The 72,089-nt window shown below is 30.9% G+C and overlaps 5 protein-coding genes and 1 long non-coding RNA gene across 8 annotated transcripts; 3 read left to right on the forward strand and 3 right to left on the reverse strand.

Moving 5' to 3' along the window:
- Positions 1-4,661: 4,661 nt before the first annotated feature.
- On the forward strand, positions 4,662-6,417 carry LOC110650087 (expansin-A1). Its single transcript, XM_058154040.1, has 4 exons — positions 4,662-4,810; positions 4,914-5,050; positions 5,145-5,457; positions 5,613-6,417. Coding segments are annotated over exons 1-4 (759 nt in total). The 5' UTR covers positions 4,662-4,808; the 3' UTR covers positions 5,920-6,417.
- An 11,567-nt stretch (positions 6,418-17,984) lies between these two features.
- On the reverse strand, positions 17,985-24,364 carry LOC110650088 (agamous-like MADS-box protein AGL30). 3 transcript variants are annotated; one of them, XM_021804892.2, is made up of 13 exons: positions 24,025-24,362; positions 23,187-23,372; positions 22,678-22,734; positions 22,557-22,575; positions 22,358-22,422; positions 22,246-22,261; positions 22,075-22,136; positions 21,854-21,950; positions 21,348-21,395; positions 21,143-21,270; positions 19,882-20,254; positions 18,816-18,935; positions 17,985-18,493 (listed from the first exon to the last, which is right to left on the reverse strand). In XM_021804892.2, the coding sequence occupies exons 1-12, from the start codon at positions 24,036-24,038 to the stop codon at positions 18,885-18,887; spliced, it is 1,116 nt and encodes a 371-aa protein (XP_021660584.2). In that variant the 5' UTR covers positions 24,039-24,362; the 3' UTR covers positions 17,985-18,493; positions 18,816-18,884. The 3 variants fall into 3 exon arrangements, with proteins under 3 accessions (XP_021660584.2, XP_021660585.2, XP_021660586.2); XM_021804893.2 differs by lacking the exon at positions 24,025-24,362 and adding an exon at positions 23,873-24,018; XM_021804894.2 differs by lacking the exon at positions 21,348-21,395 and having other exon boundaries at positions 24,025-24,364.
- A 1,089-nt stretch (positions 24,365-25,453) lies between these two features.
- LOC110650086 (transcription termination factor MTEF1, chloroplastic) lies at positions 25,454-26,483 on the forward strand. The gene has a single exon (XM_058154041.1). It carries the CDS (start codon positions 25,471-25,473, stop codon positions 26,335-26,337), a length of 867 nt encoding a protein of 288 aa, XP_058010024.1. The 5' UTR covers positions 25,454-25,470; the 3' UTR covers positions 26,338-26,483.
- A 10,531-nt stretch (positions 26,484-37,014) lies between these two features.
- LOC110650085 (transcription factor CSA) lies at positions 37,015-40,019 on the forward strand. Its single transcript, XM_021804888.2, has 3 exons — positions 37,015-38,524; positions 38,663-39,184; positions 39,481-40,019. The coding sequence occupies exons 1-3, from the start codon at positions 38,035-38,037 to the stop codon at positions 39,786-39,788; spliced, it is 1,320 nt and encodes a 439-aa protein (XP_021660580.2). The 5' UTR covers positions 37,015-38,034; the 3' UTR covers positions 39,789-40,019.
- On the reverse strand, positions 39,615-41,887 carry LOC131183316 (uncharacterized). Its single transcript, XR_009151446.1, has 2 exons — positions 41,465-41,887; positions 39,615-39,884 (listed from the first exon to the last, which is right to left on the reverse strand). It is a non-coding gene; the product is annotated as an uncharacterized LOC131183316 (long non-coding RNA).
- Positions 41,888-68,463: 26,576 nt separating this feature from the next.
- Positions 68,464-68,934, reverse strand: LOC110648575 (probable calcium-binding protein CML45). Its single transcript, XM_021802857.2, has one exon. The coding sequence runs from the start codon at positions 68,932-68,934 to the stop codon at positions 68,464-68,466; it is 471 nt and encodes a 156-aa protein (XP_021658549.2).
- Positions 68,935-72,089: the final 3,155 nt, after the last annotated feature.

Consider the following 72,089-nt stretch of genomic DNA (forward strand, 5'->3'; position numbering starts at 1 on the left):
TTACTTATAAATTTCAATATAATTGTAGGGTCAAGCATTTACCATTGTACCAAAAGTTTAAACTGTTAGCAGAGACGCAATTGTAACCCTTTGATAGCATAACAGTCTAAGCATCATATGCTGAAAAGATCTGAGTTGGATGTTGGCCTACTGAGCTATCCCTATTCAGTGTCAACAATCTCCCCAGCATCCGTCAGGGATTTGAACTTATGATCTTAGCTCTGATACCAATTATAGGATCGAGCGCTTACAATTGTGTCAAAAATTTAAGCTATTAGTAGAGGCGCAACTCTAACCCTTTATAATATAGTAGCCCAAGTACCATGGTCGAAAGAATCTAAGTAAGATGCTGGTTCATTGAACTATCCTCACTAACAATAATGTTTTTAAAAAATTATTGATTGTCTCTTCAATAATTTTATTTTTGTTTTAGCTGATTTATTTTTATATAAATTTTATTTATATATATTTAATATTATTTAATTTTGATCTTTAATATTTTATATTTTATTTTGATTCTTATACTTTTAATAATATTTTATTTAATTATTTAATATTTATATTTATTCTCTTAAAGATGAATTTTTAATTTCATCCTGCTCATAAACCTTATTAATTAAGATTTGAGTATCTTGGTGGAACTAATAATTAATTTTTTTTTTCATGAATTAATTAAGAGGAATTTATAATTTGGTCTTTGAGTTTTGCTTTATATTAACTTTTATCTCTGAATTTTGAGAAATTATTTATTTAATTTCTTGATTTTACACTGTATTACACTTTAACCCTTAAATTTTAAGAAATAAATTATTTAATTATGAATTTTAAATTATATCACACATTAATTTCAATAGTTTAGATATATAAAATAATTTAATCTTTTTATCAATAGATAAAATTATTATAAATATTAAAATTATAATGATTAAATTATTTCATATATTAAAATTAAAGAAATTAAATAATTTATTCTCAAAATATAAAAATTAAAGTATAATATAATATAAATTGAAAAATTAAATAATTAATCTTTTAAAAAAGTATAAATAAAATAAAATTCAGGATCAAATTGTGAATTCCCATTAATTAATTAAGTTGATTTGATACTCTATATTCCTAAAATCGCGGGGCTCTAATTTCGTAATTAGTGTAAGAATCCAAGCAATGGGTGTGGTGGCAGATCTTATGTCAATTGATAAATCATCATCTTTTGTTTAATTTAATTTACATGTGATTAGACATTAATGATATGAAGTCCAACTTGGCAGCACCATTTTACTTGTGAAGATTTCAATTTAAATTTATTAAAATTAAAATATATGTTATATGATTAATTAATTATTTATATAAATAAATTTAATTAATAAATTTTAATATATAAAAATTAAATTAAAACTTAAAATTTATCACCGGCATTATTATAAATTTAAATTTATATTATTTAAATTCATCTTATTAAAATTGGATTGAATCATATATTAAAAAATAACAAATCTATTGCTATCTATATTCTCATCACAAAAATAATAAATTTCATAAAATATAGACTCAAGACTCTTTTTACTTATTATATTTTTTTAAAAATAGAAAAATAAATTAGACGATATTTAGACTACATTTATTTTATAAAAAATAACTTATATATAGAAAATATTTTTTTTCTATGAATTTTTTTTATTTGATTATAATATTAAATTAAGAGTATGATTATATCATAAAAGTATAAATATTTTTACATTTCAATAAAATTATTAAAATTTAGAAATAAAAAATGACTTTCTTTTTATAAAGGGAAGTCATTTGTAAGAATACTAAATTTTTTCTTTAATTAAGAAAATATTTTTTATTAATTTATTTTTTCTCAATGACTCAAATGCTATAAAGATATGAAAAATATTTTTTTATAAAATATTTTTATAAAATAAATAAAGCCTTAATTAAGTAATAATTATAATTACATCCTTAAATAATGAATCCATTCATTGAATTAAAAAAAAAGAAGAGATATATAAAAATCAAATCTAAGCTTGAATTTATTATGGGTTGACATAAGTAAAGTAGGGGTTTGAACTTCAATGAAATCATACCATTTTGACTGATTTAGTCCAATTTTAGATCAAAATTAGATTTTTCACTTTTAAGAAGATTAAAAAAATTTTGACCATCAAATTTATCAAACCAGATCAACCCATAAATAGATAAAGTTCATATCTAATTACGAATATTAAATACATTTTAAATTTAATTATATATTATTTAAATTCATTTAGTTAAAATCAAACTAAATGAATTATACCTTTTATAGTTTTCACTCTAAAAATAATAAATATCTAATTAAAAATAAATCTTATAGATTAAGTTAACAATTGCTTACAAGTCAAGATATCCTTTGAGAATAGTAAAATGTTATTTATGTAAATAAAAATTTAAAAATTCTTACCGTTACCTTTTTGAAATAAGGGTGGAGCCACCTTTAGTTCGAAGGGCAAAACACTTCACTAATATAATAATAATAATAATAATGATAATATTAAATAATTCTTTAAATATATACCAAAAAAAAAAAGAGAGATATTGCATGGAGATATTAAAGAGAATGAGCTGTCAAAGCGAACGTGGACATCAGAAAGAAATTATTGATGAACAAGTTATCACCACCCCCATGTGCTGTGGCTGAGCTTAAAGCTTAGAACCGTACTCTTTGAAAAGTCCTCTCAGTCGGTCTCAGCTACTCTAACTGTACTTGTTTTTATAGCATATGTGGCATTCTATGCACCGTCCACGACAAAGAGAGAAGCTTGAATTTTTCATAATTTAGAATTAAATAATTTATTTTAATTTATGCAGATGATGAAAAGAAAGGAAAAATGGATAATTGAGTCACGCTATTCAAGTCCTAATAAGCGGCGATGTTGAGCTGAGCAACACCTCCACTAGGAGAATATGCCTCATGGGCATGTGCCAGAGATGGAGTGATAGCTGGCTATTTGTCACAGTTTCAAGTCTGTTGTCTCGTTGCTCTGAGATAAAATATTTTTACTAAATATAAAATTTTAGATAAAATTTTTCATTTTTAAATTAATTTTTAGAGTAATATTAAGTCTAATTTATTTTATTTTTTTATATAATATTAAAATTTATCTCTACTTTAATATTAAAATTATCCATAAATATTTTTATTTGTATGCTTTATATTTCAAATATTATTGCATAGATGTAAGGAAGTGACTTGATTGGGATAAGATATTTATATTAAATATAATATTTAGATAAAATTTTTTTTTTAAATTAATTTTTAAAGTGAAATTAAATTTAATTTTTGATATTAAATATTAACTTATATTATATTTATTGATAAATTTTATGTTTCAGATGTTTGTATTTAAGCGTGAGGGGGATTGTGTTACCTCGTATTGAATTGAGACAAAATATTTGTAGTAATTATATTAATTTCAATTTAATTTAATTTGATTTAATTTTAATTAAATTTAAAAATTTTAAAAATTTTTCTGAAGAAAATATTCATTTTAGCAAAAAAAAAATTGAATTGAGTAATTTCCATTCGATTTTATATTAAAAAAAATTGGCAATGTCTATTTTAAGCATTTTCTTTATTAAATTAAATATTTTAAAATTTTTTTTTGTTTAAAAAGCAGAAAAAAGAGAAAAGGATATTTGCGGCAAATGGGCGATGCTTGCTTCGTTACAAGTGGCTATGAAAGTATACTAAAACATCAAAGCCAAAAACCACTATGTCCCACTTAGATTTAGGGAATTTCCTATTGGGAAAGCTACAAAACCACACGGTTTCATGCCACAAAACGACCTTTCAAATGCTTTTTCTTTTTTTTTCTTTTTTATATTATTTAATAATTTTATTTTCACAATATTAATTATTTAATTTTTTTTTATTTGAAAATTATATTAATTAATTTTTATATTTTTATTTCATTCACTGTGTAATCATTTTAGGTTTTTGTTTAAATTTCATTTAATCTAACAATTTAATAAAATATAACTATATAATATTTTTATTTTTTTAAGTTATTTAGTACTTATCAGTATTGTCTTTGGGAGTTAGAACTATTTTTCTTAGAAAAATATCATTTTAGATATTTTAAAAAGTAATTTGAAAAATTATTTTATTATTTTAATATTTATATAATTAAAATTTATCAAATTGAATTTTAAAATATTTTTTAATACTATCTATATATTTTAAAAAATATTTTTTTAACAATAATTCTAATAGAAATGTTAAACAAACTTTTAGTCTACATTAAATTAAGAAATTTTGATTTAAATTAAATAAAAAATTAAAGAGTAAATTAAAAAAATATATGAATTAATTAATATATTTTTTTTAAATAGAAAATTAAATACTTAATTTTGAGGAAATAAATAATAATTTTTCTTTTTTTAATATCTATTTGAAATTTTCATTATTATAAAACTACTTTTCATACCCTAGCTAGCGGTTTATGGTCCCCAGCTGGCAAAGGTGTGTGTTAGTTGAGTACCAACGGTGGCTAAACGAAAATCAAATTGTTATCGTGGAGTATTGCATTGCATTAAATAAATAAAATAAATAATTATTATTTATTATTACGTATTTTTCAATAGTTTATGGTTATTGTACGTGTAATATTCGTAGAGGCAATTTTCCGTGGCCAAATATTCCCTAGTGCTCAAGATCACCACCCCCATCTCCTCTCCAAATTTCTATAAATTCCCCCCCACCCCTTCCTACGTTTCTTCACTCAGCTGCTAATTCACATTCTCTCTGTCCTTCCCAAGTTCCAATCTTCATGTAATCATCTTGTCTCTCTTCCCTAGCATTTACTTTTGAACTTGTTCCTCAACTGAGCCACTAAAAGATAAATGCTAATGTTCTGGTTCACTTTCTTGTGCAGGAAAATGGCTCTTGCTGGAGTTTTCTTTTTGGTTTTCCTTGTAATGGTCTCATCTGTCAACGGTTATGGTGGTGGTGGTGGCTGGATTAATGCTCATGCGACCTTCTATGGAGGTGGTGATGCTTCTGGCACAATGGGTATGGATGCACATTATATATGTACCAAAGAAGAATCTTTTCCAAAATTTGTAACTTTTTAGACACCCATTTGACTAATTTTGTTGATTTGCAGGTGGTGCTTGTGGTTATGGGAATCTGTACAGCCAAGGGTATGGGACGAACACTGCAGCATTGAGCACTGCTTTGTTCAACAATGGGTTGAGTTGTGGATCTTGCTATGAGATTAGATGTGTGAATGACCCCAAATGGTGCCTGCCTGGTTCCATAGTGGTCACGGCCACTAATTTCTGCCCTCCAAACAATGCACTGCCTAACAATGCAGGGGGCTGGTGCAACCCTCCTCAGCAGCACTTTGACCTCTCTCAGCCTGTCTTCCAGCACATTGCTCAATACAGAGCTGGAATTGTTCCTGTGGCCTATAGAAGGTATACATTTTGTTCTTGCTTTTGAGCTCCAATTTTGGTCTTCTGAGGCTAATCTCAGCTTTTTCTGCTAATTGGGTGTGTAATGAAGATCAGTGGGTTAGATCTTAGATCTTGGGCGTTTAATGAATTTATTTTTTGCGGATGGGTTTTTGTAGGGTACCCTGTAGGAGGAGAGGAGGCATACGATTCACAATCAATGGCCACTCCTACTTCAACCTGGTTTTAATCACCAACGTTGGGGGTGCTGGTGATGTGCATGCTGTAGCCATCAAAGGGTCCAGAACAGGCTGGCAACCAATGTCAAGAAACTGGGGCCAAAACTGGCAAAGCAACACTCTTCTGAATGGACAAAGCGTCTCATTTAAGGTCACAACCAGCGATGGCCGTAGTGTGGTGTCCTACAACGTTGCTCCTCCTAACTGGTCCTTTGGGCAGACTTTCTCTGGTGCCCAATTCCGCTAGGGCCCCCATCCCACACATGCCCTTGAGCCCTAGTTGCTAGGGGGGTATCAGAAGTAATATTAGTGTGACTTTAAGGTATATATTATATTATGTAATTTTATAATACTGTGTCTGAGAGGGTCAGTTCTTCGCCTCTTGGGTCAAAATCTATAGGGCTTATTTTAAGTTGCCCTTTCTCTCATTTTGAGGTAACAGTTGTCACTCTTGGAGGGGCGGTGTCCTACACTTGGAGGGAACTTTTTATTTTAGTGTTGGGGGTCTTTTCATTTTTCCTTCTGCCGTAAAAAGGCAGAAGATGGCTGAGGTGGACTCTTACCACCCGCCACTAGCATTTGAATATATATATTTTTTCCCTATTGGAAGCTCTTTTTTTGGCATTAATTTAGGGTCATTGTAATCAACTTTGGGTTGAATCATGCCCTTAGTTGCTATGTTTAAAGTTGTAAAATCTCAGTTTCTGTTAGTAATGGAAGTGAAAAATTTTATATATTATCTATATTTACCGGTTTATATTATTAAAATTGGTGTTTGTTGATTTGTCTCTCTCATTTTCCTAACTTAGAAGAAGCTTCAACTCCATTGAGAATTTATAGATTATAATGTGAATCTCATTATAATTATAATTAATGATTAAAATCTATTCATTGTAAATTTCTTGTGTAATAACACTACACCAAATTCAGGCTAAACCAGCTTATTCAATCAAAAGCCTAAACATGTGAAGGCCCAACAATTCTTATCAAAAAGTTAATAAACAAAAACATCTAACTCCTTGTGTTGAAATTCATATAGGTAGAAAGAAAATCACTAAGCGTGGTGATTTAGTGATAAGCCTTTAAAATTGGAGGTGTCTGACTGCAGTTTGATTTCCTGTCTTAACATTAAAAGACTAAATATTGTCTCCGCAAATGAGATGGAATCGATTGCGGTAGTTCACAATCACGACTCTTTAAAATCAACTATGACACAGTGGTAGGTCCCTTATTAGGTGAGTTAAATCAGGAGCTATAAAACCGTTTAACCGCAGATCCTAAGCCTAGGAGACAATGACGTTACACTCAAAGAACCTTTTTTTCTTACTTTTCATCTCACAAAAAATATAGATACAGGTAGAAAGAAAATATGTGTGAATATCAGGTATCTAAGTTTGACGAGTTTTCTCTTGTAAACCACCTCAGAAATAAATTGCTTGCTGCAAGAAAATGCACATCTTTGGAAGAATTCTAGCAAGGAGCAAAAATTTTACTTAGTGTGGCAAAGTGTGAGTTTTGAGAAAATCTACTAGGATTAAGATTCAAAGAGTTTTAAAGATTATAACTTATCATTTTTATTCTACTAGAATTTTTTGCTTTTGTCTTGTTTGTGAATAAAAATTTTATTGTTGAACTACAAATTTTATGTTATTTTTTTTCCCTCTATACTATGATTATGCGTGTTAAATTTATGCACATATTTTAACAAAATTGCTAATAGTTAATTGCTGCAAGAAATGCATATATATATTTGGAAGAATTCTTGTAAGGAGAAAAAAAAATTAATGATGAAGAATGCTTTTGAACTATGCCATATCACAAGGAGGAAAGGGAATGTTTCTTGTGTGCACTCCACAAGAAAAATGAAAAAAAAAAAATGGTGGGAGCCTTAATTATCAATGCTAGGCAAATTCAAATTTACTAAAAAAAAACAATATGATACCTTTTATTATAATTTTTAATTAGAAATAATGATTTAATTATATTGATTATGTACTTAAATTTTCTTATCACACTAGAATAAATCTTGGCTTTAATAGTTCGCTTTATATACTATTAAAATTTTAAAATATATTGTTAATAAGAATTACAGCAAACACTAATCAACATGTAAAACTCGTAATTTAAAGTTTTTAACAATAATTTCACATTAATTTATAGCACCTATTACAACACTATTATCTTGATGTTTAAATATATTATCTTAATATTATTTATTATTTTAATATTATGCATAAAATGATGTTAAAACCTAAATTTATTGTAGTGTCAATGCCGATTACAACAAAACTTGAGAGATAACGATGTCCAACATTTAGGGGTGTGCAAACGATCGGTTCGGTTTTGAAAAAAAACAAAAAAAAAAAAAAAAAAAAAAAAAAAAAAAAAAAAAAAAAAAAAAAAAAAAAAAAAAAAAGAAAAAAAAAAAAAACGAAAATCGATAAATATATTTATATTATATTTATAAAAATTAAAAAAAAAAATAAAATTTTTTTTTTAAATAAATAAAAATTAAAAAAAAAAAAAAAAAAAAAAAAAAAAAAAAAAAAAAAAAAAGGTAAGTTCAGTTTTCTTTTTTTTTTTTTGATGATTTTTTTTGATTCAATTTTTTTTGTTTTTTTTTTTTTTTTTTTTATATTATATATATATAATTTTTTTTTTTGTTTTTTTTTTTTTTTATGAAAAAAACTGAATGGAAAATTAATTAAAAAAAATAAAAAAAATAAAAAAACAAACAAATATGAATTTTAAAAAAAAAACCGATTGAAATTGAATGAATTCGGTTCGATTTTTTTTTAAAAAAAAAAGCGCTCTCCCTACCTACATTGATTTGAAATAAGATATTTGTGCTATATATAAAACTTGAATAAACCTTCTTTTTTTTAACTAACTCTTAGGATTGAGTTAAACTCAATCCTAAAAGTGAAATAGTGGATTATCTCACATTAATTTAAAACAAGATATTCATACTAAATATAATCCTTGGACAAACCCTAAGTTAGCTTTTGGAACTGAGCAGATTTTGTCCATTTTCTCTTCAGGTAATGTGTTAAAACTTCGAAATTAGTCAAGGATAATGATTTAATCTTTGTTTAATTTAATTTACATGTGAATAGACATTAATGATATGAAAGCTAGCTACGTGGCAATATAAGATGCTTATAGTGCTTCAGAAATAACAAGATATTAAAATTATTTTTATAATTGTGAGAGTTCCGATTTAGATTTATTAAATTTAAATGAAATTAATAAGAAATTATTGCTAGTAATTAGTATATTTAAATAATAGGAGTTTGAACTTTTTCACCGAAAGATTTAGAAATGTGCTTCAAATGAAATGTGTTTAATTTGATGCTACATTTATTTATAAATTTTTTAAATAAAAACTCAATTTTAAATAAAATAAAATTTTAATTTAAAATATATTTTTTATATTTAATTAGTTATTTATATAAATAAATTTAATTAAAAAATACTTAATATATAAAAATTGAATCAAAACACATAAACTAAAAAATATTAGATTTGTTGCATATATATTTCTCATTACAAAGGTAATACATGAAATTGAACTTGAGACTTTTTCATTTATTATATTTTAAAAGTAAGAAAATATATATTAGACTACATTTAATTAGCTAATAATTGTAATTATATTCTTAAATAATGAAATTGTTCATGCTTTGAATTTAAAAATTAAATAGAGAGATATAAATAATATTGAATCTAATTTTTTTAAATAAAAAAAATTGAGAGTTCGTTAATAAGGATGATAAGAGAAGTATAATACAATTTTCAAAAAAATTATAATTGAAGCAGGGAAGAAGAATCTTCCATGCAGTAATTAGTCATTTTTCATGTTGGATGACAAAAAAGAAAAACTTCTACAACACTGTCATTTCATGAACTTGCTATCCACAACAGAGATTAAACCACTAAACTTCAATGGAGGAACAAGTTGCGTTACCAAACTCCATTGATAGAAGAACATAATCCATACCTAAGGATTCAAAGGCTCAAAAAAAAAATAATACAGATTGTATTTTGAATTGTTAAATAGCCTATTTAAATACTGAAAAAAAAAAACCGCTAAGAGGAGAAAAATAAGACCCTTGTAATGGGGAGAATAAGACCCCAAGAGAGAATCTCAAATAACATATATAAATCTAAAAAGAGAAACACAAATATGTCTTAAACGGATATAAATATGAGAATTTATTAGGAAAAAAAACTAATAAAAATAAGAAAACAAATAAATACAAATAAAAAGTATCTGAGGGTAGCTACCGATAAGAAACTTGTTAGTGATCACCCAAAGAAGAGATCTAAAAGAGAATGAAAAGAGGAGAGGAAGAGAGAAAAAGGGCGACGATAATTTGAACTTAAATTTATTATCGATAGACAAAAGTGCAGTCTAGGATTGAACTTCAATGAAATCATATCATATTAATTTTGATTAATTAAGATAATATTTGACTTAATTTATGAAAATTAGCTTATAAGTATTAGGTGCTTATAAGTTAATTTGAATTTATAAGTATTTAGAAATTTAAACAGTTACATATTTAATTAAAGTACTTATAAATAACTGATAAATAATTAATGTGTTTGGTAAATAATAACTTATAAGTAAATTTATTATTAAAATAACTAAAAAAGATATTAAATAAAATTTATGATGAAATTTAAAAATTAAATGAGAACAATATAATAAAATATTTGATCAAAATAACTTATAATCATATAATTTATAAGTACCAAAATAAAAAACTAATTCTCTCAACTTATTTTTCTTTTAGCTTATAAGCTCAACTTACAAACTTAAAAATTATTATAAATAAACAGATCAGCTTATTTTTAGAGTTTATAAATTAAAACAAACACCTTCTTAACCTAATTCTAAATCAAAATTTAAATTCACTTTTAAGAAAATTAAACAAACGTATCAACTCCTTGTATTGAAATCCATATAGGTAGAAAGAAAACGTGTGTGAATATGAGGCACCTAAGTTTGACAAGTTTTCTCATGTAAACCACCACAGAAATAGATAAGAAATTTGGAAATATCTTCTCAGAAATTGCTAGTAATTACTTGCTGCAAAGAAATGCATATCTGTGGAAGAATTCTTGCAAGGAGCAAAAATTTTACCTTAGCAAGTATGGCAAAGTGTGAGCTTTGATAACTTCACAGTTTTATTATAGAGAATATTTCGCTCGTGTCTTGCCTATAGTTGAAAATTTTATCCCTAAACTATAAATTTTATTATTAAAATAGATTTAAGACATAGTTTTATTATACATCTTACATTTTTAATTCATAATTAACAGAATTTAAACAAAAAAAAAATCTTAAGTATTTATATCATCATAAGTTAATATTTAGTTGCTCAATATTTATATATTTTCCAATTTCTATACCTACTTTTCTTGCTTTTTTTTTTCAATTTTTCCTTTAAAAATAAATATCTAAAATCACTAATTATTATTATTATTATTATTGGAAAAAAAAATTAGAGTGATGATGAAATAAATAATTTTGTCAGTTTTGTGCTTTGTTTGGAAGTGGGAGAAGAAGAGGGGGGCTGGATTCAAATGAAATGGCAAAGACATTTCATGTCAGTGTCCTTGTGCTTGTCTCTTAGCTTGCAGGGTCTCTTTCTGTGCAGATTTTCTTCAAGATTCATGACTGTTTCCTAACATGGATATGTATGAATACTATCAGAGAATCTGAAATGACCGAATAAATAAAAAAATATTTGTTTTTTTTTTATAATTTTAATATTATTTTCTTCTGAGAAAATCTCATATGAATCTTATCCCCATATGTAATTCATCCCTTCAATTTGAAACTCCAAAATTATATATTTTGTGTTGATAAGATAGATCAAATCAGTGGTCCAATAGGTTTTCAGGATAATAAATGAATGAATGAATGATTTCTTTTGTTGCAGGTGCAGAAAAAGAGTGAAAAGGCAATTCCTGAAGTTTCCTAGAAATTTCTAAATTTCAAAACCATCAATTTCTTTTTTCATTTAACTATGAGATGTCTCATGCTCAGATTCAGAATAGTATTTAGAAAAATATTCAGAATAAGAATGATATTAAAATTTAAACTCTTAATTTTATAGATAAAATTCACCTTGGAATAGAAAATCATCAACTTTTTTACTAGCTTACGTGTCTCAAACATAATTTCTATCTTATATATTTTATTTATTTTTTTATTAAATTAGAGATAGATAATTATTTTATTAAATATATTTCTTTTAGCAACTGATGAATTATTTTTCCATATGTTGAGTTTGAAGGATAATTTGATGGAATACTATCAAGTTATGCACCCTCAATTCTATTTGGTGTGGACAGATAGTTTTCTCTGGCTTTTACTTTTTCAACCGATAAATTGTAAAAATTATTTTTGAACTTATATAATTATAATATTATAATTCTTTAACTTTAAAATATAATATAAAACTTCCTAAACTTTTAAATTTTATACAGTAAAATCACTCTGATTTTCAATTACTGATTTTTCAATTAGAAATTGATCTGAATAGCTCTCGCATAACGCTTAGTCAACATTTTTTTATCCTCTTTTATGCAAAGTATAAAATTATTCTATTTGCGCATGAAAAATTATTCTGTCTTTAGAGAGAAAAATGATTGAATTTACACATTATTTGAGAGAGAAAACTAAGCTCCATGCTAGAACTGTCCAGGTCAGCGTCTAACTGTAAAAATGGTAATTGGAGGTTAGAGAAATTTTACTGTACAAAATTTGAAAGTTGATGGGGTTTTATGTTATATTTTTAAGTTGAGGGACTGTAATATTACAACTAGATAAGTTCAAGGACAATTGTCAAAATTTATCCCTTTTTCAACCCTAAAGTTCAGACTTTTTTTTTGTGGGTTCTATCAGTATTTTATTGGATAAATTTTGATAATTGTCCCTGAACTTATCTAGTTGTAACATTACAGTCCCTTAATTTAAAAATGTAACATAAAACCCCATCAACTTTTCAATTTTACACAGTAAAATTCCTCTAAGCCCTAATTATCAGTTTTTCAGTTAGACGTTGACATGAACAGTTCCAACATGGAGTTTAATCAGTATTTTTCTTTTCTCTTTCAAGCCATATGTAAATTGAATCATTCTTCTCTCTATAGATAGGATAATTTTTAATGTGTAGAGAGAATAATTTTATACTTTGCATAAGAGAGGAGAGAAAAATATTGATTAAGCGCCATGCAGGAGCTGTTCACATCAGTTTCTAATTGAAAAATCAGTAATTAAAAGTCAGAGGGATTTTATTGTGTAAAATTTAACTGTTTAGGAGAGTTTTATGTTACATTTTAAAATTGAAGAACTGTAATGTTATAACTATATAAGTTCAGGGATGGTTGTTGAAATTAATCTGTCTTTTCTCGTTCTTTTGAGTGGGGAAAGGTCCTTCCTCTTGAACTAACTATGGGTTTCCTCCTTAACTTCAATGTTTGATTGTAAGTACTTATTTTGGTTTGGTTTAAGTAGTTAACTCGTTAATGTTGAGGGTTTATTTAGTTTGCTTTGCTTCTGAGTTTTTCTTATTTTTTTGTTGGTTATGTTTTGCAGGTTTATAGAAGTGTAGGTATTAGGATGTTTCCTTTGTTTACAATGGCGAAAGGATGTGTTACAGTGATGAGGATGATATTTCGCCAGGTTTTGTATTAACCCGTAAGGCACAAGTGAGTCGGCAAAAAGCTCAGTCACCTTTTTTCTCTGCTGATTTTGTGGTGCTCTGATGGTTCCTACATTCCCATGGCTTGGAGTTTAGTTTCCATCGCTAAAAACCTTGAAGTTCTACAAGACGACAGTGGCTAGAGGTTCTTCTTTAATCTTTGGTTGGATTTAAGCCATGCATGGCAACAATGGTTGAGACATCCTCTAGTTCTTTTACAATCTTAGTTTTGTATGTTAGCTTGTTTAGTAGCATTTTTTTTTTATCGGAGGAAAGAACACACGCACTGGTTAAGAACGAGATTAGGTCACTGTTAAAATTATGATAATTTTAAAAAAGTTTTTAGTCTTATATAATTCACTCACGCTCATTCTCATCGCAATAACCAATTGATAGTTTTCTGTCTTTCGATACCATTACAACTATTCTTAAATTTTTTTATTAATAAATTTTAATTTAAGAAATTTTAGTTTTAATTAAAATTAATTAAATAATATTAAAGAAAATTATATTTATATATTTAATTATTTTCTTAAGCGAATATAATGATTTCCATTAAAATAAATTATATGAAAAAAGAATTGAATTAAATTTTATATAATTGATTTTATTTTTTAAATTAAAAAAATTAAATTGCTGTATCTATTATATTTTTTGTTAAGAAAATTTATAAAAGAAAATTAAAAAAATTTTAATTTTTTTAAATTTTTAATTTTTAAAGAGGCTGAATAGTTTGGTACGAGAGCCGCGTAAGTAGTTTTGGACAACAACCCACGCGAGTCGCCGGGTATCTCGCTAAGCACGCGGACTTTCTGCTTTGACGATTTACCTCGAGTGGCCCCTTGTCCTCGTGTGAACTCTTTTCATCATCATCATCATCATCATCATCCTCATTAAAAAATTATTATTTAATTTTTATATTTTAATAAAATTAATTATTTAATATTTATATTTCAAAAAATATATTATCTTGTTTATATATTTTATTTTTATTAATTTTTTATCAAATTTTTTTATTATTAAAAAAATTTTAATGCTAATCAAATTAATATTTAGCCTATTAATTTTAATTAAATTAATTAATTAATTTTTATATTTTATAAAATATATTAATTAATCCATGTTATTTGATTTAGTTAACTCGTTATTCTATTTATGTTATTTTTTTTATATTCAAATTAATTTGAGCTTCTTTTCTTTATTTTCTTTTTTACCCTTTTTTATTTTTCTCTACACCTATACTTTTCTTCTTCTCATTCTCCTTTTTATTTTTCATCTTATTGATATAAATTGTATACATAAAAAAGTTAATCAATTCTCCTAAATTTTCAAACAATCAAGGCAATAATTTAAGAAAATTATTTTTTAATAGATAAAATACAAAAATTATACTCAAGGAAATTGAACAAAATTACTCAAATAATTTATAAAAATATATAAATTTAAATTTAGTCTCCATACAACAAAATTTTTATTTTTATCTATGAACATATTTTTTTAAAATATTTTGCATATAAAATATCTTACTAATTAGTTTTACTAAAATAAAGAGATTAAATAATAATATTTTTTAAAATATAGAGATCAACTAATTAATTTTACTAAAATAGATAGACTAAATAGTAATTTGATAAACATTGATTAAAAAAATTTAACAGAAAGATTAAATAGTTTAATGAAATTAATATACATGACTAAATAATGTATTTTCAAAATATAAAAACTAAATAGTAATTTTTTATATTATTATTATTTTCCTCAAATATTTTTATTTTTATAATACATTAAATATTACTATTAAATTTATTTTTAAATAAATAAATTATTAAATATATTATTTTAAAATTAAATTTAACATTTTTTTACTAAAAAATGTTAGTGTTAAGATCTATTTGACATTTATTGTTAAATCTGTTATTAGAAAAATATATTTTTAAATATATTAATTAGATAATATTTATAATTAATTTAAAATTCAACTTGACATATTTTAAATTTTTACTTTAAAATATGATTATTAGAATAATATTTCACAGAGTCAAATACATGTTAGCTATAGAGAAATGAGCATAGTTTTCTAATTGTGGGGAAATTATTAAAATCCTCTTCACATTTATCAATATTTATACTTTTATTATTTTTTTATTTAAATCTTTTGATTAAAATATTATATTTTATTCCCTTAATATTTTGTTTTGAAAAATATTTAGCCTTTTGAGTTTTTTATTTTTAATTTTTAAAAATGTGGGGAATTAAAAAATTATAGTGAGAGATTAAAAAGTTATTTTATTTTAAAAAAGGAATTAAGATATAAAGAAAGGTTAAATTGAATGTTTCTCTAATTTTTAAAGAATAAGGATTTTAGTAATTTTTTTTAAAAAAAATTTTAAGAAAATTAAATTTAAACATAAACTTGAATATGGTTATTGTTATTATTATTATTATTTTGAAATTAATTGCCAATGCTTTTCCTTGTCATAGAAAGATGAGAGCTATCTAACAAGGTGAATGACAAGACCTCTATGATCAATTAGAAGAAGAAGTTTCCTCTTCCTACAATAAGAAAAAAATTGTTTGTTAATGATTAGAATCACTGCATAGTATTGTGCCTCTTCTTTTATTTTATTTTTTTTTTTTAGAAAATAAAAGATAGAGTTTTCATTAAATAGAGACAGAATACTATAATACTGAAATACAAAATTTTTTACTGTTATAATTTTACATAAGAAAGATTAATATAAACTATTTATATAAAATATAATAGTAATTAGCTTGATTTGAAGGACTTGATCGTGTTGATAGAACATTTGACTTGGCCATTCGATAATAAGTATACTTCACTCAATGGTAATCTACAATCGTTGGATTTTATAGTGTTTCTAAAAGTTTGATATGGAAACAATCAAACTTTGATGTTCTCATGAAGAGAAAATCTATGCTTTCTATTATTGCAAAACACCTAACTCCATAATAAAAGAGAAAAAAAAAAAAAAAAGATTATTGCAATGAAGTAAACAGCAAATCCTTCCACCATAGGCAACAAAACTCAGATTTATTAATAAGAATGGACTAAGGACAAACATGGGTATATTCTAAAAAGATATAGATAGGAAGATTATTGAGAAAAAGACAAAAAAAGTTAAAAAGAAAAGAGATGAGGGATAACTACCGATGAAAATACTCATGGATAACCACTAAAAAAACTCACAAAGTGAAAAAGGAGAGAGGAGGGGGAGAATTTAGAGAAGTAGAGTAATAATTAACGAGTTGCATCATGCAAATAAAAATTTTTCTCTTTTATTATAAAAATAATAAATCTTAGAATGCATTTAGTATAAAGGTGATACTGTTATAAGTTTTAACTCTTAAAAAAGGTAATTATTAACTTAACCACTTAATATTAATATTTAATCCTCTACAGAAGAGATAAATGTTAACTAGGTTAAAAATTTATCTTATCCTTTTAAACATCCAAATAAAATTAACTAAGAGTTAAAAGTTATAAAAATAATAATTATCGTTTATTAATCTTATACCAAACACTCTATTAAAATAAATAAATAGACAGACTTAAAATTGAAATCTTATTCACTTTTTATGCTTTTAAAAATGGAGGAAATCTAACTAAACTACTCAATTGATAACAAAATCTTTCTATTTAACTATTCATTCAACCTAGAGCTATATATGTGTACATCATGGAAAATCCAAAAAAATTCAATTCACAAGAAGAAAAATTCTTCACATGGACCCTTTGGTATATAAATGGCTTAGGCCAGCAATGCTTGGACTTTTGGCTACTTTTTTTTCCCCATCATATCAAAATCTAGCTGAGCTGTGAGTATATTTATTATCTCAAGTTCATGTCACCTTGTGGTGGTTGGGTTGTCAAGGTGTTTTCCATGGGGATACATGTGTATGGAAATTAAGTGAGTTTAGGGTTTTTTTTTCCTTTCGCCTCTTGATTTGATCACAATGCTGTAAGCTTAATTAAGTTGATTAATTGTTTTGTTTTGTAGTTGAATGAATAGCTTGATAAGGGTTAATAGAAAGATTCTTCCAAATTACAGAAAAGGGAAGAGAATCTAATTGCCTTATTAATTAGTGTAATGTAATCCAGGCTGGCTGAAGATGAGAAATGAAAATGATATATAATGAAAGTTTTGTCCTAACATCACTACGCATAACCAGTTAAGATGAATTGATTTAAGATGAATTGATTCATCACCAATCATTTCAATAACTTATGGTGAGGTGCAGCTATGGAAAGTTCGAGCTCATATGAAGATGAGCTTAACAATCACTTGTTCTCATATAGGTTAAACTTATATTAGATGCACCCTTCATGAGTCAAGTCCACTAAAAAATTTCACTCATTAAAGTAACTTTACAATCGTTAGATTGAAAATGAACTTAGAGTATATTTAGTAAGGCGTAATGAGATGTAATGTAATCAAATATCCTACAATTACGTCTCTTTGATTATAATACATTCCATTACATTCTAACAAACGTAGCTTTATATCCATTTCCAAAGAAATTGAATACAAAATGGAAATAAGTTCATAATAAGAACCAAAAAAAAAAGAAAAAATACAGCACAAATGTTTACTGTTAAATTCAATTCATAGATGTGATTTTGACTTACAACAATTTCTATATGATTATTGCTATATATTTATGGTATACAATTTACAGTTCAGGACAAACTTTAGGGAGGGCAAAGAGGCAGAAGTCTGGCTGCCAAAGGTGACCTTGTCACCAAAAACAAGACTAACTCCACAAAACCTACTATTTATATAGTTTGTATACAGAAGATACTGTAATATCACAAAAGTGATACCTCAATTTAGGCACCATTCGCTTTCTAACAAGCGACCAACATCAGGGCATTCCTATGTATTATCATGCCAAACATATATATATATATATATGTATATATCTCATTGCCTGCTTCTCACCATCTGCATGGCTAAGAATCCATTGCATATCCAGCAACTTCATTTGATGGGATATGTAATTTTTGCATAAATGTGGCCAAGCTCTCCAGCAACTTCATCAGTGGCTAAACGCTAAGATCATCCATGACACTCAGTTTGGTTGCTGTAAGAAACAATTATGATGTGCATTAGCCAACATTTTGCTTCTAATACATACTGAATTTATGATTCAATGTAAAATTATGAGATAAACTCAAGTACGATAAGTATGAAAAGACCATCTTAATCCTGCAGTCAAGATTACAATTATGGAGATGAACACAAATCTTGTAATTTTATGCAAAGTATATAATATTTGAAAATATGATGAATTAAAGGGTTTTTTAGATGGTATACTAGAAGCCATGCATCTTTCTTTCAGCAAAAGATAAGGTCAACTTACTACAACTCTGATAAGCAACCATTTAGTTAAAAATCAAACTCACCTTAAGATCGTGTGATATCCTAGTCCATGAGACAATCACACTTCCCATGAGCCCAAACAAGGCGACCACTCAGGAAATTCTGTAGTATTCCTCATTGTTGCTCCCATACAGATGATCTTTCTGAAAACAAATTTTTGAATATGTATCAAAGCATTGGAATGAGCAACACTATTATTCTACTTCCTACAAATTTACTTGCAACATTTTCTTGTTTGCCGAAAAAAAACAAAAACACTTACAAATACCGACACATATCTGCACAGGTATTATCTTTATCACTACACTAGCTTTCCCATTGAAATTCTATATAAGCCTTGGGAACTAAAATTATAAGTCGCAGATTTTTCACAGAAAAAAAATTACAATTTTAATTTTTTTTATTTTAAATAATTGAAAGTGTAATTGTTCTACCACTCATTCTCCTATTTCTGGATATTAAAAAACAATCTTATGCCCTCTCCCCCTCTAAATAAGCATTCATAAGGTTCTGTCATTCTAAGTGAATTATGATGGACTGCTAGTTATTATACAAACTCTTCAACATCATTTGTGCACTCCTTATCTAATTGGGGTAGATTTTCAACTACTCCATAAAGTTTTATACCAAAATGAAGATCTATTTTATTTTTGGCACAACTGCCAATAAAAAGAAAAGAAAAGAAATTTATTTGTTATGTGCTTCATAATTTCAGCAATAGCCAAAGATGGTTGTTTGCAAATTTGCTATGCAAGGCATTAGTTCTATTAAGTAAGGAAAGACAGTTCTATGTTTAGATTGCTTAAGATCACAAGGACAACAAAAGCTGAAAGTTCTCTTTCAGTCATTTGAGGAAACAAATGCAGAGTTGGATATCTTAAATGCCCACAGGTAATTCTTAATAACCATTAGCTAAGAGTTAATTTGGACATCCCATAAAATTGAATTACTTCATGCTGTTTTACATATAAAATTTTGATATCAATATATCTCAAGAATAAAACTAGTTCAGGATTTGGCAGCAATAAAAGCCATGTTAAAAAAAAAAAAAATTACATAAAAGCCTGAGAAAACTATGGTGGAACTCACCTGGGAATACAAATGCTCATCAAACATGGTAACAGCACATGGTCCTGATGAAGAAGCCCAACTACCAGGGTTAGCGTCGTATCCAGGTTTGGGAGCTTCAAAACTTCCATTAACATGAAAATCCACAGGGCTTTCTTGTAGGTTCATCTCTGCTGCAGATTGGAATTTTGTATCATTCAGCAAATTCAGATTGTATGGCATGTAAGGATACTGCCCAGCCAACTGCAGCCTCAGTGATGCAGTTCCACTTAACTCATTAAGAATACCATTCACACCATTTTCTTGACTGGAATTAGATAGCTCGGAACTTTTTCCTGTGCCAAAGTAACCAGAATAACTTCCAAAGGAGGAACTTGCAGAACATTCGACATCCCTAAAGAAAGAAAAGTTCACTTATAGGTCAGAATACATCATCAGGAGGCCTTTGTGTAAAAGGATCATATATATACACAAAAATTTTTCATCCTTCTGTAAATATTTGACTCATCTTAGACTAAGTCATATACAAAAATAAAATGCCTCCTAGAAATGTGAGTTTCATCTCTCTCTCTCTCTCTCTCTCTCTCTCCATGTGTGTGTGCGGTGGCAAAAGCCAAGAATTTTTTTGATCAGTGGAGGGAAAAATGCATTTAATTATATATAAAATATTTATTCATAAGCATAATCATGTGAACATTTGAATTAGTCATACCTAAATAGATAATTTTCCTATTGTATTTTCAAATGTATTAAATTTAATTGTGCATTATAACCTTATGAAAAACAGACTAACAAAATAATTATACATGTATTTTATATATTCTCTCGTTACATATTAGGCACAAATCACAAAGCAACCAAATATACAAGTAAAATACTAAAAAAATAACAGATTTGACGGGTTTTTTTTTCTCATTTTACTTTTTTTTTTTCACTTTATAATTAAGTTTTTATTATGAGTAATAAGCTTTCAAGCCATTCTTTGTGATAATAAGTTAATAACTAGCCAAATTATTGCAAGACTTTCAGTATAATGTTATTGGGCCAAAGTTTTGGTATAGCCTCTTGGGCCATAGATCAGGTTTTAGTGAGTGTAAGTTCTGCAACTCATGGTAACTTGGCTCCACCAGTGTATCTGTGCATGTCTCCACACACACACACGCATATACTTGTTCATGCTGCTTTAAAAAGATTAGAATTGCTATTGTATACATAGGTTTGAAAGAGTAAGTCTCTGGATTTCCAGGACGATTATATTTGGAGCATTGGAATTAGATGCTACCTATTGGGAAGTAGATTTGGATCCTCTGGTAACACAATCTGTTGACTGTCATTATTAGGAATCCATGGCATGGGTGGGAGCTGCTGCTCAGCACCAATTCTGAAAGGTACATGCATCCCATTTTGAAACTGCAAGCAATGTTAGTTTAGATGATATCTTCTTATGAAGACACAGAGGAAAGCAAAAGCATCAAGACACTCTTTACCTGACTATTGCATTCTAGCGACATAAGTTGCTGTTTTCCTAAATATTCCTGGCAAGGAGAAATCAAAATTGTTGGTGATGAAGAAGAGATTATAATTTGAAGGCTAAAAGAAAGAATTTGAAGTCATTCAGTTTTCCATCTGTTTGATATGAAGTGCGGGACTCTTTTTTCATGAAAAATTTTCCAGCAGCGAGTATCCTTCTTTCACATAAGTTAACGCACTCTTTTACCCTTGGGGGTTTAATTCCATTTTTTTTTTTTAATCCTTTTACATAATTAAAAGGTGACTAAGATATCAAATCATCTTCCTGCTCCTTGATCTCCTCTTTTTAATTTGAAAAAGCAAAAAATCCCAGTACTTTAAAACAAGATATCTTAGTCATGTTTAGATTCATAACACTGTGGATGTTTAGATTCATGTATTTTTACATGTGGGTTCAAGTGCATATCACAATTTAATCCATATTCAGTCCATGGATAAATCTAAGCAAGAATGATAGACACACCTTATGAGCTTGAATTTTATTAAGCGATTCCCTGAGTGAATTTTCCAATTGACCCAGATGTTCTATGTTGTTAATTTTATCTGGATTAGTCCAATAGCTGCAGAAACTCAAAGTAAATTTAAATTAGTATGGGTGGCAAACAGTTGCATCAATATGTTAAATCACTGTATAAATTCATGAAACACAAAACACAATTCTGCAGTCAAAGATTTCCTGTGCACCTCAGTCTTTTATGCACTTCAGAAAGTTGATTCTGCAATAACCTCGATTGGTTTGACAGGTCCTGATTGATGCAATTTCAAAAATGTAAAATATGTCACCAGCTTAAGAATAAAACAACAACGAGTTGTAAGAGATCACAGTAACATTGGAATTACTGTTTGAGCCTGTACCTCCATTGTTTGAGAACTGAAACACATAAAGTGAAAACAATAAGTGCTTTCAACAATGAATATGGTCAACCTAAGAAGATATACAACAATGTTTTTGTTGACAAGCACACACCTTGTGCCCAGAAATTCAGGTATGTTAACATCATGGTCCAACTTCTTAAAAGTTTTCTTCAGCGCCTTTACTCTCAAAAAGAAAACAAAAGGTCACATTAGCAATGAGAACAAAAAAAATTCAGTAATGAAGCCAAGTGTTAAGAGAAAATAAAGAGATTGATATTAGAATGGGGAATGGGTCATAAGAAAGGACTTACTTCAAGGCTTTCCAACTTCCTGTTCCAATCAAATGAAGAAGAATTAAAACTCCAATTCCATAAACAAACTCAGATACAAGAAATTAAAAAGAAAAAAGGAAGTGAGGAAACTTCCCTGTACCTTTTTGCCCTTTCTTGAGGTGTTAACTGAGCAAATTTTGCAATGACCTCTTCAATGCTGCTCGCACCACCAAATAGAAAAGGATTTTTAAGAAGCTATCAATGTCTATATGTTAATGATGACGAAAGTGATGATAATGACGAACAATAGAATGAGTAAAAATTACACTGTGAACAACCCAGGATCTTTAAAGTACTTTTTCCCCAGGCCAAAATCATAAAACAAAGACATAAATAGATCTGGTGTGCATTTGCACATGACAAATCAAACACCTAAGTCATTCACTATCGCTACCAACACTTTTAATCCATTTGATAACTGTATTGTAGCTAAACAATGTATGATTAACTCCTGCTCAGTTCAATTAAGTACAGCGAGGTTAAGTTTTATATGTGCCTATGAAATGAAGTAGTTCAGTAGAAAAAGAAAATGGATATGATTTTTGTAGGTAAGTTTAATAGTTCCCAAGCTATAAATCCCTAAATCAGAAAGAGCATCAATGATGGTACCTCCGCTTTCCTTTGCATATTGAGGGCTTGCCAGTTGGTGAGAACATGAGAAGGATAATATCTATGTCACATAGAATAGATAACTCTTTAGCCTTCTTCATGATTCCATGCTTCCTTTTGCCATAGGTTGCTTGACGGCCATTTGTGTTCTCCAATTTCTTGATCTTTAGCTTAACCCTACCCATCCTGCACATTTGGCATCAATATTATCACAATCTTGAAGGAGCCTCAACATCTAAATATCAATACAATTTAAATCCTAATTTCCACCAGTATTATGTAATTCAAACAAATGCAAACATCCTCTGCATCGATTAGAATCAGCATTACATTGCAAGGCAATATGAAACGACATATCAAAATACCAATATGTGATGTGCCAGCAGCAGCATCAATATTTACAATGAAAATCAACAAGAAAGAAAAGGTATAAGAAAACATAAACTTTTGATACAAAGGAGAAATGATATCCTATATAAGATCAGAACAAATGAAAATAAAATCATCCAAAATAGACTAAACCCATGTAAATAATGCATCAAGAACACACAATCAAACGAATTAAAGACTACCCAATTTAGGATTCAGACGTTTTTCAACTTTCCTTTTTTGTTCTTAAAAAAATCTACCCGAGAGGGATGAGAAAGAGAAAACAAAAAAAGAAGCTCCCAAAAAATAAAACTTACCCAAATGAGCAAATCAAACGAGGAGTTGAAAGTGCATAATTGAAAGGTCTTAAATGTAGGACAGGTCCATCATTGAGCCAAGGAGAGAAAAGAACAGAACCAGCTAAAGTTTAGAGAGAGAAAATAAGAGAGAGAGAGAGGTGTGAGCTTACATATAGGGTTGCATGACACGACCGGGTGAGCGGCAAAAGCGGTCATACGAGGGAGCTTCAGAATCGGGATCGTCAGAAGTTTCCACCAAAAGCCAAAACCAACCAAACCCATTATACCCACCTCATTCAATCTGCACCTTTCAATATCTAAAACCAAAACCCCCTCCTTCCGTTGAGGTTTATCAACCTTCCTCCTCCCCGTCACTCAAATTTCTGTTACTGTTTTAATTACCATGTTGTACATACCTAATTGTGCTTGCTTCTCCATGTTGAAAACGAGGAAACATGTTCAATCTTCGCATAACAACCTTAACAAATTTTAACAAATTATTGTATGCATTTGAGTTGGTATCAATTTTTTTTTTGTAATTTTTTTTTTGATAAAATGAATATATATATATATATATATATATATATATATATATATATATATATATATATATATTAATTCTAAGCTTAAGAGCATTAAATTAAAATAATAAAAATAAATAAATTATGTTAATTTATACATAATAAAATTAAAAATGAATTATAATTTAATCTTTAAAATTTATTTAAATTTATAATTTAATTTTTATAATTTTAAAATAAAGTAATTTAATTAAAATTTTACTTAAATTATTATTTATTTTAATTAAAATAATTAAAATATCTTTAACTTAGTCTCTAAAATTTAGTTAAACAACAACTTAATTTTTATATTTTTAAAATTAAATAATTTAATATTAAATAATTTAATAAATTTATAAGTTAGTTACTATTATAATGATTATTATTAATTTTTTTTATTAAATTTAATAAAAATAATTAAAATATCTTTAATTTTATTTTTAATTTAAAAATAATTTAATTATTAATATTTTATTTTATTAATAATTTATGCCTATTTTCATATTTTATTTTATATATATATATATATAAAATAAAATATAAAAATAGGCATAAATTATTAATAAATATATATATATATATATATATATATATATATATAATTTTATAAAATTATAGAGACTCATTCTAAATAGCTATGATACCTAATGATCAATATCTAAAATATATACATACTTTAATAATTAATTAAAATTTTTAAAAAATTTAAAATAATTAATTCATGTTTTTAATGATTATAATTTAAAATTTAAAATTTTTTAATTTAATAGAATCTGCATTTTAAAAATATATAAAATAAATTATTAATAAAATAAAATCTTAATAATTAGATTATTGATAAAATAAAATATTAAAATTAAATTATTTTTAAAATAAAAATAGAATTAAAAATATTTTAATATTTTTATTAGAATTAATGATAATTTAATTAAATTTAATAATATTTTATAAAATAAATAAATAATATATATTAAAAATTTTAAAAGTAAAATAAAATTTAAAATATATTTTATAAGTATTTAGATTTTAATCACCAGGTGTCGTTTGTTTCACACCATGATTGCCGCAGGAACTCTACTCCTCCTTCCTCCCTCTTCCTTCTCTTCCCCAAAACTCTCTAAAACCCCCAAATGCCTTCCCACAGACACTGTGGACTCTGGCCTCCTCTTCCATGAAAAGCTCCAATACCTCACAGGCCTCAAAATCAATACCCAAAAAGCGCTCACTCAAAACCCAAATCTCCGCTCCACTCCTCTCTCCACCCTCTACTCCGTAGAGCACTGCCTCTCCTGCATGGGCCTCCACCGCCTTGCCATCGGCCGCATCCTAGACATGCACCCTGCCCTTCTCACCTCTGATCCGCACGTCTATCTCTATCCTGTCTTCGACTTCCTGCTCAACGAGGTTGGTATCCCATTTCCAGATATCGCCAAAACTATTTCTCGGTGTCCTAGGCTCTTAGTCTCTAGTGTTTCTGACCAATTGCGCCCTGCCCTTATCTTTCTTCGGAACCTTGGGTTTGTGGGTGCCAATGCCATCAATTGTCAGACAACTGTGTTGCTTGTATATAATATTGAATTTACCTTGATGGCTAAGATTGAATACTTGATGAGTTTGGGGTTTGAATACTGTGAGGTTAAAGAAATGGTAGTCAGGTCGCCGGGGCTTTTGACTTTTAGCGTAGAGAACAATTTAGTGCCAAAAGTGGAGTACTTTTTGGTGGAAATGAAGGGTGATTTGGAGGAATTGAAAAGATTTCCGCAGTATTTTTCATTCAGTTTGGAGGGGAAGATAAAGCCAAGGCATAGAATGTTGGCGGAGTACGGGTTGAAGCTTCCATTGTGTAAAATGTTGAAGATTAGTGATGGTGAATTCAGTGCAAGATTGGTCGATATGCGGCTAAGAATGGTTGGGGAGACTTAAGTGAAAATAAGTTGCATGGCTTCTTAAATATTTGTGTACATGTGTGTTCTAGTATGTTTGACTATGCTATACAGGAGCTTTAAATTTAAGCTGCTATAATTGCTTAACATATAATATAGAATCTGATTAGTAAATTGTTTTTAAAACATGGAAAGTTGTTTTATCCGTAAGATGTTTGATGCACTAGTGTTCTTTAATATGCCAATTAAATTATTTGGGCTTGAATATAAAGGAATAAAGAATACTATGTTTTTGTGGGAAGTCAGGCCTTAATGTGCTGGAGAAATTTGCAATAACATGAAAAATTTCTATATCAAGTTTGAATTTTGTTCATACAGATAAAGGAGCCAAATTATCTCTAGGCATTAATTAATATTGGTTTTATGGTCTTCTAACATTGGATGATGATTGATGAGTAAACATTCATGGAGCTTTACCAGAAACACACATTTGTCACCACTTGTCCACCCTTTATTTATGATGTGTTGGCCATTTGCATAGCTATTACTATTCACTGGCACCTTGTATCTGGAAATTTGAAATATTGGTCATTTTATTTTTCCTGGTTACTACTAAAGGAATTGGAGTTTGGTTTTGCAAGCATTTAACATATTAATAAATTCCCATCAATTATAGTGGTAATTAGCTTCATTGAAATATTTGTGCAACGTAGATGATGTTTTAGAATAAGTCACAGCAGGATCATTGTCTCATTGTCTTTCTTATAATAAGGATCTTACTTTATTGCTTGGTATCCTCAATATTTTTGGGTCTTTCCCCCCTCTTTCTCGAGAGTGGATAAAAAGAGTGTGGAGATTGGTTACTTCTAGGGTAATTTCCTGAAAATCTTTCAATACTTATTTTCCTTGTGTTCTTGATGCGTCCTTATGTTCATATAGCTAATCATATTTGGAGGGTTAATATTTCATATTAGATAATGTCTTTTATTTGCTTTAAAACCCTACTAATTGTAAGTGAGGACTGAGCAGACCAAACAAGATGTTATCTCATGAGGTGTGTTATGTGTTACAATATTAGTGAGTCTTGTAGTGCATTGCATTTTGCTGCATTTGGAATTGACTTTGTCGTGTCTTGGGAATCATTAACTTTGGCTGCAAGTGACGAGCTCACAGATTTATTGACTACAAAATTTTAAGAGATTCAGAAGAAAAGGCAAAAAGGTCATCCTGCTGTGCTGTGTTGCAGTGGTGTGGCATCTTTAACTGGAGAGTAATGCTAAGATTTTTGAGCATCAAGATTTCCCTTTGTGGTCCTGTGGGGTAAAATGCTTTTATCAACTTCATTATGGCTTTTTTATTTTGGAATTTCTTGGGGATGTACTTTGATATATTGCCTGATTATGGGGATTTACTGTTATGCTTGTGGATTTTTGATAATGCTGCGCCCCTAAATTGATGGTACATTCATGGTTCTTGTGTTTTACTGTTTTTGTGAATATCAATTTTTTCTTTTACTTTTTTCATAGAGTTCTACACATACTAGCATATTATGATCCTTGAAATTATCACTAAGATTTTATGTTAAATTTGTCTTATTCAATGTGCTAAATTGTCAGCACATTGCTCAGGGACAGTGCTTATGGCCTTATGCATATACAGCATTTAGGATCTGCTAACAAAATTTTAATGGAACTGTTTATTTTCTGCTTTCTCTAGTTTAAGGTTCATCTTCTAGTGATCTAAATCTATGTGAAGGAGTTAATGGTCTGCATTCCCTCTTAAAGGATTGCATGTCCTCCATGCTCCTAAACGGTAGCTTGTATGGTTCCCTTTGCAATTGTTCTTTTTATGTGCAACATCCTAGATATTGAAAGTGACCGTGTGTTCATGTTTGAACTGTTCAAAGTTGAATTTGTTGCTGTCTTCTTGTTCTTTCATAATCTAAGATAACATTTTTCTCTTAACAAAAATAATAATGAAGAAAAAAAAATTGATATATGGAATTTGCTCATTTGAGGTTCCTCTACTTCCTTGAGGAATAATCTTGGGGATCAGATGGCTGTTTCCCGTTTCTTTGATGTCGTCTGGTGGCTCCTTTGCTTCCAACTGGATTATTTGCCTTGAAAATTTCTGTCTTTATGCTTGCATTGCATCACCACAAGCCACTGGGGCTCTTGGAATCAGACTATCAGAGTTCATGATTTGGTGGCAGTTGTTGAGATGTGCCTTAAGATTGAAACATTTTCTATGCTTGAAAGATTTCCCATTTGTGTGACAGAATATACTGTCCTGTTCAGGTTATTCCACTTGCTAAAAGATTTTACTTTTAGAGTGCTAAGAGGGACTAGAGTGTGGGTGAATTACTGATGACAAGCTAGTTCTGGTTTTATTTGAAGATTGCATCTTGAAGTTGGTGACATGCTGTAGTTCTCTGGATTCAGGGTTGTGTTTGTATAAATTATTCGTGGAGGGAATGAATTCGAAACAGAGTATAGGAGACCGGTTTAGTTTTGGTCTGATTATTGATGATTTCAATTTTAGTTTGATTTTGATTTAATTCAATTTTTTTTTTCTTCTTCTTTAAATGTTTTGAGCCAGACTAAGCTGCTGGCTGAATAGTCGATTTCAGTCTAGTTTGATTCATGATTTTGAGAAGGAAAATTCAGTATGGCCTTTGGTATTTTCAGTTTCGATTTGGTTCAGATCCTTGAACTATTGATTGGTTTTAATCTTTAGGTTTGATCATGTGGATTTCAATCCAATTCTAAATCCAACCCAGACGATAGGCTAGTCTAGGCTCAAGTACAACCCTGCAACTGCATAGTGTCCCAGCTCCCAAGTTTCCTTGGGTAATAGGTAGCAGAGTTTGTTGAAAAGTGATGAAGGGACAGTGCATATACCTTCTACCCTTAAAGGCAGGCATTGAGAATTGCATAATTTAATAATTCTATTAAGTTGTGTCTAATATGAATTGGAATTCATATAAGAGTAAGTTTAACGATCATTAAATTAAATAATTATAAAGATATATATAAATTAATTAAAAAATATAAATTTATATGTAAATAATTAATCTAATGATTAATAAGTTTATTTTCATGTGAGTTTGATAACTGGGTAAATGGAGATGGGTTGGTATGATAGTCAGTGCACAGGAGGAGTGGGCAATGGTCTGCAGCTAATCTGGGCCAGAACTACACGTGAAAGGGTACAAAGTGGATCGAAGTGGGGTCTATGTAGCTGAAAATTGCATTGTGACCTTTTTCCATGCATGGACATTGTGCTTCTTTCCCCCCTTTGCTCATTAATTAACGCCACTTTCTAGGAGTGGCCACTCAGGGTTGATTCAAATTTTAAATCAATAATTTCAATTCAAAATTTATAGAGATTGTAATTTAAGTTGTAACATCTCATCCATTCTAGTTTATTTTATTTATTTTAATAAAAAGATTGAAGGAATAAGATTCGAATCTGAATTTGTCGTATGAGTTATATATTTTTAATTATTGAATTAAGTTGGGTTAGATTAATTTTAATTTTACTTTTAATAAAATATAATAATTGAACTTTTTAAAATAATTTTTAAATTAAATTGATTAATTTTAATTCGGTTTAATATTAATTTTAGCCAATCACTTTTAATTAATTTAAATTTAATTTCCATTTCAAATTTAATTCAATCCCACTCTTCCTCTTCCAATAATGACAACTTCAAATTTTGAGGGATTTCTGGATACATATTGTATTAGAGCATTTAAATTATTATTATTATTATAAGAAAATGATAGAAATTAAAAAATTTAATATGATTTGTTAACTTGATATGAATTTGTTTGATTTAAAGTTATTTATAATTTATTTTAACTCACTCAGTTTTAAAAATTGTATATAAGTAAGTTTAATGGCAATTACATTAAATATTTATATCAAAATTTATGTATAATCAAATTAAAATGTATGTATGATAAAAATAATTAATATATTAATTTTGATATAACTAGTAGTTAGGTTTGTTTATATGTAAAATAAAATTTAGAATAATTTTATTAAATTTAATTCTTATATAAAATCAAACTTACAGTAAACATACCTAAATTTCAATGGCTCAAGAAATAAGAATTCAATCGAGAGCCAATTTTATTATTGATTCGCTTTGTCACTTATTTAATTAAATATTTGAAAATAATAAATTATATAATGAAGCATTTATTTTATATATTTATTGAGCATTATGAGTTGTTAAAGTTATACTATATGACTTACAAAAAAGAGAGTGCCTATAGACTTATTAACCTATCATTAGGGTTATTAATTTATGTAAAATTATTAAAGTGTGTATAATAAATGCATAAATTTAAATATAAATATTTAATTTAACCGTTATTAAATTAATTTTTATGTTAAATCCAACTTAAGCCTTGTGTAGTTATATTAGCTATTTTAGCAGTGGTTAGTTGTTTTAGTAGCTGTTAGTCGTTGGATATTAACTGTTAGTGGTTAACAATTTATACAGTAATTTAAAGTAGAAATATTTGATAAAAATAGCTATCGGATTAGTGATGACATCTTGTTAATCCTGATCAAAATATTTTCTTAACTTCTAAATATTATTATAAACACCATGTTATCGAACAGTATAAATAAGAAAAATAATATTTTAATTATAATCAAAATATTAAATATTATCTTAAAAGGGAATAGGGTTTATAATAGCTGCATAAAAAATAGAAGCTAAACTCTATTCTATCTATGAAACTATTCAAAAACATCAGCAGGTACAGACAAATTCCTCTTGATCTTATAGTAAGTTATGTTCCTTCTCCAATCAAGGTAACAAAATCTCTTACAAAATCAACACCCTGTCCTTCTGTTTTTAATTTCTTCTTCTTCTTCTTCTTCTTCTTCTTCTTCTCTGCTGTCATCAACTCCATGCACAGTTACTGAACTTTTCTACCTACTTACTGTAAACATCTCTAAATCATGAATGCATATTGTGTTCTCTGTACATTTAATAAAACAGTATAATAATTTAAAATTTGTAAAAAAAAAAAAATAATTTTAACAAAAATTACAGTCACTTAGTCTGATTTGGTCTAATAGGTAAATAATATAACTCATTTGGTAGATCTAAATTGGAGTCTTTATACCTTAATTCTCTGCTCAAAACAAAGATGACAGCCACTAATCTTTTAACCAGGCACAATTTTTATCAGTTTCATAGCCACTACATTCAAAATTGATTAAGCCTTAATTAAATCTTCATCTACTTTGATCCAACAGTTCTTAAATTTTTATGTTATTTTCTTTTTTTATAAATTAATTAGCTTTAATTTCACATGAATTTGATTGGAAAATTTAATTGTGATAATTTTGAAAATTTTTTAGCAAATTGTTAAAATTGAAGGCATAAATTATTTTTATTAAATTGGTATTTGTTTTTTAAATATTTTTAGAGTTCCTTTAATGAGAAATAAATAAATAAATAAATATATGAAAACAATAAATAATATTATTTTAGCTATAGGTGATGTGTTAATATTGAATTTCCCAAATTGAAAGAGGTAAGCGAAGCATTTATTTCTTTGCAGGTACCTGTCCCTCAACATTAACAAGTGGGTCTGAAACTGTACTCTTCCAGGCCCTTTCAAACATCCGGAGACCTAAGACTAAGGGTGTGTAAATAGTCCGTTCGGTTATGAACTGAATCAAACAGGTAAAATTGAAAATTTTAAAAATTTAATCAAATTGATTAATGAGAGAAAATTAAATTGAATCAAATCGATAAATATTAATTTAGTTCGGTTTTAAACTAATCAAACTGAAATTTATAAATTGAGCATTTAATTTTCAATTGGATTAGGTTCGGTTTTAAAATGATTAAACCTAAATCTTAGGGTTCAGTTTGATTTTCTTTGATTTCCTTGATATATATATTAATAATTTCGGTTCGGTTCAGTTTTTTTTGATTTTTTATGAAAATAACCGAACCGAACAGATTAACCGAAATTATCAAAAATTATAAACTGAACAGAACCGATTAAGTTTTAAAACCGAACCGATTGAACCAAATTGATTCGATTCGATTTTTTAGTTTAAATCGAAAACTGCTCTCCCCTACCTAAGACTAGAGGGTGTGTACGGCTGGTTTTGTTGGGTTCAATATATTATCAATTCGATTTGTAAAGTGTTAGAACCGAAATTAATAAAATAATTATAAAATTAATATTTTCAATTTTTATAATAAAACATATTAAATTCGGATTAGATTTGGTTTGGTAATATGAATTGCGATTTTTTTTTTAATTCTTTGAATTCATTCAATACTTTTTAAGATTTTTATAACTCAACTCTTACCGATACATGTATTAAATTAAATAATTAAAATTATTAATATTTATTAACTAAAAAAATACAATTTAATATATTTAATTTCAAATTAGATTTCTTGATAATAAATTTTTATAAATTTTTTCATATATTATATAAAATATTTACTTCCAATAAACTGTTCATAGCCCCCTTTTTCAATGTCTGTACTAAGTATCGGTTTGCGTTATATTGATTTGATAATTTTCAAAATCAAAACCAAATCAAAATATTGATTTATATAATTTCTAACCCATAATCAATATTCAAATCAAAACTATAAAAATCGAGTCGAATGAGTACGATTTCATCGGTTTGAACGGTTTATGTACATCTCTATTGAGACCATTCTCAGTTCTCTCCAAATTTTTTTTTAGTTTTTTTATTTGTGAATATCATCTGCATAATTCCTTGTTTGGGTTTCTTTGGACTCTTTTATACTATAGATGATGTTTGGATTTATGCCTTTAGCAAAAGTTAAAAGGCATGCAATCAAGTTATATAATTTTATATCACCAACACATTTTATGCATAATTTCACTTTATAATAAGAAATAAAATTTATTTTATTTTATGTTAAAAATTTTAATTAATAAATAAAAATAATTAAATTTAAACTCTAAATTTTTTATTTAAAAATATTTTAATATCATATTAATAAACCACTAAATTTAAAATTTAAAATTGTAAATAAAAGACTCTAAAAATAGTTTTAGATGTATAATAGATGATATATGTGGTTGTGAAATGTGAATGGAGTCTTCCTAACAAGCCCCTAAAGAAGAGGTGGAAAGGTCATCCACCATTAGAGTCACATCTCACATGGTAATGGGTAAAGAGAGAATTGAATGTTGTTCTTGTGTGTTCAGACACAGTTAACTGACTTCCATGCTTGATATCCAACATATGTAGAGGTGATAGAGAACCTAATTAAAGCAAGCATATGATGTTTTGTTGTTTGTACCTACTAATGCCCTCTCTCTCTCTCTCTCTCTCTCTCTCTTCAAGCTTTATGTGCTGTTAGCTTTCCAATCCCCATATCCTGCTTAGTAGATTTGTCATTTTCTAACAAGTTATGGGGTAACCTATAGTAAACAGAGCACACCCACCTTTGCATACTCTGCCATATGGTTCCAAGGGAACAGCTCCAACAGAATCTTAAGGATCAGCCCTACTATTTATATGGTGGGCCAATCCATCTGATATATCACAGACTTTGCCTTTGATGCAATTGCATGCATCAACTAATCACTTTCCTTAGGAAAAAAAAATATTTTGATTAGCCCATCAAATATTTGTTATTGTTTATCTTACATGGGTCATTCCAAAAGCATGTTCATTCCATTCATTGTCAATCTAACCAACTCAAGCACATGAGCATTGGGTGTTGATGAGGGAACACATCCTCTTATCAGACAGCAAACCTCACTCTCTAAACATAGGATGCTTCTAACCCACTTGCTTCCAACATTTATGCTTCTTGGTTGAGTGATTCAACAACATTTTTTTCATCTGTAAGTCTCACATCATGTGATACCCATCTCTATTTCATGTTGTGGCATCTTCATTTTTTTCAACTATGTTCAGCTTTATGTTTGCTTCTGTAGAATTATGCATTATTAATGGATTAGTATTAGTAAAAAGTTCTACCCAAACTTGAGAAATAACTTTTCTTTTTTAAAATGGTTGATTTTACTTGTGAATATGCTGTTTAATGAAGCTGAATGGCAAAAAAAATTGAAGTTTCTGTTTAATAATAACTTTTAAGGTAGAATTTAGTATTTTCATTATGATTAAAAATACTATCTCTTTAACTTATATTATTCGGTGGCATAATATTTGTATTAGTATTTAGAGGTTAATGGAGTAATTTTTTTTTAATTAATAAGATTATACTACTATTTTTACATCTAATAACTATTTTTATTAAGCATTTTTATTCTAAATCATTATATAAACAGTTAAATATTAATATTTATTGGCTAATAAAATAGCTGACAGTGATTTAGACACTCCAGGGAGATGACAAATTTTTCTCTTCCAAAACCTTGTTATTTTCTTAGGTTCTTCAATTCAAGGAGTGTTATTCAAGTGCTCTAGTGAGAGCGTGGGCGAGAGTGGGGAATCCTAAGTTGGCAATAATTGAAGATAGATAAAGGTATGCAATGCAAACAAACACAAGCACCGAGATTATTATGACAATGGGGTTTACACGTGCAAAGGAGTGCGCACGTGGGAATAGAATATTAGAAGCAGAAGCTGAACCACAAGGCAGAGAAGGCCAGGAAAGCTCAGTTTTAAAATTTAATATTTTGGTATGTAGAGGTGGAGATATATGGTATGGATGATGAGAGCAATATATTCTCTATATTGCATGATTTCATACATAAATCTCTGCAATATACAGCACATTTTGTTGTCTGAAAAGTTTGAGACCAAGCGACTGATTGTCTTTTCTCTGAATTTGTCCACAATATACTAAATGGTCCCTTTTGGAGGTTGGAAAGTCTATGCTTTTCTAGTCTCCTTCGCTTACCATCAAATAATGAGACCCCATGCAACAATCTTTGGAAGCTTTCATCTCTTTGGTCCGAAGAAATTGATACAGAAACAGAAGTTAAAGAAATCCATCAGGTCTTTGTGCCATATCTTGAATGAAGTAGCTAAATAACATGAAGAAATTCACTGGGTACTTTGGATTTTGTACCAAAAGTAATTACATAGATGGATTAGATTAACTAAATCATAATGATGATGATGATGATGATGGTGGTGTTAATTTGTATTGCAAGTTCCCAATGCATGAGTTAGGTCATGATGACATCAAAAACAGTTCAATATTGATATTCCATCTCCTAAGCAAGTTCACATGGTTCCATCACATATATGTACACACCATAAATGAAAATTGGTAAGATGGAAACAGAAGAAAGCAATGACGACACAGTTTTGAAGGTGAGTGACATAGAAACATGCTTTCTTTGGCTGGGACCCTAAGGACTGAGAGATGTGTTATAGGGGTTGGAAGTAACTGCAAATGGTGGGTTTTTCAATTATTTTTGGGTCGTTTTGGTTTGGTTTGTTTCCAATAGAAAGTCAGGTTTTCAAAGTTTTTGACCCAAAGCTAGCTAGCCGCTGCTTGCTGTGTTTTTGCTCAGTTCTTCTCAGCAAGGATTGTACATTCCTGTTACACTGTGACCACAATAAATGAAACGTCCTTCACTGGGGCTTTTCTCACTGTGAAAAGTTGAAAACTGTAAAGTCATTTTCTTCTTCTTATTGTTTAGTATTAATAGATTTGTTGTGTTTTTTCTTTTTTTGTATGTCGTTTTAGGAGATGGCAAGTGCTGTCTCTGGACATTCCTTGCATGGAAATGTGGCCTTGCTTTTAACTGGTCTAATTGGGGTTTATTTAGAATGTCTCAGATTTATCTAACCCCTTGTAGATCTGTGTGATCTGACTTATCATCATTTCTTCAAATCAAAGTCATTAGTCACCAGTTTTTACCATTTTTCATGTACATAAAAACCCAACAACATTCAACAGTTACAAGGGAGATGTAAACGAACTAAACAAGCATTTGATAAAAATTCAGTTAAATTCATTTTATTTAGAAAATAAGCTAAATTTGAATTCAATTCTTAAACTCATTTAATAAATGAGACTCTTTAAAATTCGTGAATTAACTCATTTACAGATTTACAAATAAACTAAAGAGTAGGCTTTTTATATAAGATTATGAACATGTTTATTTGTAAAAATATTTATATTAATTATTACATTTTATATATTATAATATTTATTATTATATTTATAAATATTTTAAAAATAATATATTATTTAAAATGATGATATAATAAATATATAATATATATATAAAATGTATTTATTAAATATAATTATTTAAATTTTTTTTTACAAAAATTAAGTTATATATATATATATATATATATATATATATATATATATATATATGTGATCTAATTAAAATTAAGCAGTTTAAACCTCGTATTCAAAACTTAAAACTCACCCAAATTATTTGCAAATTACTTTAGAATCAATTCGATAAAAAACTCCGTTTGATTTGACTCATTTAGAACTCATTTTCTAAATGAGTTAAATTTAAACTTATAGATATTCAGTTTGATATTATGGATATTCGGCTTGAACTCATGAGTTAAATTTTTTCAAAATTTGATGAACAAATCCTTCAAAACGCAATGTAAAACTTTTTGGGTTTAGTTGCAATTTAAATCTATAAAACATATCAAAATCTAAATCACATAAATAAAAATGAAATTAGTTAAATTTTCCAATTAATGTTGAGAATAATTATGCCACAGGGGCTTAGAATCCAGCATTAAGTTACACAAGCTAGACTTGTTCAACCTCATAACCTAACACATGTACTTAACCATATCTAATAAGCATGAAGAAAAGTAAATGATGGAGGACCACATAAAAATTGAGTACATTTGTGATTTACTCAAAATTTGCCTACACACGAGGGTTTTGAAACCTTTCTTTAAAGCAAATATCTGATGGTCATAAGCGAGACTCTCCATGAAAGAGACAGAGATCCATCAGGTGGAGAAATAGGGATTAATAACATTGAGCTTTTTTTTTCAAGTTTTTTTTTTTTTGGGTTGTAGGGTCAACTTCAGGTGGTTAACCTGAAACCCAGGTTAAACCTCTCAAAGTTTAAAAAACAAAGAAAAAATAAAGGATTTATGGGGATTGAGAATTGGGGGTTGGGGAAGTGGTGAGCTAGCTAGGTTGTTTACTGGTGCTTGACAGGAAGGGCTGTTATGTCCAAGCACTCATTTTATGCCTCTTGAAAAGAAAAGTGTCTACGGTATGTACAAGTTCAAGCTAGCAACACTTGAATATTGGAGTCTTTCTTGTCAATTTGAGAGAGACAGCATAACAAGGAAGAACCTTCAACGGTAGAAGAGTGTTCCTCTCTTTCACACGTGTGAACGTGATCATCTCAACGAAGGGGAAAAAAATGAATAACGATTTTAAAACAAACTAATTAAGGAAACTGAATATAAATAAATTATAAGGGTCAGGGGTTATCAGGGAGAGGCCTCAGGATTTACTCAGTCAGCCTGGTTAACTAGTTTTGAAGATTTCTCTCCCTTCTCTATCTGTTCTATAGAGAGAGAGAGAGAGAGAGGGAGAGAGAGTATAGGTGTTTAAGCCTTGTGTGTAGGTCTCTGTTAAAGCTAGTAGCATTCTTGCAGATGTGTACTGCTGTTTTAAGTTTCTCCTTCCCCTATTCAAGCTTTTGCTTGTAATATTTTAAGTTTCCAGAGTATGACTTTGTAACAGTTGTATAACAGCATCCGTCAGAGAGGAAATGAAGGCATGGATACCAAGTGTGTTATATATTCACCATCAGAAAACAACCCAAATTGTTACTCCTCTCCCTCTTCCTCTTCTTCTGCCGGGATGGTTCTTGCTGACATTGGTTCTCTCTCTCTTAGTCCTGGCTATGGAGTGATACCGCCTGCTTCTTCTTCTTCTTCTTCTCATGAGATGGAAATCGGGAGAGCTTCTTGGGGTTTTCCTTTCATGGGGAACCATCAGGGCAGTGATGCTGTTTTGGAGGGTAAAGTTTCTGATTGTAGTGATGCTTTCGGAGAGAATGACACTGTAAATCACAATGCCAACTCAACTGAAGAGAACCCTAATACTGAAAATATCAATAGTGGGAAGGAAACAGATAGTGGGCAGTCAAAGCTCTGTGCAAGGGGCCATTGGAGACCTGCAGAAGATACAAAGCTTAAGGAACTTGTAGCCCATTATGGCCCTCAAAACTGGAACCTTATAGCTGAGAAGTTAGAGGGCAGATCAGGTAAAAGAACTGAGAAAAAAAATTCTTTAGTTTTTTTTTTTTGATAAGCAAATAAATTCTTCAGTTTGTTTCCATTTTCTTTTTGTCCTTGCTTTTTTGAGTTTTTTTTTTTATAATTCTTTTTATTATTTTTTTAAGGTAAGAGCTGCAGATTGAGGTGGTTTAACCAGTTGGATCCAAGGATAAATAGAAGAGCTTTCACAGAAGAAGAAGAGGAAAGGTTAATGCAAGCTCATAGACTTTATGGCAACAAATGGGCCATGATAGCCAGGCTTTTCCCTGGAAGGACTGATAATGCAGTGAAGAATCATTGGCATGTTATAATGGCTAGAAAATATAGAGAACAATCGAGTGCCTATAGGAGGAGGAAGCTAACTCAATCAGTCCACAGAAGAGCGGATGAAACTTCAAGCTTTCTCTGTAGAGATCCAGGCACAAGACCAGAACCACCACCGCCATACTCGCACAATATCCCCAGCGCTGTTGGACTAACCAATCTATGTCCCTACCCAATTGGAACCTTCTTCAATGGTGGGGTTGATTACGGCTTAAATGGATCACCTCACATGACCACTGTGGGAGAAGCAGTCTCAAGTATCCAGGTCCAGCTCCCTCTAACTGAGTTTTGTGCACAGCAGACACCTTATGATTTCTTCCCTGGTGTGTGGATCCCCTATACTCTCTCCCTTTTGTTCCAGCAATTTGTTCATTTGGGTTTCTGTGCTGCTTCCTCCTTGGCTTCTTTTATGGAAAACTAGCTCATTTTTCTTCTCTTAACTTTCTGAACTTAGTTTGCTGTTGAACAAAGTTTGATTGATTATACCTTGTGTTTGAGACAAAAGGCTTTTTCCCTTACTTTTTAGCTGCTTTAAATTCAGTATTTCCATAGTTGTTTTAGCAATGCGAGTTCTGCATCTTTTGTGATTTGTTTTGTGTTTATTTTTCATTTTTTGCAGGTCCCAAGAGCAATGACATGATGCGCATGTTCAGCCACAGCAGATCTTGGGATAGGCCAGGTGATGAACCCCACAATTCTGGTTTCAATCCCCAACGATACCCCGACCCATACATAATGGCAATGCAACAGTCAAACTACCAAAGCCCTTATTATTTCTCAGATTCCACAGCATCGACACTACCTCAAGTTTCAGCAACTGAACCTTCACTACCTTCATCATCATCAGTGGCAGAGAACACAAGAACCGTCCATTTCGAGACCATTCCACCACCATTCATTGACTTTCTTGGAGTTGGAGCCACATGAAAAGTTTCCAGCGAAAGAAAAGCTGAAAAGGGTTTATTTTTCTTTTCACAGAAGATCATCAGAGAGGGCCTTAATGTGGATGTGCTCCAAAGTTGACTGAGAGGCCATTAGAGGTAAAAATATAAGAATGAAAAGATTTTTATAGCATCATCAATCTGTAGTAACCCTACCTTTCTCACGTGAGACCCTTGGGCAAACAAATAACTTAATTTGATTATTGTCACATTTTCCCTATTATTACCATCATCAGTTTTCTCCGTTAACCAATGAATTTAGTTTAGTAGTATGAAAATAATTTTCGGAGCTGTGAAATCTTGAGGTCGAACCCCAATTAAAATCAATTATAAGAAAAAAAAATCAAATCTTTATACCCATCATTAAAAAAAAAACACTTTAAATGGACCTTATGATCATAAAATATCAAATTTCCATCAATGCCATGATTTTAAACGTTCATCTTGAATTATAAGAAATTAAGATTGATCAAATTAACACAGCAACATCTAAATATTAATCCTAAATTAGTTGTGATGAACTGAATAAATGCTTAGTTTTTAATTGTTGGTTAACTTGGCAATATAAGAAGCTAGCTTTGGGCCTAATAATGTGAAACTTTCTTGTGTTTATTTACTATTTACTAATATGAGAGTTGATTGGCTTTGTGAATGCATTAATGTGGGAGAGAAGGATGTTCTTTTTGTTATATATTTGTTCTTGGTAGATATATGATGATAAGGTAACAAAGACAAACAAGACACTGAAACTTTAATGAAAACATCCCTTTCTCATGGTCTGCAAAAATCAGGCACAAATTCTGCAAACAGAAAGAAACAGTCACCCTTCACTTCCAATTCCTAATGCATTCATGACGAGAACTATTGAAACATCCTTCTCCTCATCAGCAGAATCTTATTCTGCAAATTCATGCCACCCACATGGAGGCTAGCTGTTTGGAATTGCCTTTAAATATTACGTGCTCTTCTGTTCCTAATTTCCTTTCTTTGGTTATCTGCTCATACAAGAAACCTATATATAAATAGTCTTTGGTAATAGGATCTTTCCCACCACTGTTCTCATGTGACTACACGCCAGCATTAACATTAACATCTCATTTTTATTTTACCTTTTTGACATTTTTTTATTAAAAGTAGAGAAAAAGTATATAGAATTAATTTTGGTGAAATCAGATTTTATTCTTTAAAAGCTTAATGTCATCTGTCCTTCCTGAATTTTATCCCTTTTTAAGGCTACCGTTCCTATTTTTAATTTGTATCTTAAAGCCATGGCCTAAAAACAATAAAGACCTAGCTAAGCTCTCTTAGGCAAGTAAAAGGAGTCCAAACCCACTAAGCTAGAGCCCTAGGATACAAGTCCAGGAAAAGGCCAATGCCCAGAAACAGAATACCCCAATCTAAGTGGGTTCTGGACCCAAACTAGGAGAACCAAACAATGTGCCGCCGAAAACAGGGCCTAAGCAGCTGCCATGGAAGCCTTGGAGAAACAACATTGTGGAGGGAAGATTGCCCAAGTTACACGCGAAGAATTTTTTTTCTCCAATACTTCCTCGATGTGGGAATTAACGTGATCCAACATTTTCTCAAACAAAAATTACAACATTCAAACTGAACTTGAAATAAACAGACAACTATAAGGAAACTTTTGAGAAACAAACTTACTTTGATTCAATCGCACAAGGATTCTAAAGCTTCTGGGGAGGCAAGAAGGGCATGGCTGGGTGCACGACACTTTGGGAAGTCCTTCGCTGACTGTCAGTTGCTCCCACTTGTTGGCATTTAGCCAGATCAAGGACGAAAGGCCACCTCCAAACCTTATCGATCTCTTTACTCTGGCCTCATGATAAGGTCGAGTCAAGACAGAGTAGAGTGTGCAGGGAGAAAAACAATGAAATGGGCGGGAAGAAGGAAGTAGAAAAGTTTAAGAAATCACTACCAAAATAACTCATCTATCAATTTCGTGTAATGACTGGTGCTAATGCTGGAGATGAGGGAGCATGTTGTGAGGGATAAGTGGCTTGATATAGAGAATACCAAGATCATAAGGCAAGGACTAATGTCCTCAATCTTTCCATGATGCTTTTTTTTTTTGGGTAACCATGGTACAAATTAAGAAAATGACTAATTTTTTCTTTGTTTTATTCATTTTGTGTTTAGGTCCTAATGTGGAGGTCGCAAAATATATATATATATATATATATATATATATATATATATATATATATATATATATATGTAGAGAGAGAGAGAGAGAGAGAGAAAGAGAGAAGATTAGAAAGAGAAAAGAGAGGAATTAGTGTTTGTAATATTATCATGTGTGTTATATAGTTGAGAGAGTGAAAAAGATCGTCTTTAAACAGAGAAGTGCAACTTATCAAGTACCTACTAAGTAAACAATAGCATACTTCTTGAAATGTTGATTTGATAATACAAACCATAAAAAGAGTTCTTTTGCACTTTCCAAAAAATTTTGCTTTCTTAGTCTACTTACCCTAATTAGATAAGGCTTAAATTTGAATAAATTTTGCTTATTGTCCCTGAATTTAAAGTATTATAATAATATTATCTCTAAACTTCAATTTGTGATATAAAAACCTTTCTTAACGTTAATTTAGTGAACATAAAACTCGTTCTTACTTGTGATAACTAATTTCTAGATACCATGCTAAACTTGTGAAAACCCAATATTTATCTATTTAATTAATTATTTATTTTAATTATCTAATAATAATTTAAAATATTTATCTAAAAATAATAATAATAAAATAAAATAAAGAATATTTTATTGGATGGCCTGTTTAATTATTTTTATATATATATTATTTTCGAAATTAAATATATATCTATAATCTGAATAACCCAATTCAATAATAACTCTTATCTCATTCTACACCTAATAGAACTCTTGAAATATATATACTCTAATCGTCTCTTCTGCTAAATTTTGCTCTCAAAACCTGTTTGTCACCTCTTTTTCCTACCAAATACTCTCAACAGGTATTTTCATCATCTTTTATTTATTGTTATATACATATATATAAATTTACGATTTATAATCTGATGTGCGTAGAGAATTGCTAAATTTTTATTTCTCAATTCATCACCTTTGATTCTATTTTTAAAGAAAAAAAATTCTCGTTCTTTGTTCAATAATGGGTGAATTTGATTTTATTTTCTCTCCTTAAACCATTACAACTACTCTAAAAATTTATTTTTCTTCTTTTTGACTATTAGTACTGAATTGGGTTAATCATAATTACTGTGAGACAATAACTTTGAATTTAGAATATATATATATATATAAATATATATATATATATATATTAAAATCATTTTATTTTATTGTTATTTGATATTTCTCTTTTATATTTTGGGTGTATAGGAGATTTGAATATTCAATCTATTAGTTAAAATTGTCTCTTGTTCATTGAAAATAACCATTGTCTTGGAGGTTCCAGGTGAGTGGTAATTATAGTACATGACATCGTTTTAGTCCCTTTTAAAATTTCTTAGCATTAAGTTTGTTATTAAATGAAATTTTAAATCAATATTTTAACAATTATTTTACTTGTGATTTTCTAAAGTTTTATTTAATTATTGAATTTTATTACGATTTTGATTAAATAATTGATTTTGTCAACTATCTCTGCATTAGAGCCATTAGAATTCCGGAAACAGGCCTTTAATATATTTATATTGATTGATATTTGACTATAAAATTTACCGATGTGTTACACTGAATTGATTTGATCTTATTGACTCTCTAAAATTATTGAAGTAAACTATTGGAATTGCACTATCAGTTATTATTTGCTTTCTAAAATTTTTTATTGATTTTGATTGATTTGTACAAATTGATTTTTTGTTTTGAATTGGTACCTGTGCCTAGTATCTGTTTCTGTTATCTGGCCCCACCGTGTGGACTATTACGGTATTAGGTTGCATTATCGAGTCATGCATCATTGTAGTTTATGGTTCATTAGTATCATATGCATTGATATCTGTGAAGGAGGAGGAAGGTATCTGATATCTGGTAACGCGCTTACCATTTGGCCTTTGGTGATGTGGGGTATCATCATCCTGGTGCACTGTACCATAAAATTTTTATTGAATGAATTTCTTTTATAAATATATTTTATGAAATTATTTTATTAATGATTTTGACAGCATGAGCATGATTTTATTGAATAGAAAATTTATTGTGAAATTAATCAAGCATCTGCCTGTTCTTATTCCGTTGTGTGCTATAATTATCATTCATTGAGCATTTAGCTCGAACCACGTTTTCTTCGCTTGATCGTGAGAATTCAGAATCGATCCAAATATTCAGTCTATTTTCTGGAGAGGGACAATCTTTGATTTGTTCTCATGGTATGCCCGAATTCATGTTTTCTCGGGCTAATAATTAGTTTAGTTTATTGAACCGTTTAAGTTTTTATTTGAAATCTGTAGAGACTCCGTAGTTTACTTATGGGATATTTATGATGCTTATTCAGTATTTTGTTTATTTGGATTTTGTCTATTTTTTGGGATTAGTAAGTGACAATATATTCATTCAAGATACTCTGATAAGGCTTGCATTATTTAAGAATACTTAAATTATGTGCTGGTCACAGTTCATAATTTTGGGTCGTGATAAAGTTGGTATCAGAGCCAGATTGAGGTCTAGTAAACTTGCGGAGCATAGGATCCTTAATGTCTTTTCGGTTTATCATTACTTTAGATGTCTGCGTCCTTCGTACTTTTTCACCTGTCTTATTTTGGCTCACATTTTCATATTTAATACTTGTTTATTAAAATGAATAGGTGCCTGAGTCTGCTAAATGTAAGAGGAGAGCTAGGGCCACGGGTCTTAATGGTGCAAACCTTGATCCAACAAGGGAGGTACCACCTCAAACTATTAATTAGACATCTGAACAGACGCCTATGGCTAAGACTGGGGCACAACCATTCCTTTGTTTCTCCATACTTTTCCATGATATTTAGTACACCACCTACTTTGTTAGAGTATCCTTTATCGGTATTAACACCTATGGGGAATGCAATAGACACTGATATGGTGTATAGGGGATGTATAGTTCACATTGGAGATAAGGAATTAGCTGCAGATCTTATTTCTTTGGATATATTTGAGTTTGATGTGATTTTAGGCATGGATTGGTTAGTCACTTATCACGTTTCATTGGGTTGTCATAATAAAGTTGTACTCTTTAAAATTCCTAGGGAGGCAGAATTTCAATTTCAGAGAGATCGCAGTATAGCCTTTAGTAATCTTATCTCAGTAGTGAGTGCTAAACAATTATTGCAAAAGAGGTGTAAGGGGTATCTAGCTTATGTTAGAGATGTTCAGGTGGAAGGTGCAGGTTTGGAGAATGTTGCAGTGGTTAAGGAGTTTCCTGATGTGTTTCCAAAAGATTTATTAGGTTTATCCCCGGAGCGAAAGGTAGAGTTTAGTATAGACTTAGTTTTTGGAACTGAGCCCATATCTATGCCACCTTATCGTATGGCACCCGCAGAACTTAAGGAGTTGAAGGAGCAGCTACAGGACCTACTAAATAAGGGGTTTATTCTCCCTAATGTTTCTCCATGGGGTGTTCCTGTGTTATTTGTGCGGAAGAAGGATGGGTCGTTGAGAATGTGCATTGATTATAGACAATTGAATAAGGTGACTATGCGTAATAAGTATCCTCTTCCACACATAAATGTCCTGTTTGACCATCTTCAAGGTGCAAAGTGTTTTTCCAAGATTGATCTTCGATCTGGGTATTATCAATTGAGGGTCATGACTACCTTTAGGACTAGGTATGTAGACTATGAATTTCTTGTACTACCTTTTGGTCTTACCAATGCTCCAGCCGCTTTTATGGATCTCATGAATAGAATTTTCAAGCCTTTCTTAGATCAATTTGTTATAGTGTTCATCGATAACATTCTAGTGTACTCAAAGAGTAAAGAGGAGTATGAGCAGCATTTGAGAATTGTCCTTCAGACCTTACGGGAACACAAGCTATATGCCAAGTTCTCAAAACATGAGTTCTAGTTAGATAGTGTGGCTTTCCTAGGCCATACAGTATCTAAGGATGGGGTGTGTGTTGATAAGAAGAAAGTTGAGGCAGTGCTTCATTGGCCTAGACCTACAACTGTGTCAGAGATTCATAGTTTCTTAGGTTTAGCAGGGTATTATAGACGGTTTGTTCAAGACTTCTCTCGTATTGCAGCACCTTTAACTAAGTTGACACAGAAGAATATGAAATTTCAGTGGTCTGAGGCTTTTGAAAAAAGTTTTCAGGAGCTTAAGACTCGTTTAACTACAGCACCACTGTTAGCCCTTCCGTTTGAATCAGGGGGTTATGCAGTGTATTATGATGCTTCTATGATTGGTTTAGGATGTGTTTTGATGCAGCATGGACGGGTTATCGCATATGCTTCTCATCAGTTGAAAAGGCACAAGCAGAATTATCCAACTCATGATTTGGAAATGGCTGCAGTGATTTTTGCTTTGAAAATCTAGAGGCACTATCTGTATAGTGAGACTTGTGAAATCTTCATTGACCACAAAAGTCTCAAATACATCTTTGACCAACGTGATCTTAATCTTAGGCAAAGGAGATGGGTAGAATTGCTGAAGGATTATGATTGCACTATACAGTATCACCCTGAAAAAGCTAATGTGGTGGCTGATGCTCTAAGCAGAAAGTCTTCTGGTAGTTAAGGCCATATATCTACCAAGATGAGGCCTCTGATTGGTGAATTACATGAGTTGCTAGATAAGGGAGTAGAGTTTGAAATCATAGCTGGATCATTCTTAGCACATTTTTGAGTTAGGCCTATCTTGATTGATCGAATTAAGGCTGCTCAGAAGAGGGATTCTCAGTTGTGTGAGATTATAGATAGTATTAATCAAGGCCAAGCTCAAGTATTCATGTTAAATGATGATGGAGTTCTTCGTTATGGCACTAGACTTTGTGTCCCCATTGCTGATGAGTTGAGAAGAGAAATCATGGAGGAGGCACACCATTCTGCTTACACAGTACACCCAGGTTCAACTAAGATGTACCGTGATTTAAGGGAGCATTATTGGTGGGGTGGCATGAAGAGGGATGTTGTAGACTTTGTTGCTAAATGTTTAACCTATCAACAGGTTAAGGCAGAACATCAGAGACCATTTGGGTTACTTCTGCCATTGCCTATTTCCGAGTGGAAGTGGGAGCACATTACTATGGACTTTGTTGTGGGTTTACCTAGTACACGAGGTGGTTACAATGCAATCTAGGTAATAGTGGACAGATTGACAAAATTTGCTCATTTCCTTCCTGTGAAGACTACATATGACTTTGCTAAACTTACACAATTTTATATAGACAAGATTGTTAGTCTTCATGTCTGATCGTGGTACTCAGTTTACTTCTCGATTTTAGAAGAAATTCCAAAAAGCTTTAGGAATACGAGTAGATTTTAGTACTGCTTTTCACCCTCAGACAGATGGACAGTCAGAAAGGACCATACAGACATTAGAGGACATCTTCGTGCATGTGTTATAGATTTTGGTGGCTGTTGGGATCATCATTTGCCTTTAGTGGAGTTTGCTTATAATAACAGTTATCAGGCAAGTATAGAGATGGCTCCATATGAGGCATTATATGGTCGAAGGTGTAGGTCACCGATTTGTTGGGATGAAGTTGGAGAAAGAAGGCTTACTAGACCAGAGTTGATACAGTTGACTTCAGAGAAGGTTCGACTAATTCGTGATAGACTTTTGACTGCCCAAGGTCGACAAAGAAGTTATGCTGACCCTAAGCGTAAAGATTTAGAGTTTATGGTTGGTGATCATGTATTTCTGAGAGTTTCATCTATGAAAGGAATCATGAGGTTTGGGAAGAAAGGGAAGCTTAGCTCTCGTTTTGTTGGTCCATTTGAAATTTTGGAGAGAATTGGAGCAGTTGCTCATCGTTTAACCTTTCCACCTGGTTTTGCACTTGTACATTCAGTTTTCCATATTTCTATGCTTAGGAAGTATGTATCAGATCTATCTCATGTTTTGCAATCTCAGACCATACAATTTAAGGATGATATGTCATATGATGAGCAACCAGTAAAGATTTTAGATTGACAAATTAGGAAACTCCAGTCTAAGGAAGTGGCTTTGGTCAAAGTCTTGTGGCATAATCACTCAAGTAGTGAGACCACATGAGAGGCAGAATCTGAAATGCAAGCCAAATATCCCCACTTATTTGATTCTTTAGGTTAGAATTTTGTCTATTTAAATTCGGGAACCGAATTTCTTTTAAGGGGGGAAGTATGTGAAAACCCAATATTTATCTATTTAATTAATTATTTATTTTAATTATCTAATAATAATTTAAAATATTTATCTAATAATAATAATAATAATAAAATAAAATAAAGAATATTTTATTGGATGACCTGTTTAATTATTCTTATATATATATATATATATATATATATATATATATATATATATATATATATATATTATTTTCGAAATTAAATATATATCTATAATCTGAACAACCTAATTCAATAATAACTCTTATCTCATTCTACACCTAATAGAACTCTTGAAATATATATACTCTAATCGTCTTTTTTGCTAAATTTTGCTCTCAAAGCCTATTTGTCACCTCCTTTTCCTGCCAAATACTCTCAACATGTATTTTCATCATCTTTTATTTGTTGTTATATACATATATATAAATTTACGATTTATAATCTGATGTGCGCAAATAATTCCTAAATTTTTATTTTTCAATTTATCACCTTTGATTCTGTTTTCAAAGAAAAAAATTCTCGTTCTTTGTTCAATAATGGGTAAATTTGATTTTATTTTCTCTCCTTAAACCATTACAACTACTCTAGAAATTTATTTTTCTTCTCTTTGACTATTGGTACTGAATTGGGTTAATCATAATTACTGTGAGACAATAATTTTGAATTTAGAATATATATATATATATATATATATATATATATATATATATATATATATATATATATATATATATATATTAAAATCATTTTATTTTATTGTTATTTGATATTTCTCTTTTATATTTTGGGTGTATAGGAGATTTAAATATTCAATCTGTCAGTTGAAATTGTCTCTCGTTCATTGAAAATAACCATTGTCTTGGAGGTTTCAGGTGAGTAGTAATTATAGTACATGGCATCGTTTTAGTCCCTTTTAAAATTTCTTAGCATTAAGTTTGTTATTAAATGAAATTTTAAATCAATATTTTAACAATTATTTTACATATGATTTTCTAAAGTTTTATTTTATTATTGAATTTTATTTCGATTTTGATTAAATAATTGATTTTGTCAACTATTTCTGCATTAGAGCCATTAAAATTCCGGGAACAGGCCTTTAATGTATTTATATTGATTGATATTTGACTATAAAATTTATCGATGTGTTACACTGAATTGATTTGAGATTGATTTAATCTTATTGACTCTCTGAAATTATTGAAATAAACTATTAGAATTACATTGTCAGTTATTATTTGCTATCTGAAATTTTTTATTGATTTTGATTGATTTGTACAAATTGATTTTTTGTTTTAAATTAGTACCTGTGCCCAGTATTTGTTTCTGTTATTTGGCCCCACCGTGTGGACTATCACTGTATTAGGTTGCATTGTCGAGTTATGCATCATTGCAGTTTATGGTTTCATTAGTATCATATGAATTGATATCTGTGAAGGAGGAAGAAGGTATCTAATATCTAGTAGCGTGCTTACCATCTGGCCTTTGGTGATGTGGGGTATCATCACCCTGGTGCACTGTACCATAAAATTTTTATTGAATGAATTTCTTTTATAAATATATTTTATGAAATTATTTTATTAATGATTTTGACAGCATGAGCATGATTTTATTAAATAAAAAATTTATTGTGAAATTAATCAAGCGTCTGTCTGTTCCTATTCCGTTATGTGCTATAATTATCATTCACTGAGCATTTAGCTCAAACCACGCTTTTCTCATATTTTTGATCGTGAGAATTCTATAATGTCGATCCAAATATTCAGTCCATTTTCTGGAGAGGGACAATCTTTGATTTGTTCTCATGGTATGCCCGAATTCATGTTTTCTCAGGCTAATAATTAGTTTAGTTTATTGAGCCGTTTAAATTTTTATTTGAAATCTATAGAGATTCTACAGTTTTACTCATGGGATATTTATTATGCTTATTTAGCATTTTGTTTATTTAGATTTTGTCTATTTTTTGAGATTAATAATTGACAATATATCCATTCAAGATACTCTAATAAGGCTTACATGATTTAAGAATACTTAAATTATGCGCCGGTCACTGTTTCGAATTTTGGGTCGTGACAAAGTGTAATTTTAAAAACAATAAAAAAAGAATATGACAACTTTTTTTTTCAACTTTTTAAAAAAAAAAATAAATTACGAGCTTTCTCTTTATTTAACATTAATTATTTACTATATTCACATAGAATGGATTTAGAATCTATCAATTTATTGGTGCTAGGAATACTGTTAAAAAATATCTTTAAATATACAAATTGAAAAATATTAAAAATTAAATTAAAATATTTTAATTATATTATTAAAATTTCAAAATAATTAAGTTTTTAAAATTATTTTTAATAAAATTTAAATGTATTTTTCTAATTTTTTTTTAACATCTCAATGTCATTTTATATATATAATGGTTATATTTTAGAATTTCTCTAAAATAAGAATTAAGTCTTTTTTAAGAGCTATCACGTAGCATTTCTGAGGAGAAAATAGCTTACAAATTAATGCCTATTATTTCTTTATTTCTATATTATTATATTAATCTTTTCTCCAATATTTTCATAATTATTTAGTCTATTATTATTATTATTATTATTATTATTATTATTATTATTATTTCCTTTTTAAGTACGTTTAGTCAACTTTAGATAAATTATTCTATTTTATGCTAGGATTTTATAATAATTTTTTTATCAATATTTTCTTTTAATTACATTTTATCAATATTATTAAAACAAATTAATTTGGTAACCTGTAATATGCTGCTTAATAATCCTTTTTAACTTAAATTTATTAGTTTTACGTATTATCTAATAAATAACTATATTTTTCACGCATGAGATGCATATTTTCTCATTTGTTTTTCTAATTCCAATAAAATAATAATTTATAAATAAATGTAATATTTTTATAAATCAACACTAAATGACATAATTAATTACATAATCAAAATATAATTAGATAATTTTTTTATGCAGAAAGGAAGACCCAAAAGAACAAGAAAGAAAAAGCTCACGTTATACGACAAGTCGTAGACCAAGCTATGTACCATGTAAATCCGAATCCGAAGCCGAAACATCAATGAATGCCACGGGAGAATGAAAGTCCATATCTAAGTCAGTCGCAAAATTGGCTACCTTATCAGCAACTCGATTAGTCTCATGGTATAATGGAATATTTATTTAGTGCAATCAATGAATGTATAACGATTTCATCGCAACTGTTAAACATGGTAGAACCTACACGAAACTCATCACAATCATTGGTTACAGTAAAATCGTTGTATATACAACAGTTCTATTGTATAATTTTTCATAGTAATGGGTCAAAGAGAGTGTAACAACCCAACAATAAAAATAAAAATAAAAATAAAAATAAAAATAAAAATAATAAATAAATTAATTAATTAAAAATTAAATTAAACATTTAAAATTTTTCCAAGAATGAATCTGGACAACATGTCTATCCAGGTTCACTCCCAGAAATTCAAAAAAAAAAAAAATCAGTAGCCCCCCCCCCCCCTCTTAAACTCTCTCCCTCCCCCTCCCTTGTTCTTCCGACCAGTGAGCCTCCAGCCACCATGGCTGGTTGGCGAGGCGTCCCCCCACCCTGGGCAACGCCGGGGAGCTGCCAGCTGGCCGGAGCAGTGCCGGCAGCGGTGCAAATGGAGGAGTTTTCTTCATCAACGCGAGCACAGTGGGCAGTAACTTTCCGACGCGATTCCCGCTTCATCCGACGTCCAATCGAGGCGATTCAAGTGGCGTTGGAAAGCTTGTTCTGAGAGTTTTCTTTTGATACCAATTTTGCAGCAAATGGAGGTCGGATGAGTGAGATATAGAGAAGAGAAGTTTCGGATTTTTCAAGCTTTTGAGTCAGATCTAGGACGATCCAACCATTGGATTGACGATCCGAGACCACCTATGGACTGAGGGAGAGGAGAGGAACATGATGGTATGATCAGATCCGGCAAATGTCACCGGCGACGGGCGGTGGGCCATCGTGCGCGGTGGTTCCGGCGGTGGCTCCGGTAAGCTTTGGAGATGATTCAACTTCCAGAGGCTTCCTCATAAATTTTTAGAATTTTTGAGACACAGATAAGCTTCGGGTAAGATTATTTTCATTATTTCTCTGTCTGTGGAGCATAAATGCAGTGTTTCTTAAATAGGAAAAATTGGAGAAAAATTCTAAAAAAAATATATGATAAAAGTAAAATTATTTGGAGATATTCTATGGTGTTTATTGAATTTTTGAGTGATTGTAGAATATTTTTAAAAAATATAGATGGATTTTAGTTAGATTTTTAGCATATGGGCATATAAGATTATTTGAAATTATGATATTTAAATTTTATATGATTGGTTGAAGTTTGAGGATGAAGGTTTAAATATGTGAATATTGACTTGGGTTGAATTAAGAATATGTTAGCTGTTGAAAACTTATGGAATTGAGTAATATTCTTGAATAAAATATTCATGGGTGATCAGAAAATTATAATTCCTTTTGCATTAGCTTAGTAATATTGCTAAGGATCGCAGGGCAAAATTTTAGAATTTTTAGAGCTTGTTTGAGTGGATTTTTACAAAATATCAATTATAGAGACTAAAACATAATTTTTAAGATTTTGAGTATTGCTTGGTTTGGATGGGCCTAGGAGGGGCCTTGTGATGTGATTGAGTTGTGATTGTGTGATTAGCAGATATAGAAGTGTATTTTAAAGCCTTTTGCAGGTTGGGTAGGTTCTAGGTATAGAGGAAACTCTACTGGATTTTCGACATAAATTAGGTTGTCTGTTGTCTCTTTAGAGTTTTATTATGACTTAGTACTAATAAATTTATAATATAATTATTTAGGTGATTGATGTCAGCTATTTTCCTTCATCCAGCAGCCACAATAGTCCTCGGTGTACTGTGAGTAAAATATTAATTTTAATTATAATTTCGATATTATTATATGTTCAAGTATGCCCATGCATCAGTTATAAATATTTATCTATGTAGTGAAATACTAGGTACGTTTTGTATTACATTCATAATTGTTGAAGTGCCATGGATGTTGTTTGTGGTAATTTGGAGTAGTGTGTGTGCGTGGCATGCGTGTGGTGTGGTATTGGATATGGACAGGACGGGAAGACATGACTTGAGAGATACTCGCTGGGACCCGATCCTTTGAGGTAGACACGGCTTGAGAAATACTCACTGGGACCCTGCATTTGGTTTATTAAGCGAAAGTCTAACTTGAAAGACACTCGCTGACAGAGGTTAGATTAAGAGGGCTATATAGGGGATCAACTCCCATATTTATATTGTTTGATAGTGTTGGGTGTGTGAGTGCTCCAAATTGCCTTTTTGCTGTTATGATGTAAATTGTATGAAAATTATGATAATATTGCATTTCATTCCATAGGGTGAATTAGCTTTAGATAGCTATAGAAATTGTACTTAAAATTGATATTTTACTCTCTGAGTCGAACGCTAACTCCTGTTCACCTTTTTTTCCAGGCTATAGGAGGAGTTCTTTTACAGAGCAACCTGCTTTCTTCCTTGCAGGTTTAACGTCGGTTATTTAATTGTTTTTATTATTTTTTCTAAATTTGAAATCTAGAACTCTGCATGTGTTAGCAGTAGTATAGACCCTATTAGGAATTGTGTTAATTTAAATTCTTTAGGTTAATAAATAAAGATTTGCATGATACTTAAACAATTTGTAAATGATGTAACTGGGTTGAGCTGGGCTCCCCTAATTTGAGTTTCTGATAATTATTGGGTTAAGTTGGCCCAGAATAAAATTATAATATTTTAATTTAAATTATTTTTATATGCATGTTGGGCTTAAATTATGGGCCTAGTTATGGATTTGAGAACAGTAAGGCTTACTACGGGCCTCGAGGGCTTTATGCTGGCTCAGGTCCTAGTGCCGGTCCGGCTCATAGGTTGGGTCGTGACAAGAGTGATATTAGAGCTTAGGCTCCAGATTCATGGGAAAGAATATACTTGGGAGTGTAAAAGGAGTCTTGTTAGGATGTTACATGCGGAGTATAGGATTTTATTTTGTCTTTTTCTGTAATTCTTTGTTTCTAGATCTGCGTTATACCTCGGGAAATATAAGAGTACCTCAGTTAGTGTCTTGATTTTCGTGGAGTACATGGAAATGTGAAATAGATTTAGTAGACGTATTAAGGTCTACCATGGAAACACGTACTCCAATAAATACTATATTTTTATTAGTATGGGTTTAAATGGTGTGCCCATTTCGTGCAAGGCACGAGTACATAATGGTGAGTCTTGAAAGTACAGTTGCCCTATATAAGAGATTAAGAGACCTGGTCTATCAGGACGTATCATAGTAACTATACAATGTTCTCGATGTTTGCTCTATAAGCTGCAGATTACAGTACCGACATGAGATTATTGTGTAGAGCTGCGTGCATCCCCGTGGTGCTTCATAATGAGGGTGTTTGCGGATGGCCTCTGCTTTGGTACAGTAATGCCAGAACAGAGTTCTATATCTGTAGAGGAGTTGGGAACTCCTGGTTAAGAGTCTAGAGTTAGAATATTGAAAGGTCACAGTTGGAAGATAACTAGAGTCAGTGACTCGGTTACCCTAGCATGAGCTAGAGTTACATTAAGAGTTGCCATCAGACTAGAGGTTGTGGATTAGTTGCAAAGTAAGGGTGACATCTATAGAGTGAGACCATCTAGTCTTCGGTATGGAATTTTGGATGGTTTTTGCAGTATGACAGACATTTTGCTTAGAGCTTTGTGAGAATAGTATACCTTGTGTGTATCAGTAAGGTGTAAAGTACAACCCTACTGCCTAGAGAAGGTCGAAACTATGAATTGATGATTTACAGAGCTATGATATGATAAGAGAGTCATTAATTTGACATGGTTTTGGCAAGGTGGTAAATGTAGTACCTTTGTTGCAGTAAGTTAGGGTATAATCCCATCTTTTCAGAAAGGATAGAAGATTATTACTGATAATGATGACTTATGGAATAGTGTCCCAGATGGGACTATTGCGTGAGATAGAGAGTTGTTAGCTCAGGTATTCTGGAGAGGATACAAGTTCCATTATATGAACCATAAATGATCAGATCATGATGGATGTAAAGCCTTTGAATTGAATGACGGGTTTGGGTGCCTAGTATCTTAAGTTTTGGCTAATTAAGTAAACATGGAAAAAATTAAATAAATAAAATTTCTGCAGAATCAGTTCTCAAGGTAGTAAGGGTATTATGTAGGCTAAAGGATAAGAATATAGATCACACAATAAATGTATGAATTATTCAAAACAGTAGTATAATCTAATTATAATAGAGTTAAGAGTAATAAATTAGCGAAGATAAATCACAGAAGGCCAGTAGATAGAGAAAGTGTAGAATGAAAATTTGGACAATTGATTGCAGATACAACATAATCTAAAGCCAGTGGAAATACTAGCTAGAGTGGTCAAAGGACCAAATCTGAGTAGCACATATATGTGATATCCTGGTAGAGACTCTGAAAGATACAGTTAACAAGTACAGCTGTCATGTTAGGAAGAAGAATGGAACTAGGGATAGAATAGTCAAGTTCTATTTTGGGTAAGACAAAGGAAATAAATGAAAGGACAACCTAAAGGGTGTAGAATAAAAGGAATAAGGTTGAGATATAGGGTAGGCTAAGCGTTATTCTTGGAAAGGTGAATGACAAGGATGGAGAACCCAAAATGGAACAACATTAGTGAGAATAGTGAAGTGGATAGCAATGGGCCAAGATTCTTTTAACTTGTTAACAGTATCAAGAAGATTAGGCGAGAAATACAATAATAATGAGCAAAAGCTAGAAGGTGTGCGATGGTATTACGGACTATCTAATTAGGCAGAGAAAAAGAAGTCAGTAAGTAGTAAGTTGAATAAAAGTCAATCTAAGGGATCAAATAGGTATGATGAGAGGAAAAGAATGATAGATAATGACACATAGGCTTTAGGTTAGACTTTTGAGATAGTGAGAAAGTAGTTAGAGGTTCGTTATGAATGTCAGGCAAACATTTTTAGTGAGATCAACAGAATCACTTTGCAGTGAAGCAATAATGACAGAACAATAGTAGGGGTAGAATGAAAAGTGACAAGTATGGGTGCTCATAAATCACTAGAAAGTTCAAGGATCAAATTAATGACCATAGATAAGGGTGGAATTAGTGCTAGAAGAATTTATTAGTGAGAGAAATCTTTCAGGATTCAACAAAAGTTAAGGGCACAATATAAATGATGATAGATATGAATCATAGGTCGAGTATAAGTAAAGTTAATAAATTATAAAGTATTATGTCAGGAAGGAAAATAGTACGGTAAAGGGTTCATGCAGATGATACCTTATAGGTAGAGCACAATTGTGCTAGGAGATGATGAAATTTGAAGAGAAAGACCAAGAAACATAGGTTAAACGTTATTATATGGATAATCGGGCGTAGTTGAATATAAGAGGATATTTTTCTTTCTTTTAAAGTTTAGCTCGTGCTTTTGGTTCTAGAGGGTTATATAAGGAACAGAGACTGAGTCAAAGAGACCTAGTTATTTGAGAGTTTGGTAGGCACCAATTCATACACAATTTCGTTATATGAGAATAACAGTAAGTGCATACCTAGTGTTAAGTATGAAGGGATGATCAGAGTAGTGACAGGAGTTAAATTGAGTTAGCTACTAAGGCTTGCAACTGTTTTAAACTATGAACTAGAGGAAATACTAATTGTGGATGAGTTTCAATAGATGAAATTATTGCTAATGGGAAAAGTTGAGGCTGTAACATCCCCACTGTACGTGTTCTGTATGTTCTGTTGCTCTAGTGGCCAAATAACAGTCCAGGCAAGTCAGGATGTCTGAAACTACACTTCGGTGATAGTGAACAGACATATAATGATGAAAAAAATAAAAAGAAAATACAAGAAAAATCAAACAAAAGTGAAAGAGAGAAAATGAAGCTAAGTTAAACGAGCTGACATCGCAGCGATGGGTGACCGCACTGGGAAGGCCGTTGCCGAGGAACACTCAGAATTTAATTCCGGGACGTAAGTAAAGGTCTATTGAAATATAATTGACACTAGAATTATTAAAAAAAAATTAATAAATTAGTACAAAGAAAAACGAAAAATCGAGAAACAGACAAAAATCGGTGTTACCGAAAAATCGGGAATATAACCCGAAGTGGGGTATTTTGGTCATTTGACACCTAGATTTGCCTTTTGACCTCAATGTCCATTAAAAATAAATAGAATTAAACTTTGAAAATTCCATGAAAAATGAAATTATAAATGAAATGCAATTAAAGGAAATATGGGGCTATAATTAGAATTATGAAAGTTTAATTATTTTAACTATTATTTAAATGTTTAGTGGGGTATAAAACCATAAGTGGACAGCATTTTCCACTAAACCATTTCATCTTCTTCACTCCTTCATCACCATTGCCGAATTTGATTTTCTCTCCCAAGCTCATCCATGGATGTCCATGAAGCAAGCTTCATCAACCCATGATCAAGCCATTTTTTCCTATAAGTTTCTTTATTAAAATTGTTCTACACATCATGGGCAACACATAGAGAGGAAAAAGGGCAGCTTTTGATGAAGTTTGATCAAGCTCCATAAAAGGTTAGTGCTAGTTTTCCTTACCTCACTTAATTAAAATTTGTACTAAGGTTGAGATGAGTTGAATTATTGAAAAATTAGAAGGATTGGATGAATATTTAATGGTGATTGAATTTGGCAGCCATGGAACCTAAAGAGGTTTGAATTATCTTTACATGTATTTGATGGGAAATGATATTGATTAAGGTAATTAGAGGTCCTAGTAAATTAACTTTATGTATATGTTGAGATTGAGTGATTGAATTAGGAGTTTGAAAGAATTATTGAAGACCTTGGATAATTGTTGAATTGGGGTAGCCTTGAGAAGCATGAAAATGGTTAATTTATGCATATTATTGTTGATTAATGATGCTCAATTTATGTGATTATAAGTGTTAGAATTTAATTATAAGAGTACATGTGAGGTTGACAATGTGAAAGTGGGTTTTGAACAAAATTTTGAAGACTTGGACATTTGAGCTTGAAATTGGCAGCCTATTAAATCATGAATTTGTGTGTGCAAATATGTAGTTTATTAATGAAATGTAATGGTGTTAAATTGTGGGCAGTATGTATAGTTAAAATGGAAGTGTTTGTGTGTAACATAAGTGTTGATGCACATTGAATTTGGGTGGATGTAAATGTTGAAGTTTAATGGTGTATTGTGTGCCTTGTGCACTTGAGTATTCTGCCCAGAATTTTTGCTGGAATTGTGTACAATATATATATGGAAGTGTTGTTGATTGAATATTGTAGTAATGAGGAGGAGAAGGAACATCAAATTGGGAGTGTATGTGCTTTGTGCAGGTTGTGTATCGAAGGCAGCACCTAAATTAGGCCATAAGTGCCAAACTGTGAACCCAATTGGTATGAGGCCAATACGGGGTGAAACTAGACACCAAATAGACCAACTTTCATGTAGAAATGTTGCCAAAATTCTGCCTAGAAACTGACCTTAAAAAGTGACCAAATCCGGATTAGTGCATTTAAGGCCTGAAAACTGACCATTTGGGCAGCAGTTAGTGTTTAGGCCATAACTCACTCAAAACAGGTCCAATTGACCTGAAATTTTGACCATGAATAGTTAAGACCTATATCTACAAGTCTTATGAAGACACCCAAGCCCAGAAATGACCATAAGCAAGTCAAAAAGCTTGCACAAGTTCGGGTCCAAAAACTGGCCGAACCTAAAATGACCTAAAATGACCTAAAGTGACCAATTTTGATACAATCTGTCCAGCTTTAGTAAATTGACCATATCTTGGTCTATATAACTTAGAATGACCTGAAATTTTGCCTCGAGTGCAATAAGACATAGAGCTACAATTCTTATGAGACACCAAAACCTAGAAATGGTCAGAACCAAGTCAAATGGCTTGCACAAGTTCAGGTACCAAAACTGCTAGAACTAAAACTGACCAAATTTCGCACTAAAGGTGCAATCTGTCCAGCTTTAGTAAATTGATCATATCTTGATCTACAGAACTCAGAATGACCTGAAATTTTGCCCCGCGTGCAATAAGACATAGACCTACAAGTTTGTAGTTTGGACCAAAACCCAAAAACCGAGGGAACTAGGTCGTCCGGCTAGGTTAAAATAGTACACCGAAATCCGGTAAATTGCAATAAAATGCAATACACTTGGAAATGAAATTGGTAACATTAGAATTGACTCACATAGACTGCATCAAGGGTCAAAATTATAGGTTGTCTAATGAAATGAATTGAAGGGAATAGTACCAAGAGAAATAGGACTTTAAGCTAGACAAATCTAGCACACAAAAATTGAGAAATTGACCAAATTTTGAAGTAAAGGTGTAATCTGTCCAGCTTTAGTAAATTGACCATAACTTGGTCTATACAACTCGAAATGACCTGAAATTTTGCCCCGCGTGCAATAAGACATAGAGCTACAATTTTGCTTCTTTGACCAGAAGCTAAAAACCAAGGAAAATAGGACTTTAAGCTAGACCAATCTAGCATACTAAAATTGAAATTTGGTAATTACATAAAATGATGCTTGAAGTAATTTGGCAATGAATGCCAACTTGTGAAAAAGGTAAATTGCATTATATTGACAACATATTGAATTGTAAATTGTGACATGTTGATGCTAGAATCAACCTATCCATGATGCATAAAAAGGTCAATAATTTTATTGACCAGTGAAAGGCATAAAGATGTATAAACCCTATGAATAAAAAATTAAATATGTAACATTGTAATATGCCCTAATTTGCCTAGTTGACTAGTTTGGATAGGTTGGCATGCCAATAGGATTCTGACAGCTGTTCTGTAAATGACTTTACGTCATACTGTGTTTTATGGCTTATTATGCCATACTATGATTTTAATAGCCTATGGCTATACAGTTTGTGTTATTATACTCGACTTAATGCTTGATTGATTATATGGCTTTTAGCCACACTGTTTGCACACCGGGAGATACTTTGTGACCGATGGTGTGACTGCCCGAGGTACTAGGTACCCAGTGCTAGTATATCCATTTATCCATGCCGTGATGTATAGGCTATATGGGCAGTCATTTAAAACATTATTCAATTCAGGAAGCTAAGTTAAGTTAAGTATAATGAAATTTCAGTACAATTCAATTAAGTATTGAATAAATGAGTAAAAGAGATTAGCAAAAGAAACATAACAAAAATATAAATTGCAGAACAGTAGAGACTTGAAATACAATACAGTTAGAATAATTTGAATACTGGGTAGTATTACTGAAAAGTTATAAACTAAGCACTTCCAAAGAGGAACAAACTAGTACATAAGATCATTGATACTAGAAATACCATACCAAATTAAATTGATTCCTGAGTATCCGAATTATGAGTTATTTCTTTCTTTATTTATATATATTATTTCTTGTTATACTATTGCACCACTAAGCAGAAATGCTTAGCGCGATGGAATTGCTTCCTCGCGCAGGTACTGAAGGTAAAACCAGTAGACTGTCGACTGAGATTTTTGGAGTCCAGATCTGCAGAAGTGTCAGAAGAATTGAAGGTTGTCACCTCCTCAGCAATGCATGTACATAGGGCTCATATTTGCACATGTTATGTATTTTGTTCATTCTAAGTATAATGTAAATTATTTGTACATCCTGTACTTGACAAATTTATGTAATTAGTTGGCAAATTATGCAAAATAATAAAATGTAAGAATTTTGATATATGAGTTAAGTATCTGATCATGATGATTCTGATTGAGATTGAGTTTAAGAAATTTTGAGAAACTGATGAGATATTATTGAGATAAATTGAGCTATGAATTTGAATATGTTGTGAATTGTCTTTGGCAGGTTCAGCAGAACTGTTAGTCCAAATTACAGCCGATATTTTGTCGGATTATTGTTAAAATTTTTTTGAAATTTCCAAATTAGTTAGATTTTGATAAAAGTAAAAATAGCCTAAACCTTAAATAAAGTTTTTGAATAAATAAATAAAGAACTGTAATGAAATCAGATAAGATCAGGTGCTCCGGCACGCTGTATAACACGCCTCACTCGGCTACACTGTAGACGGGTGAGGGGTGTTACAGAGGCTGAAGTTTGGAAAGCTGTGGGTAGTATATGTGGTTATATCAAGGAGAATGAACTAAGTATCTAGTTGGGAATTGTGGCAGAACACGCATTTACCACTACCTCGTCAGTTCAGGTGGAACTTATAGGCTCAAGGATTGTAGGAAATAATAATATTTTGATGGTCATGTTAGGAAGGAAGTATAGGGAGAATCATCTATGTTGAATATCCTAGTGGTAACCAATTGCAGAGTTAAAATTCTAGAAGTAACAGAGTTAGTAATCAAGTTGAGAATAAAAAGTATAAAGGGTACAATTAATGCTAATGGGATGAATATCGTCTAGGGAAAGGCACAAGGTAAGGAAAGACAAAGAGGAATAGTATGAGAAGAACACTAAAGAATGTCTAGGGCAAGTTATTGTAAAATGGCAGTTTAAGGGAATAGTGGAGCCTCGATCTAAGTACCAATGTTTCAGGAAAATACCTCAAATGATAAGAAGTTTCAAGCAGAAAGCAAGGAACTCCCTTTTTGGGAAAAAATTGTAGGATATGATAAGTTGTTTTAACTGGGTGGCTTAGGAATATATAAACTTTTGTTAGGTCAGAGAAGAGACCCAATCCACTTTCTAATATTGATAGATAGAATATGAACGCTCAACACTTAGATGGAGCTCTATATAACTAGTTACATAAGATGGACATGAGTTGATTTGAGAACCTTAGAAATGACACAAAGGAAATTGAAAATTCGAAGTATCATAGGAGTGAAAAGATGCATAGGTACTAACCATTGAGGTCAAAGGACAAGTAAAGATTTAGAATAAGATGCCTATGATAGGTGCTACAGGAAACATCTTATAGAATATGTCACGACCCAACCTATGGGCCGGACCGGCACTAGGACCTGGGCTAGCCTAAAGCCCCCGAGGCCCGTAGTAAGCCTAACTATTCCTCAACCCAACTCTAAGGCCCATTTGGGCCCAATTTCAAAAATTCAACAGGACAGAGTCCGACCATAAAATGGACCTTTTAACAGGGAGTTTTTGACTCGGCCGACCTGTAAACACAATATATAATCAATTGGGGAGCTCAACTCACCCTCCACATACTCATAATAATATAAAGTCAAATGGGAGCTCAGCTCTCTCATCCAGTCTAACATACATGCATATAATAAGTTTACAGGTCCAACATGGCAAATTATATTACAGACCCAAATCAAATAAATATTTCTAACACATGCAGAAATTCTAGAAGTTAACAGAATTATACCTACAAACTTTAATAGACGACCTATGAGAGAGAGGTAGGTTAGAACTCAACAAAAAGTCTCCTGTAGCTTGGAAAAATAATGAACAGGAGTGAGCGTTCGACTCAGAGAGTAAAATATCAATTTTAACCATAATCTCTATAGCTATCTAAAGCTCATGCACCCTATAGAGTGAAATGCAACAATATCAATATTTTCACATCATAACAGTAAAAAGGTAATTTGGAGCACTCACACATCCGATAATGTCAAACCATAAATATATGGGAGCTGATCCCCTATACAGCTCTCCTAATCCAACCTTTGCCAGCGAAGAACTCAAGCCAGACTTTTGCTTAATAAACCAATACGTTGTCCTAGCGAAGAACTCAAGCCGTGTCTACCCTAAAGGACCGAGTCCCAGCGAAGATCTCAAGCCGTGTCTACCCGTCCTGTCCATATCCAACACTATACCACACGTACGCCAACGCACACACACTGCTCCAAATCACCACAAACAATATCCATGGCACTTCAACATTTATAAATGCAATGTAAAATGTGCCTAGTGTTTAACTACATAGATACATACATATAAGTGATGCATAGACATGTTTGAACATATAATAATATCGAAATTACAATTAAAATTAATATTTTACTCACAGACTTAACCGCAGTCACTGTAGCGGCTGGGCAGAGGAGGAAGGCTGTCTCGGCTCACTTGACAATTTTATTACAATCATTTAATAAATTTGACTCAATACAAACTAAGAAAAAGACCAAAGATGTCCTAAGTCGTGCCGAAAATCAGGCATAGTCTCCCCTATACCTAGGACCTACCAAACCTGCAAATGGGTTTAAAACGCACTTCTATATCCACAAACCATACATCCACAATTCAATCACATCACACAACCCCTCTTGGGCCCATCCAAACAGTCATCAATCACAATATATAAAATTACAGTTTAGTGTTTATAATTGACTATTTTTACAAAAACTACCCAAATAAACTCTAAAAATTCTAAAACTTTGCCTCGCGGTCCATAGCAATATTACTAAACTAATGCAAAAGGAATTATAATTTTCTGAGCTATCACGAATATTTTATGAATTTTTAATCCAATTTAAGCACTAGACAATTAAGAAAAAGTAAGGTTCGGGTTTACCTATGCCGATTCCAACCTCGGGAACGCGTTTGAACGTCTGACAACGGTGGGGTAGCCAAAATCTCGACCAAATTTTGAGACTTTTTCGGTAGCCTGTCTGTCTGGCCGAAAATTCACAGACCTGGGCAACTGTTGAATTTCCGCGAATTGAAGGTACCTACACGAAGCCCACAACATGGGGGTTAGTATATAATTTTTATGGAATTTTCAAAGCTCATTTAATGCTCGAAAAAATACTACGAAGTTTCGTGAGACCCACCGAAAAACGGTGTCAAAAAATTTTGAAATTTATATTGCCGTGAAGCTCTCGATGATTAGAGCACTTTGGTACTCTCGGTTTTCTCGTGGGGTTCACGGTTTGCGAGAAATCTAGCCCAAAATTAGAAATGGGCTAAAACTTCTCGGATAAAAATTGGGCAAACCGCTAGATGGATTTTGTTGTTCTTGGTGTCTATGGAAAACTCTCGAGGTGTAGATGGTGTTTGACACAAGACCAGGCCCAATTAGTGGCCGGATCAACCGGGAAGCTGAAACAGCACGCTTCGCATTACGCCTCTTCGCGCGTCATTTTCGGCCGCTTGGAAGGCTGGCCGGCGGTGGGGGAAGGCTCGGGTGGCGCGCCGGCGAGATGGGGAGGGCTGGGTGGCGGCGGCATGGCGTGGGGAGGAGGGAGGAGAGAGAAAATGGGAGAGAGAGAAAGAGAGGTCGGGAACGAGCGCGGAGGAAGAAGAAGAAAAGAAAAGGCCGGTCCGATTCAATCGGTCCAACCCGATCTGGTTCGATTCGGCCAGTCCGATTCAAGATACAAAATTTTGAATTTTCACTCTGCCTTGGGACCAAAAACGAGGCCCAAATATTTTTAACAATTCTAGAAAACTCAGAAAAATTTGTAGAGTCCAAATATATTTTTAGTTTTTTCACGTGGTCTTTAAATTAATTTTTAAAAATCATCAAAGTTTTATATTTTCAGAAAATCGAACCCGATTTCTAAAATTTGAAAAATTTCAAATAATTTCCTAAAATTCAAATAAAATAAAATATTAATATTTACTCATAAAATAATAAATTTAAAATTAGGGGTGTTACAGAATATTATAAGATAAGGAACATAAGTCATGTCCTTGGAAAGCAGAAGGTTGAGAGGTAAGCGCCAAGGTTGATTGAAGTTAAGAGACATAAAGTCAAGTACAGAGAGGTATAGTGAATTCTTGAGATATCAGAAAAATGGTCAATGAATAGTTAAGAGATAAGAGCATCTCTAGTAAAAAAAAAAAAATGAATGATGACAGTTAGGGCACTACAGTTAAAAAAAATCTGAGAGCGAGGGAATGTGATCTATACTGCACGAAGAGTCTGGAGAATAAAGCATTTTAACCATCTTTGCTTAGCTGGAGGAGTAAATGCCCGCACCTATCCCAATAGCCCTCTTTCCTTGTTCCTTGTTTATTTGAAAATTCGAGGACGAATTTTTCTTAAGGGGGGAAGAATGTAACAACCTAAAAATAAAAAATAATAATAATTAATTAATTAATTAATTAAAAATTAAATTAAACATTTAAAATTTAAAATTTTTCCAGGAATGAATCTGGACAACATATCTATCCAGGTTCATTCCTAGAAATTCAAACAAAAAAAAAAAAAACCCAGTAGCCCCCCCCACCCCCCTTTAAACTCTCTCCTGTCACTCTCCCTCCCCCTCCCTTTTTCTTCCGACCGGTGAGCCTCCAGCCACCATGGCCGGCTAGCGAGGCGTTCCCCCACTCTGGGCGACGCCGGCGAGCTGCCAGCTGGCTGGAGCAACACCGACAGCGGCGCAAAATGAAGGAGTTTTCCTCATCAACGCGTGCACAGTGGGCAGCAACTTTCCGACGCAATTCCTGCTTCATCTGACGTCCGATCGAGGCGATTCAGGTAGCATTGGAAAGCTTGTTTCGAGAGCTTTCTTTTAATACCAATTTTGCAGCAAATGGAGGTTGGATGAGTGAGATATGGAGGAGAGAAGTTTCGGGTTTTTCAAGCTTTTGGGTCAGATCTAGGACGATCCAACCGTTGGATTGACGATCCGAGACCACCCGTGGACTGAGGGAGAGGAGAGGAACATGATGGTATGATCAGATCCGGCAAATGTCACCGGCAACCGTCGGCCGACCACCGTGCGTGGTGGTTCCGGCAATGCCTCCGGTGAGCTTTGGAGATGATTTAACTTCCAGAGGCTTCCGCATAAATTTTTGAAATTTTTGAGACACAAATAAGCTTCGAGTAAGATTATTTTCATTATTTTTCTGTCTGTGGAGCATAAATACAATGTTTCTTAAACAGGAAAAATTGGAGAAAAATTTTAAAAAATATATATGATGAAAGTAAAATTATTTGGAGATATTCTATGGTGTTTGTTGAATTTTTGAGTGATTGTAGAATATTTTTTAAAAAATATAGATGGATTTTAGTTAGATTTTTAGCATATGGGCATATAAGATTATTTGAAATTATGATATTTAAATTTTATATGATTGGTTAAAGCTTGAGGATGGAGGTTTAAATATGTGAATATTGAATTGGGTTGAATTAAGAATATGTTAGCTGTTGGAAACTTATGGAATTGAGTAATATTCTTGAATAAAATATTCATGGGTGATCAGAAAATTATAATTTTTTTTACATTAGCTTAGTAATATTGCTAAGGACCGTGGGGCAAAGTTTTAGAATTTTTAGAGCTTGTTTGAGTGGATTTTTACAAAATGTCAATTATAGGGACTAAAACGTAATTTTTAAGATTTTGAGTATTGCTTGGTTTGGATGGGCCCAGGAGAGGCCTTGTGATGTGATTGAGTTGTGATTGTGTGATTGGCATATATAAAAGTATATTTTAAAGCCTTTTGCAGGTTGGGTAGGTCCTAAGTATAGGGGTAATTCTGCCAGATTTCTGGCATAAATTAGGTTGTCTGTTGTCTCTTTAGAGTTTTATTATGACTTAATACTAATAAATTTATAATATAATTATTTAGGTGATCGATGTCAGCTATTTTTCTCCATCCAGTAGCCACAATAGTCCTCGGTGTACTGTGAGTAAAATATTAATTTTAATTGTAATTTCGATATTATTTTATGTTCAAGCATGTCCATGCATCACTTATAAATATGTATCTATATAGTTAAACACTAAGCACGTTTTATATTGCATTCATAATTATTGAAGTGCCATAGATGTTGTTTGTGGTAATTTGGAGCAGTATGTGTGCGTGACGTGCGTGTGGTATGGTATTGGATATGAATAGGACGGGTAGACACGGCTTGAGAGACACTCGTTGGGACCCGGTCCTTCGAGGTAGACATGGCTTGAGAGACACTCGCTGGGACCTCGCATTTGGTTTATTAAGCGAAAGTCCGGCTTGAGAGACACTCGTTGGCAGAGGTTGGATTAAGAGGGCTGTATAGGGGATCGGCTCCCATATATATATTGTTTGACAGTGTTGGGTGTGTGAGTGCTCCAAATTACCTTTTTGCTGTTATGATGTAAATTGTATGAAAATTATGATGATGTTGCATTTCATTCCACAGGGTGTATTAGCTTTAGATAGCTATAGAAATTGTACTTAAAATTGGAATTTTACTCTCTGAGTCGAACGCTCACTCCTGTTCACCTATTTTTCCAGGCTACAGGAGGAGTTCTTTTACAGAGTAACCTGCTTTCTTCCTTGCAGGTTTAACGTCGGTTATTTAATTATTTTTATTATTTTTTTCTAAATTTAAAATCTAGAACTCCGCATGTGTTAGCAGTAGTATAGACCCTATTAGGAATTGTGTTAATTTAAATTCTTGAGGTTAATAAATAAAGATTTGTATGATACTTAAATAATTTGTAAATGATGTAATCGGGTGGAGCTGGGGTTCCCTAATTTGAGTTTCTGGTAATTATTGGGTTAAGTTGGCCTGACATAAAATTATAATATTTTAATTTAAATTATTTTTATATGCATGTTGGGCCTAAATTATGGGCCTGGTTATAGATTTGAGAACAGTAACGCTTACTACAGGCCTCGAGGGCTTTATGCCGGCCCAGGTCCTAGTGTCGGTTCAGCCCATAGGTTGGGTCGTGACAGAGAGCATGTTAAAAGTATTGTCTCATGTTAATTTAAGATAAGGTATGTATGTTATATATAGGATTTAGGTAAACCTCTTCTCTTGAGCTAGCTTTTCGCGTAGTCCATTTTTTTATATGTTATGAGAGTCTACTTTCTTTAATGTTAGGCTACCAATAAACGTGTTTGTCTACAAACTTTATACTCCAAATACCCGTGCTTAAACGCGAGATACGTGTTGTCGTTGATTTAGTCAGATAGCTAGCTGATAACTATTTTTTTTTTCTGTTATTAGTTAGTTCGTTCCCAAGTCCTCGTGAGTTGGTTAGTTACAATTGTATGTAAGATGCTCTGTTACTCTCTGTAGCTGAGAGTTTTCCATAAATTCAATACTGTCATTTTCCACAATTACAATTTTATTAAAATTTAAAAATTTTCTTTCTCTATATAAAAATTTTCAATTAATATTCAATGTTTTGATTTGCATGTGCAGTAATAATTCTTAATTCTTTCTATAATTTTATTAGAAAAATAGAAAAATTATATAATAGAACGATAATCACTATCTTTCAATAACTCTGATATAAATATAATTAATTTCAATTAGATACATAAGTAGATTCGAACTAAAAACTAGAAACTTCCAGCTGAAGGCATGCTAGAAAAAGGAAAAAAAAAAAAAATCTGCAGGGAGATGGGAAACAGATCATTTACCATGATTAAGAGAGCATTTCATCAAAAACACTTGTTCATAAATATCAAAAAATCAGTGAATTGAATTCCAAACCCATCATCCCCATGAACTGCATGAATCATTCTCTTACACTCCTCAACTTGTTTTCCTTCCTTAAAACCCAGACGGCATAGAACTCTTTGTAAATCTTTTGCATCAATGAATCCATCTTTGTTCTCATCAAACACATCAAATGCTTCCTTCAGTTCTTCCAAGCTGGGTTCTTCTTCCTCGAACAATCTTGAGAGATCATCTGCACCTAATAACCTCTGATCTTGATGCAGAAGCTCGTCATCTCTATCATAAAAAACTCCAAGTTGTTCCATGACAATCTTGAACTCTTCTTGGCTTAGTTTGTCAGGAACAAAGCTCTGGTTGGTGCGTGCTGGAAAGAGAAATTTTAGCAGGGGCTGAAGGTAGAAATGGAAACTAGAGATAACAGTATAAGAAATGTTTATTAGCATTTTCTCCATTGCTAATAATATCTGTTCGACAGAGACAGAGGAAGAACAGAAACTTGGCTACATATATAGACCTAGTAACCGTGGAATACAAGTACTTTACATGTGGGTCCAATTATATGTATATATTACGTCATAAATCTAAGATAGAGCGAATCAAAATAAAAATTACATTAAATTTGTAAACTATTGATTGATTCTGATGGATTAATTTCAAATTCAAATTGAACACAAGCATGTAATAATAACCTGGATCTTAGAGAGAAGGTAACTCGTATTGTGGTGCTAGTTTTCCAGGAAGCATGGACAAAGGCAGCAAAAGCAACATAGAATTCTCTTTTGGAAAGTGCTAACCAGCAGAAAAATTATAAAATATTTTAATTGTATTAAAAAAATAATGTATGTCATATTCATAAATATATATTTATTTTTTTAAAAAATTGTCAATTAAATTTTATATTTTTTACGTTTGTTTAATTATATCTTACTGTCAACAACTTTGTTAATAAGCATAAAAGTGAAGGGCAAAAAGAAACCAAGGGAAAATGATTTTTAACGTGTTTGAGAAGTAAAGAGAAAACGAAGGGAAAGGAAGTATAAGAAGTAAATCCTTTCCTTAGGGCTTACTAACTTTCATATCCTTTTTTATTTTAATTTTCTTTCAATCTAAGAAGAATTTTTATTTATTTATTTTGGTCCTTGTCTTTACTTTTCTTACCTCCTATGTATCATTCAAAGTTGTGAACATTATGTAAATGTCTTAAGAGTTGCCATGCTATTCTTGTTTTCTAATCGGAAAACAAAAATTCCGTTCACTTGATAAACATAATAAAATGAAATAGTACAATGAAAGCAAATATAAATATTCATCCAAACTAATTGGTTTCGGATTGGGGGAGAATTCTTGGCTAGATCTTCGTCTATCATAAATTTAAGATATAATATATATTATAAGACTCATTTATTAAATAAGTGAAGCGTACATATTTGTATTTTAAATTCATGATAGATCAAGTCTTCTCTTGGATTACATGGTAAAATGTCAAGCATTTTAGGTTGGTTTCATGGAAAATTCTTTACTAAAACATAAATATGTTGGACCCATATGATTAATACGTATATCCTATAATACATATTATATCTTAAGTTTTTGGTACAGTCACTTCTAAAAAGTCTTTTTTTAAGCAAAAAATCTTAATCGCCAAGGTAAATTTTTCTTGCCTAGACATAAGATGTATGATGGAATTCATCTATTGAATACATGGATCTCTATATTTGTGTGTTGAATACATTATAGACCTAGTCTAAATAAGAATTTTCCAAGCGAATACATCACTTTCCACTTGGCAATTTCTTTCCATGAGAAGAATTTTCTTTGGGATGTACCAAAAGCTAAGACTCTTAATGTTAACAACTATAAATAAAGAGGGATACATATGATAAACATGAACTAAAGTCAAGTGACCAACTAAAAAATAGAATTAAAAAAAAAGTAGTGCTATTAGTTCGACTACTTTTTCATTAACTTTTTTTTTTTTAATGTAGCATTAGAATAATGTTATTATTTGTTGGGTTTTGTTTTACTACTAAAAATAATTGACTACCAATATTAAAAGTCTTAATTTAATTACGGATATCAATAGATATTTAATATGAGTGGTTTGGCACTTTTATCCTCTAAGTGAGGTCGAATGTTCGATTATTATAGATAAAAATGATGTCCGTTGAAAGCGATTCACCTTTTAATGGACCGACACAATATGAGCAAGATTAGTTCTGATCAAATGAACTAAGAATACATGTACAATATGGAGGAAAAAAAATAATGACGCATAATACTTTCGCTAAATATAGACAACATCTGCCGTTAACGGACATACTCACCTTGTTAATGAAGATTGATATATATTGCATATTGAATGCGTCAAGTCTCCCTCCAATTTGGAGTTTCATCCAAGTCAATATGCATTGACTCTCTTGACTTGAAAATTGGCTTTGATGAGTGAATAGCAATAGAGTTTCCTCAAATTTTCTCTTTTCCTTATCGCTTCTTGAAGAACCAACACTTGGCATTTGTTTTCTTTGTAAAGAAAGGTAGGATAAAGCATAAGGAAATTGGCTGTGGAAAATTTAAAATTGGATGAAATATTAATTATTTCAAAATCAGATTGAATCAAACTAGACGACTGAGTCAAATTATAGATTTCAATTCACTATTCATTTTAAGAGGAGACTGATAGGAATGTTAATTGATAGAATACCTGTGAAAATCGCCTTATTTGAATTCGAACTCAATTAATATTTTTAAAATATAATTCGTCTCAAATCTAATTAAAATTTATTTTTAACTATTTGAATTCGTCTAAAACTTAATTATTATTACTTGAAAATACTTTAATCTGATTAATTTTATATATTTTAATTAATAATTTATATAAAAATTATGTTTTATTAATAATTTAAATTTTGAAAATTTAATAATTTCACAAAATATTTAAATCTTATTTTATTTAAAATAAAATATATAAAATATTTATAAAAATTATTATAAAAATTAAATATTTTATATTTAATTAAATATTTATATAAACGAGTTTGGGTAATAGATACTCAACATGTAAAATTCGAACTCGATCCAAACCTATCACAATATTATTCTTCAAATTCGAATCCATTCTAAACTTGATACTCAACATGTATTACTTAAACATTTTTATTACGATTCAGTCAAATAAACATTCACAAAAATCTTACCCATTGTCATTTCTAGAGACCAGACTTGATCCCTAAAGATAAACTCGAAAAAAAAAGCAACCCTTGGTTGAGTTTACCTTTGAAAAAACAACCATAGGATCCTATGATAAGCCTACATGGCAGCACTCTACTTTCTACCCTTTCTTTACATGCAATTAAAAAAAAAAAACCTTTTAAATAGAGTTATGTGAACTTCATTATCCTAGTTTGATCTTGTATTGCTTGTTTTGATTTCTTATATATAAATAATCAACCTTATAATATTTCTTTGTATTATTAAATATAGTGAAATTCACATCAATCTTTTTTATAGGAATAATAAAAAACTTTGTATCTTTTAAGTAAGGTTGTATATTCAATCCTTGTAAATGAAGAAAATTCCCGTTATAAGCATTTTACTCTTATAATGGACT

Source organism: Hevea brasiliensis, chromosome 9 (assembly GCF_030052815.1).
Source record: "Hevea brasiliensis isolate MT/VB/25A 57/8 chromosome 9, ASM3005281v1, whole genome shotgun sequence".
Classification (NCBI taxonomy): Eukaryota; Viridiplantae; Streptophyta; class Magnoliopsida; order Malpighiales; family Euphorbiaceae; genus Hevea; species Hevea brasiliensis.

Coding starts and splice junctions, on each gene's coding strand:
- LOC110650087 (XM_058154040.1), top strand. Junction 5,051..5,144: donor TGATGCTTCTGGCACAATGG/GTATGGATGCAC, acceptor GTTGATTTGCAG/GTGGTGCTTGTGGTTATGGG. Junction 5,458..5,612: donor GTTCCTGTGGCCTATAGAAG/GTATACATTTTG, acceptor GGGTTTTTGTAG/GGTACCCTGTAGGAGGAGAG.
- LOC110650088 (XM_021804892.2), bottom strand. Junction 22,735..23,186: donor ATATGCAAAGGAAAGCGGAG/GTACCATCATTG, acceptor TGGTGCGAGCAG/CATTGAAGAGGTCATTGCAA. Junction 21,951..22,074: donor GAAGTGCATAAAAGACTGAG/GTGCACAGGAAA, acceptor GAGTTTCTGCAG/CTATTGGACTAATCCAGATA.
- LOC110650086 (XM_058154041.1), top strand. CDS start 25,471: ATGATTGCCGCAGGAACTCTACTCCTCCTTCCTCCCTCTTCCTTCTCT.
- LOC110650085 (XM_021804888.2), top strand. CDS start 38,035: ATGGATACCAAGTGTGTTATATATTCACCATCAGAAAACAACCCAAAT. Junction 38,525..38,662: donor GAAGTTAGAGGGCAGATCAG/GTAAAAGAACTG, acceptor TATTTTTTTAAG/GTAAGAGCTGCAGATTGAGG. Junction 39,185..39,480: donor ACCTTATGATTTCTTCCCTG/GTGTGTGGATCC, acceptor CATTTTTTGCAG/GTCCCAAGAGCAATGACATG.
- LOC110648575 (XM_021802857.2), bottom strand. CDS start 68,934: ATGGAGAAAATGCTAATAAACATTTCTTATACTGTTATCTCTAGTTTC.